The sequence below is a fragment of the Bufo gargarizans genome, chromosome 6, assembly GCF_014858855.1.
Source record: "Bufo gargarizans isolate SCDJY-AF-19 chromosome 6, ASM1485885v1, whole genome shotgun sequence".
Lineage (NCBI taxonomy): Eukaryota > Metazoa > Chordata > Amphibia > Anura > Bufonidae > Bufo > Bufo gargarizans.
Window position 1 is genome coordinate 30215766 of NC_058085.1, and position 72089 is coordinate 30287854.

At 44.8% G+C, this 72089-nt stretch overlaps 1 protein-coding gene across 1 annotated transcript; it reads right to left on the reverse strand.

Moving 5' to 3' along the window:
* Positions 1–14297: 14297 nt before the first annotated feature.
* On the reverse strand, positions 14298–54635 carry LOC122942503. Its single transcript, XM_044300168.1, has 4 exons — positions 54581–54635; positions 54405–54499; positions 26986–27088; positions 14298–14657 (listed from the first exon to the last, which is right to left on the reverse strand). Exons 1-4 carry the CDS (start codon positions 54612–54614, stop codon positions 14512–14514), a joined length of 378 nt encoding a protein of 125 aa, XP_044156103.1. The 5' UTR covers positions 54615–54635; the 3' UTR covers positions 14298–14511.
* Between the last annotated feature and the right edge of the window lie 17454 nt (positions 54636–72089).

A 72089-nucleotide genomic window follows, 5' to 3' on the forward strand; every position in this document is an offset into this window, starting at 1 on the left:
CTAAATAAGGGGTGATACACCATTAGTATTAGGCTCCTTTCACACTAGCGTTCGCTGGTCCGCTCGTGAGCTCCGTTTGAAGGGGCTCACAAGCGGACCCGAACGCAGCCGTCCAGCCCTGATGCAGTCTGAATGGAGCGGATCCGCTCAGACTGCATCAGTCTGGCGGCGTTCAGCCTCCGCTCCGCTCGCCTCCGCACGGACAGGCGGACAGCTGAACGCTGCTTGCAGCGTTCGGGTGTCCGCCTGGCCGTGCGGAGGCGTGCGGATCCGTCCAGACTTACAATGTAAGTCAATGGGGACGGATCCGTTTGAAGATGCCACAATATGGCTCAATCTTCAAGGCGGATCCGTCCCCCATTGACTTTACATTGAAAGTCTGGACGGATCCGTCCCAGGCTATTTTCACACTTAGCTTTTTTAAGCTAATATAATGCAGACGGATCCGTTCTGAACGGAGCCTCCGTCTGCATTATTACGATCGGATCCGTTCAGAAAGGATCCGCTCGAACGCTAGTGTGAAAGTAGCCTTAGGTGTATCAGACCCTGATTCAGACCGACCCCAGCTGGATGTTGATCACATGTGAGTACAGTCCTTGGCACCTTTCTTACTATATATACACCTCTCCTTTGGTCCACAAGTTTTTTAATACCTAAAACTCTCACTATACGTTAGGTCCTACATGGTAACAATCCTCTATTGTAAGAGCCACATCCTGTAAGGCCGCTATATGCTGGCAGTAACTGTTCCCTCAGGTAGGGTGGATGAAATCTTCTGCTATTTTCCTTTACTTGGGGCCACATCCCTGGATAAGTTCATTCGTATGGCGATGTTTGTTTCTTTCTTACAGCTATATTTAAACTAAGAGGACCTGGTTGATGCGCGGGGCGACTTTTCTTGATGCCCTGTGCGGCTAACTCGCGCAGTCCATCGTACTGCGACTAGTTGCCCGTTGTGACCAAGGTATTTGATAACAATTGGACACACCGTTCACAGTGAGTGCACGAAATGCACATACGTATGTCTCTTCTTTCTTTCGCAGAGGCCCGTATTTAGCGGGTGTCCATTATATCATCCTCAACCATCCAGTGTATTGCCAAGTGACCGTATGTACTCCGCCATCCGGCATTGACTTATCTACTTACCTTCATACTAAGGTTGGGTCTGATTATATTACGTAATATTATTAAACGCAATATTTTATTACGCATCACTATCTAACGGGGCCTGTTCCACGTATTTGGGCTCCGTATTTGAATATCATTACATATCCACCCCTTATTACCCCCTGATGATCTCACTGTTTGGGTGAAACGCGTCGGGGTTTGGTTTATTATCTTTAACTATCGTGTCAGTATGCGTTTGTCTGTCCGCGTGTGAATTTTAATATACTTGGTGTACCCTGTACCTCCTGGCAAATTGTCACGAGGGCTGTATACAGTGGGCACCTTTTTGTGCATTTGTTAGTTATCCATTGGTGGGCCACTCTGATACTAGTTATTCGCCACCTGTCACCATTCCAGGGTTAGACAGGAGGTGAGGCTAGGCTCGAGGACAGGGAGTCCCCACCACTAGGGGACGTCCCTGGGCAGAGGTGTAGAGCAGGGCAGTAGTTTTAGGGACACCTTCCCCCACCCCTTATTTAGCTCACCCAGCCGATTGTGGGCCCATCTGGGTAATTATATAGGTTAGTCGTTTCCTTCTCATTAAATTTTAGTTATCCTTTTTCAATAATAGGGTATCATTGCTGGACTAGTTGTATTATGTTAGGATTACCCTACTAATATCTGTTGTTATAATTCCTGCTGGACTTATATATACATCATCCTTAGGCCTCATGCACACGACCGTTGTGTGCATCCGTGGCCGTTTTCAGTTTTTTTTTTTAAGTCAGTGGGTCCGTGGAAAAATCGGAAAATGCACACTGCCTTTTGCACAGGGGAGGCCGCACACTGCCACCAATGTTATTAACGTAATAGAGGGAGGGAGGGGGGCCGGGGGAACCCGCACACTGCCATCAATGTTATTAATGCAATAGAGGGAGGGAGGGGGGACCCGGGGGAGGCCGCACACTGCCACCAATGTTATTAATGTAATAGAGGAGGGAGGGGGGCCGGGGGAAGCCCGCACACTGCCACCAATATTATTAATGTAATAGAGGGAGGGAGGGGGGCCGGGGGAGGCCGCACACTGCCACCAATGTTATTAATGTAATAGAGGGAGGGGAGCCGGGGGAGGCCGCACACTGCCACCAATGTTATTAATGCAATAGAGAGAGGGAGGGGGGCCGGGGGAGGCCGCACACTGCCACCAATGTTATTAACGTCTTTGAAGAGCCCGGCTGCACGTCCTCCGCTGCATCAGCTCTGCTGCATTTACAACAGGGTTCCTTGTCTGTGGATCAGTACGCCATCCAGTTTCGTACCCTGGCTGCCAAACTTGCATGGAACAATGAGGCTCAACTGGTGGTGTTCTGGGAGGGCCTTTCTGACCGAATTAAGGATGAATTAGCTGGTTGTGACCGTCCGTCTGCTCTGAATAACCGTATCACCTTGGCCACAAGGATAGATATACGTTTCAGGGAACGTTCTAGTGAGGTTTCAGGCACCAGAAGACCATCCCGTTTGGCCCTGTCCTTCCAAAGGCCTGTTCTTCCTCTAGTGTCTATCCCATCTGAAGAGCCCATACAAATAGAGCGCATTCTATTGTCTGACCAGAAACGATAACGCCGCAAAGCAGAGAACCTGTGTCTGTATTGTGGAGGCAAGGCCCACTTTGTGCATAATTGTCCATAGAAGCCAGGAAAAGCCAATGTCTAGGGTCAGTTGGAGAGGTAGTCCTAGACAAGGAGAAGTCCTAGACAAGGAGAAGTCCTCTCCGAAACTTTCAGTTCTGGTGACTCTCTCTCATAAGAGAGTCACACTGTCTGTGCCTGCATTATTGGACTCTAGGTCAGCCGGTAACTTCATTCAGCAAGCTCTGGTCCCTCAGTACCGGCTTCCTACCATCTGTCTACAAAGGCCTCTGTCAGTGACTTCCATAAATGAACTGCCACTTCCCGAACCTGTGCTTTCTGTTACTATGCAACTTTAATAATGCAGGCATTTCCGGATGGCCTCTAACCGGGAGCGTGTCATGGCCATACTGTAAAGTGGTATCTAGTAGAGGACGTTCCCACTCCAGTAATGCCTGACACTAGGTTTCTTGACTAGGCCCATGTGCAGCACGAGGCCTCAAAACGTCCTTATCTCGGCTGCACTGACCGGAGTCCAGCCACTGGGCCTAGCCAAAAAGGAGCCCGGGTGTTGAGCAACAAACTGTTGGGCGTACAGGTTTGTTTGCTCCACCATTAGATTTACAAAGTGGTCACTGAAAAAAAGACTAAAGTAGTTGTATTCAGTGAATTTTGAAGACCCGGGTCCCATTTTGGCTGAAGGTGTGGTGGTCTCTGCTCTTTATCCTGAATTGGAGGCAGAGGTGCAGGTAGCCCAGTCAGAGGCTCCTGATCTTTGTCCTCCTGGGAGGTTGTTTGTGCCTCTCGCTTTAAGACAAAAGATTTTTAAGGAACACCACGATACGGTCCTTGCTGGGCACCCGGGGGCAAGAGCCACAGTGGATCTCCTCGCTCGGAGATTCTGGTGGCCGGCACTTCGTAAGTCGGTTGAGGGTTTTGTGGCAGCCTGCGAGACCTGCGCTAGTGCCAAAGTCCCTCATTCACGGCCATCAGGTCCTCTCCTTCCCTTACCCATTCCTTCCCGTCCTTGGACACATCTGTCCATGGACTTTATAACGGACCTGCCTCGTTCCTCGGGGAAGACTGTGATTCTGGTGGTGGTGGACCGTTTTAGCAAAATGGTGCATTTCATCCCTTTTCCTGGCTTGCCCAATGCTAAGATGCTGGCGCAGGCATTTATTGATCACATTGTCAAATTGCATGGTATTCCTTCAGACATAGTCTCTGATAAGGGCACGCAGTTTGTTTCCAGATTCTGGAAGGCTTTCTGTTCTCGCTTGGGGGTTCGGTTGTCATTCTCTTCTGCTTTCCACCCGCAGTCGAATGGCCAGACAGAGCGCGTCAATCCGAATCTGGAGACATAGTGTCACAGAGGCCAACTACCTAAAACATAACTTTTATTTTTATACCAGATAAAAAGGTCGCTCACTTGGGGACTAAATGCGGATACAACATAGACAAACAAAAAACGTAAGACGCCAACAGGGATCAGATAGCGATGTCCTAGTATTGACAATGGGGACTGGGCATCCATACAGGGTCCCTGGTGTATCCCTAGGATCACCCTAGTCTTCTTCTCTGCCCAGAGATGTCCCCAGATGGTAGAGGCACTCTGTCCCCGTGCCTAGACTCTCTGTCCTTGAAAGGCCCTTACCGCACAGATTGGCCCATATGGATGCCCGGGTCATTCAATGCTATGAATAGATATACTCAATAATTTCTATAGATAAAAAACAACAACTTTTAGTCTCAACACGTTTCCCCTATTAATAACAGGTTCATCAGGAGACAACGAAGATAGTCAGGTGGGCCACGCTCAATACTTTATGGTCACACACCGCGGTTTAACCAACATAAACCGAAATCATAACAATGAAATAATAACTGGAGCACCCCCAGAACCGCATATAGCAACCACACACGTTGCACCCCGATCGTGTGCAACGATAGATCACAACTAATTCAGATATAAACGATAATTCTGATTAGAGCAGTGCTTATGGTGCATTGACTTCCACTTCAGACAAAAACAATGATTTTGCTTAGAACAGTACCGAAGTGAATCACAGCCAGCTCTAATGAAAACGATGATTTAGATCAGATCAGTACTTATCTTACGCTGTGTCGATCCTCAGCGGCGGCCAGAGGACTGGGGTGCTCCAGGGGCACTAAAAAGTTTTTGGCTCCAATGTGTGTGCTCCTCCCTAGTCAATTTAAGCCTCCAAGTGGGGCGGTATCAATTAATGAGCTTCCAATCACGATGGTGGTTGGGGCGTCATGTGGTCTGGCCAGTGCCCAGCCTCCCACAATCACAGGTGCAGAGGCCCATTAACCATAAATGTATCTGAATCCATGTATGTGCATGAGTGTGTAGAAGATAGGCTCAGCTCCCCATTTACAGTCTCATCCCCCCCACACCTCTTTCCCAATTCCCATTGACAGTTAAATCGCTGGCGATATCACCTTATAGACCTGTAAACGGGAGCATCGCTGTGGAACGCACGCCGAGGTTTGAAGATGGCCGTGCGTTCCACCGCAGTGCGGCCAATCAGGGCCATCCACGTCATCACGAGGGCGCGGCGCCTGGATCGCACGTATGTTTGCGTTCCACTGCGGCCTCCCGTGGGCGTGGTTATGCGTTCCACGGCGTCTTTGGGCTGGCTACTGGCTCCTACATCAAAAAAAGGCCAGAAGGGATAAGTGGGATCATTTTTAATAATGGGAGAGAGGCCTCTGGAGGGGGTAAGGACAGGGTTATTTCCTAGATGGATATAGTGAGTCTCAGGGAGTATATTAATGTTGCTAACCTTGAGGACTTTGCCTAAATTTCTCATTGGACATAGGTGTCATAGGGTATATAGAGTATGCTGGTAGTATGATAATACCAGTGAGCAATACGTGTATTTAAATTAAAGTAATACAGTTATAAGGATCATTCCTCCACAAGATGGTCTTAGGAGGTGGGGGTATACCGGTGCGCCTATACTGCCCAATAAAATAGGAAAGCCTGTACATATTTATGCACGTATATTAATGGATATCAGGTACTGGACTTGTTGATCATCACTGGATAGTGATATCCGAAAAGGAGGCGTCTCATCCCCCATGGGTGTCAATTTGGCACCCCATGGGTTAAAGCTAGAAACGTTTTCTAGACATAGTTACTAAGGAGCTAGTTGGTACTATGTGTAATAGATACTTAAGGCCTTAATCATTAGAAAGGTCCTGATGATACTGAAAGTGACATTTCACGTGTCGATATCCAGTTTCGTCCTAAGGGAGGAAGCATGGTACTGACAGGATGACCGAGTGTTTCGTAGGAAACTGGAGAATGTTAATTGTTCATTTAGTCCACCTGGGGACTGTGAGCGGAACCGGAAGATCCATTCCGTTTCTTTCTGGAGGATCCTCCGGTCCCAGTCACCCCTCCTGGGTGAAGGTCTAATCAATTCTAAAGCAGAGAATTTGACCAATTGGGGGGTGGGACCTCCCACATATGATTGGCTATGGGTGTGTCCTTTTTGTTTTTAATATCATTCACGTGTTCCAGGATTCGTCTGTGGAATTCCCGAAAGGTTTTCCCGACGTAATCCTTGGGACACGTGCATTGAGCCAGGTACACAACCCCCTTACTACGGCAATTGATGAAGTCCCTTACATCATAGGTTCTGCCCGTGAGTGAACAGAGGTTCTGTTTGGATGTATTGATGTTCCTACAGGCTAAACAGGACCCGCACCGAAAGGTGCCTATCGGCTTACAATCGAGCCAAGTTCCCCCCGGGACGGGTCTTGAGTAGTGACTGTGAACCAGTCGATCGTGGAGACATCTCCCCCTTCTGAACGATATGCTGGGACGAGGAGATAGAATATCTGACACGTCCGGATCCATCAGGAGGATAGGCCAATATTTATTGATAATCTCCCTGACTTCCCGGTTCTTTGTGTCAAATGTCGAAATAATTTTAACTATCTCTTCCTTTTTCCCCCTTGATTCTCTAGGTACCAGGAGAGAGCTTCGCTCACGGGCAGATGCGTTATGAAAGGCTTCCCTAAGGATGTGCTGTGGATAGCCTCGTGTTGCAAACCTCTTCTGTAATTTCCTTGATTCTTGGTGAAACCCCTCAAGGTTCGAACAATTTCTCCTCATCCGTAAATACTGCCCTCGGGGTATGCCCTTCTTCAAGGTGGTTGGGTGATGGCTATCCCAGTGCAGTAGGCTGTTGGTGGCAGTGGTCTTCCTGAAGGTGGAGGTGACAAGACCGCCTCCGGTTTTTGTGACCCTGACGTCCAGAAATGTTAGAGTCAGGATGAAACTCTGAGGTGAAGGAGAGTCCCAGCTCGTTGATGTTGAGAGCCCCAACGAACTGGGTGAACTCCTCCGGGGTACCATTCTAGATGATGAAGACGTCGTCAATGTATCGGGTCCTGAAGACAATCTTGTCACCCCACCATCTCTGGGTGTCCGGAAAGACCACTTGATCCTCCCACCAGCCCAGGAGAAGATTTGCATAGGTCGGAGCACAGGGACTCCCCATGGCGGTCCCCCTGAGCTGATGGAAGAATTGCCCGTCGAAGAGGAAGAAGTTATGAGTCAATACGAACTCGAGAAGGGTCACGACAAAGATGTTGTGTGATTTATGACAAATGGCTCTGGTTTTCAAAAACTCTGACGTCGCCATGAGGCCTTTCTCATGGGGAATCGAGCTGTAGAGTGCTTCCACATCTATACTTCCAAGAGAACACGATGGATCGATGTTGAGAGCTTCAATTTTGCGCAAGAAGTCCATCGTGTCTCTTGTATGAGAGGGTAATGAGGACACAAAATTCTTGAGTATGTTATCTATATAGATACCACTATTCTGTATTAGCGAGCCCACCCCAGACACGATGGGACGACCTTTTAAAGGAGAGACACCCTTGTGAATCTTGGGTAGCCCATAAAACGTGGCTGTCTGGGGTGTGCTCGGCAACAAGAATCGATACGCCGCATCGCTGATTACTCTCTTTAGTAGTCCATCATTAAGTATAAATGTGAGTTCCCCGAGAAATCTCTCTGTGGGATCAGAGGGTAGAATACGATAACAGCCCTTGTCATTTAGCAGTTGTCTGCACATCATTTTATATTGAAGATGCCCAAGAATTACAAGGTTTCCTCCCTTGTCTGCCGGTTTGATGACAATTGAGGAATCCTGTTCAAGGGTGCGCAGAGCCTCCATTTCCTTGCCGGACAGATTATGGAAGTAGGGTTTGTTAGGGGGTAAGTTATCCAGATCTTCTGTGACCATTCGTAATTTTTTTTCGATATGGTCATAGTTCATGGGGAGTGGTGCCTTCTTACTTTTGGGACGAAGATCCGTGAAGGGGCCCTGGCCCTGTATACGGGAACTCCTCATGTAAATCACAGTGTCCTGAAGTCCACGAACTCACTCTCCTGCAAGCCCAACTGCTCACAAGTGTTACGGTTGCTGTTTTTCATGAATTTGTGCCATTTTAACTTTCTGGCGAATAGATGAAGGTCTTTGACCCATGTAAAAGGGTCAAATCTTGTGGTGGGAACAAAAGATAGTCCCCGCCTGAGTAGGGCTTCTTCAGCTACATTAAGCGTTCGAGGGGATAAATTAATGATCTGTAGCTGATCACTTTCTCCTACCTCACTCCTGCCTAGGTACGATCCCGGAGTTGGTAGGGTCCCCCTCTTGCCCAAAAATCCCCTTGGGTTACCGGTATAGGGTTGGGTAAGGTAGAGGATGAGGGAGGAGAGGGTGAGGTATAATCGTCCTCTCTCCTTCTCCGGTCGTATGATCTTGGCCATTTTTTATTATTATTGGAGCTCCCTCGTCCCCCTCCTCTCTGGCCACCCGTCCTTGTGTTCTTCCCCCGATTACGCTGTGATTCAGAATCAGAGCATTCTTGTTTGGATGATGAGATATCGATTTCTGGAGTGGGCACAGATTTTTCAAATTGATAGGCCCTATTCTCCCTAAATTCTCTGTCAATACTAAGACATCGCTATCTGATCCCTGTTGGCGTCTTACGTTTTTTGTTTGTCTTTGTTGTATCCGCATTTAGTGTCCAAGTGAGGGACCTTTTTATCTGGTATAAAAATAAAAGTTATGTTTTAGGTAGTTGGCCTCTGTGACACCGACATATCTGTGCTGTTTTGTGGCGGAGAATCAGGAGGATTGGTGTTCTTTTTTGTCCCTTGCTGAGTTTGCTTTAAATAACCGTCGTCAGGAGTCCTCTGATAAGTCACCATTTTTTGGTGCATATGGGTTTCATCCGCATCACCTGAATGTTGGTGATCTGGTGTGGTTGTCTACTAAGAATATCAAATTGAAGGTTCCCTCCTGGAAGTTGGGTCCTAAGTTTATTGGGCCTTACAAAATCTTGTCTGTCATCAATCCTGTTGCCTACCGTCTTGATTTTCCTCAGACTTGGAAGATCCATAATGTTTTTCATAAGTCCTTGATAAAACCTTATGTCCAACCCATTGTACCCTCATCTTTGCCTCCTCCTCCGATTATGGTTGATGGTAATCTTGAATTTCAGGTCTCTAGGATTGTGGATTCTCGTGTTGTCCGCAGTTCTCTCCAATACCTCGTTCATTGGGAGGGTTATGGTCCTGAGGAGAGGATGTGGGTCCCAGTAACGGACATTAAGGCCACTCGTCTCATCAGGGCTTTCCATAGGTCCCATCCTGAGAAGGTGGGCTCTGAGTGTCCGGAGTCCACTCGTAGAAGGAGGGGTACTGTCACCACCAGACATCTGAGAAGCTCTGACAGATGCCTTTCAGAACCTCCTCCTTGAGCTTCCTTTGTTTTGCTTTCAGTTCCTCATCTCGTTAGCCTCTCTCAGCTGTCATGTAGTTGTACTGATTGCATCCCTTTAAATTCCTCCCCATAGTGCATCAGTTTGCGGTTTATATTACTTCCTGGAGTGTGTGTGCATGCTGATCCTACTTCTCAGTCTTCTACAAGATAAATGTTGTGCATTCATTTGTGTTTTTCTGTTTGCTGGATCCCAGGTGACCCTGACTCCCTCCGTATCTAGTGTAGGGAGCCGGTGGTCGTGTCCCCTCACTATTATAGGGTGTTCAGGTGTTATACAGTCGAGGTACGAGGATATGCGATCCTCTACCATTGGGATTTTCGCATAGGCTGAGCAGTAAGGGAGAGAGCCAGGTCTGATGCAGGGGTCTCCATTTTTGTTCCTTAGTTTTGGATCCAGTGAGTCGTATATTCATTTTGTGTTGTCTTGTTTCCTGTACACCTTCCGTGACATACAACTTATCACCCAAATGAATTTTACCTCCTTTTCTTCTCACTAATAGAGCTTTCATTTGGTGGTATTTAATTGCTGCTTACATTTTTACTTTTTACTGTTATTAATCGAAATTTACAATTTTTTTTTACAAAAAAATTAAAAATTTCAGTTGTATTCTATATACATTTTTCTCTAAATTTATTGTTCTACATGTTTTTGATAAAAAAAAATGGTTTGGGTAAAAGTTATAGCGTTTACAAACTATGGTACAAAAATATGAATTTCCACATTTTAAAGCAGCTCCGACTTTCTGAGCACCTGTCATGTTTCCGGAGGTTCTTCAATGCCCAGACAGTAGAAAAAACCCACAAATGACCCCATTTCGCTAAGTGTACCTGTGTGTGGTATTTCCGGAAACACTCCCCTAAGAATAGGGCAGGGTGGTCAGGGCATACAGGACAGAAATAGCGGGGGTCACGTCTTATTCCACTCCTGCTACAGACACGACATCTTTTTCGGGGTGACGGTTGGGTTGAGGTACCGGCAACGACACTGGGGAAATGTCGCTTGTGTAGACGGCTCACTATACTGGTGGTTGGGGCCACGGAACCTCCTGGATACAGGAGGTTCTCGATGATCTCTTCCTGAAATTTGAGGAAGTATCTTGTTCTCCCAGCCTTACTGTAGAGAACAAAACTATTATATACAGCCAATTGAATCAAATATACAGACACCTTCTTATACCAGCGTCTGGTTCTGCGGGAAAGTAAATAGGGAGCCAACATCTGGTCATTGAAGTCCACCCCTCCCATGAGCGAATTATAGTCGTGGACACAGAGGGGCTGTTCAATGACACTGGTTGCTCGTTCAATTTGGATTGTTGTGTCTGCGTGAATGGAGGAGAGCATATAAACGTCAGGCTTGTCTCTCCATTTCACCGCGAGCAGTTCTTGGTTACACAAGGCAGCCCTCTCCCCCCTTGCAAGACGGGTGGTAACGAGCCGTTGGGGGAAGCCCCTGCGACTAGGTCGCACGGTGCCACAGCAGCCAATCTGTTCTAGGAACAAATGCCTGAAGAGGGGCACCCTTGTGTTGTCCACCTAAAGATGGTACCCCTTGCCAAATAAGGGTGACACCAAGTCCCAGACTGTCTTCCCACTGCTCCCCAGGTAGTCAGGGACAACAGACCGGCTCCAGGGTCTGATCTTTACCCTCATAGACCTGAAATTTGTGGGTATAGCCTGTGGCCCTTTCACAGAGCTTATACAATTTGACCCCATACCGGGCGCGCTTGCTTGGGATGTATTGTTTGAAGCCAAGGCGCCCAGTAAAATGTATAAGGGACTTGTTTTGCTCAGGGGTATACAAATCTGCAAATTTGGTGTTAAAGTGGTCTATGAGGGGCCGACTTTTGTGGAGCCGGTCAAAAGCTGGGTGGCCTCTGGGACGGGAGGTGCTATTGTCACTAAAGCGCAGGAAACGCAGGATGGTCTCAAATCATGTCCTGGACATGGCAGCAGAGAACATGGGCATGTGATGAATTGGGTTCATGGACCAATAGGACCGTAATTCATGCTTTTTTTGTTAGGCCCATGTTGAGGAGAAGTCCCAGAAAAGTTTTAATTTCGGAAACTTGGATGGGTTTCAACCGGAAAGACTGGGCATAAAAGCTTCCCGGGTTGGCGGCTATAAATTAAGTGGCATATCGATTTGTTTCTGCCACAGCTAAGTCCAACAGCTCTGCAGTCAAGAACAGCTAAAAAACAAAAAACAAAAAAAAACAGTGCCGAACCGATCTGAGCTGTCTCAACGCGAACTCCCGACTGGGCGGTGAAAGGGGGAACTACTGGTGCGGCTGAAGTTGGGGGCTGCCAATTAGGGTTTGCCAACACCTCAGGGACTCTACGGGCCTGTCTGTGCGGTGGCTGCGACAAGGGAACTACTGCACGTGCCACCGTACCAGCTTCAACTGCCCTTCTGGTGCTCTCCACTTCACTATGTTCTACGGCAGTGCTGGTGCTAGGTCCAGGATGGGCTGCGCTGCTGGTGTATGCCTCACCACGTAATCCGACAGCGCCAGCCCCACTCTTCTGCCCTTGAAGCGGATCCTGCGCAACCTGTGGTCTAGCAACACGGGGCCGGGTACGCCTGGTGGTATCAGGGACCTCAACCTCCTCGTCTGAACTTTGGGTCAGACTGCCACTGCTTTCTACAGGTTCATATTCTGACTCCCTGGATTCGTCAGATGAGGGTTCCCATTCCTCATCCGACTGGGTCAGAAGCCTGTAGGCCTCTTCAGAAGAATACCCCTATTTGCCATTTGGACTACTAAATTTAGGGGGTATTCCCTGAGACTACCCAAGAAAAAAAAGCAAGCCTGTCTTACAAATGGGAGGCTAGTGAAGTACCGGAGGCCGCTGCGATTGATAAAAATATCAAAACTGATTTTTTTTTTGCCGCAGCGCTTGTACAGTGATTGTGCAGTGATAAAAAAATTAATTAAAATGTTGTCACTGCGGCGGGGCGGGCGTGGGTGAATGCACGTGTGGGCAACCGATCAGGCCTGATCGGGCAAACACTGCGTTTTGGGTGGAGGGCGAGCTAAGGTGACACTAATACTATTATAGATCTGACTGTGATCAGTTCTGATCACTTACAGATACTATAACAGTACAAATGCTGATTAGCGATACGCTAATCAGCGAATCAGTGACTGCGGTGCGGTGCGGTGCGGTGGGCTGGGCGCTAAACAATCGCCAACTACCTAACCAAGGGGCCTAAACTATCCTAAAACTATCAGTCAATACCAGTGAAATAAAAAGTGACAGTTTACACTGATCACTTTTTTCCCTTTCACAAGGTGATTGACAGGGGCGATCAAGGGAGTGATCAAGGGGTTAATTGGGGTGATGGGGGGTGATCTGGGGCTAAGTGTACTGTTGGCGTGTACTCACTGTGAACTGTGCTCCTCTGCTGGAACCAACCGACAAAAAGAACCAGCAGAGGAGCACAGCAGCCATTTAACACATTATATTTATAAATATAATGTGTTAGATGGCTTCCGATTCAAATCTTTGAAAATCATCAGCCTGCCAGCGACGATCATTGGCTGGCAGGCTGATGCCGAAATTGTCCTTTAACTTTTGTCGGCTCGCGATGCGCATGCGCGGGCCGGCTCTGACCGAAATCTCACGTCTCGCGAGATGACGCGCCGGCGCGTCCAGGAGGAATTGCAGGGCCGCCGCAAAGACGCAACCCTGTGTGCGGCGGACCTGAGGAGGTTAAATGGATCTGTCAGTTGATCGGTATTCATTCAATACAGGAGACAATATGTGTTTGGGGACCTTTACAGTGGCCCTGATCATTGCTCAAAGCAAGTTGATATTTTACCTCTCTGTAAAATGGAGTATGTTTTGGAATAAAGCCAGGTATTGACAACCATAAAAACACGTAAGGGCGGTCACTAACAAGCTAAGCATGAAGATGTCTTCTTTTATCGTGAGTTTTTTTATGTGTAACCAGAGCTGATGTCTGCTTAAAACATTTCTCACATTCTAAACATGAAAATGGCTTCTCCCCTGTGTGAATTCTCTCATGTCTAAGAAGATCTGATTTCTGGTTAAAACATTTCTCACATTCTGAACATGAAATTGGCTTCTCTCCTGTGTGAATTCTCTCATGTCTAAGAAGAGCTGATTTATGCTTAAAACATTTCTCACATTCTGAACATGAAAATGGCTTCTCTCCTGTGTGAATTCTCTGATGTCTAAGAAGAGCTGATTTATGCTTAAAACATTTCTCACATTCTGAACATGAAAATGGCTTCTCTCCTGTGTGAATTCTCTGATGTACAACCACAGCTGATTTCTGGTTAAAACATTTCCCACATTCTAAACAAGAAAATGGCTTTTCCCCTGTGTGAATTCTCTGATGTTTAACAAAAGATGAATTGCAGTAAAAACATTCCCCACATTCTGAACAAGAAAATGGCTTATCCCCTGTGTGAATTCTCTGATGTACAATGAAATCTGATTTCAGTCTAAAACACTTTCCACATTCTGAACATGAATATGGCTTCTCCCCTGTGTGAATTCTCTGATGTACAACAAGAGCTGATGTCTGCTTAAAACATTTCCCACATTCTAAACATGAAAATGGCTTCTCCCCTGTGTGAATTCTCTGATGAATAATAAGAACTGATTTCTGGTTAAAACATTTTCCGCATTCTGAACATGAAAATGGCTTCTCCCCTGTGTGAATTCTCTGATGTATAACAAAGGCTGATTTACGGTTAAAACATTTTCCACATTCTGAACATGAATATGGTCTCTCCCCTGTGTGAGTTCTCTGATGTATAACAAGTTGTGATTTATGGATAAAACATTTCCCACATTCTGAACATGAAAATGGCTCCTTTTTCATGTGAGCTGTTTGATGTTTGACACTTCTTCCTTGACTTTTATTTTGTGTTACAGTCTGTGATGAATCAGAAGATTGGACCTGTTTAAAAGGATCAAGTGATACATTTTTGCTGTGAATGGATGAAGATATATCTTGGATATTGGATATGCTCTTCATATGTATCTTGTGTGATACCATGATCAGCTACTTCAAAATATGAAGATATGAGATGTTTATTTAAGTTCCTGGTACAGTCATCTGCCAAGAATAAAAAGATATTATTGATGAATAATATACCCCCAAAGTTTTGTTGAAATTTTATAACATTTCTGTAAAAAAAAAAACTCCATAGAAAGAACAAGGCTTGGCACTAAATTGAAACATCAATTTACTAAAACAGTGGTGGCCAAACAGATCACAATCTAATAGAAGACCCTAGGGCTTAACTAGAAAAGGTTGTCTCCCACCTTGAGCAACTTCCCTGCAACTCCCATCCAATTAGTAATTTAAAAATTATGGAAATAAATTGCTAGCGCTGGACATGAGGTGCTGAACATCCTCTTAGTTCCCCACATAATAGTTATCTCCCTCAGTGTCCCTTTCACAGTAGAATTCCCCCTTAGTGCCCTCTTCACAGTACTGATGCTCACTAAGTGCCCACACACAGTAGTAATGCACCCTTAGTGCCTTTACACAATAGTTATGCTGCCTTTGTGTCCCCACACAATAGTTATGCCTGCCTAGTGCCCACCTTACAATCATGCTTCCTCTTAGTGGCCATATACAGTAGTTTAAGGCTATGTAAACTTTCGGAGACAATTTTTTTATGATTGCATGTTTTTCATTTTTGGCTGAAAATCATTTTTTCAATTGGCCTTTATTAAAAATTTTGAGCTGTTCTGTCACAAAGGGTTGAATGTTTGACTGGTACTTTTGCTTTCACTTTGTGCTTGTCATCTAATAACCGTTATCTCTAAACTACTGAGCGGTTATAAACATTTATTTAAGCCACATTCTTATCAGCAAGATAAGAACTGAGCTATAATGATTATTTTTAAGGGCTGAGAGCAGAGATAAGGAGCCCGTCTGATCCCTAAATGACGGATTAGAGAGAAAATCCACAGGCTGCCACCACAGCATGTCAGCTCTGTACAGAAAAAAGGATTCCATATGTTTAATAAAGACCAATTGGAAAAATTATTTTTATCTCAAAAAGGAGTACAAGGCAATAATTTTTTTTTTAAATGTCCCCAAAGATGTACATAGCCTTTAAGCCCCTTTTTTTCCCTCCTAAAGTAATGAAGCCCATGTAGTGTGAATAAAATACAAAAAAGTAATATTTAGCCCCATTTCTGATTAATGGAGCACATCATCATCTTCCCAGTAGCAGGCATAATGTGATAACATCATCCCTACTGCTGAGCCGAGTAAAGCGCACAGGCCGATGGATTATCTCTGGCCAATACGCTCTCCCACTTAGCCCAGCAGTTGCAATGATATCTCTGTATTACTGTCACGGTGGGGAGTGAAGGAAACTCCCCCACCGTACAATGTCGAACCGGCGGGAAGAGCAACTAGGCCAGGAACCGGGAAAAGGGGAGCAGGTCACCTCCTAACGCCACCCTCATCCTATCCCTGACCTCCTAACTGTATGAGCCGGCCTCAATGGTAGGGGGGCTCATACTCCGGAACCTCGGGCCCTACTAACCCTAGAGATCCCTAAAATAGGAGTCAGGAATAAGAGACATGTTCATCCACGACACGGATGAACTGGAGTCTCCACCGGCCTAGTTGCAGGAAAAGGAGAGACAGTGCACATCTGCTTGGTCAGCAGGCAAGAGCCAACAGACAACATGCACTTACCTGCAGCGACAACGGCAACCGGACCCCCATGCGGACAGGATGCATGGCGGCCCCCGGCAGAGCTGCACACTGACTTGTGGTTCCCCCTATGGGGAACCCTGAGACCCACTTCCAGAGATAAGGTGTCGGGAAGCCATTCTGCCTCTGGGGAACCCTGGAGCCCCCTCCCCAGAGGCACAACAAATAGGGTACGACTTGCATACATGCCGGCCAATCGCAGCCCAGAGCTCACAGCCTGGAAGGTTATTTTCTCTCAGGTTGTGAGCTCTGCGCTGTGATTGGCCAGCGCTACAGCAGAACAAGGGCCGACTCCGCCTACCATAACTTAGTGACCGAAATCTCCGCCTACCATAACTTAGTGACTGAAGATACCGGAGGGCATAGCGGGAGAACGGAGCGGCGCCCAGGGATAATAGTAAGTGCAGTGAGATCCCCGGGCGCCGCTCTCCATATCTGTATACTTAGTTCACAATGTCAGGATCTTTAACCCCCATACACACCAGAAATGAGAAGGGAACCAGACTTAAAGGGAAATTGTCCCAACATGATACAAACTACACGTTGCCACGGGCAACAAGCATGCACGGCTAAAGTGTCACGGTCCACTACCACCAGACCATGACACAGCCGTAACAATTACACCTGCTCATGGGAAGAATGCAGGCCGGGGAATGAGGCCTGAACTATAATGGATCACAGACACAGCAGCTAGACTCTGACGGAGGAAGGAGAGTAGAATGAACAGCAGAAATCACAATAAGCCATCACTGACCATTGCGGAGCTCCTCAACATGTTTTTTTTCTTCTTTAGATATAATTCCTATTGATAATATGCAGAGTTATTCACTTGGGTCAGGATATCCCGAAGTCTTCATTGACAGGCGGGTAGAAAATACAATTTTCCCATCCATTTTCCGGCAGTATGGTCGTTTTAATGGCCATCTAGTACTGGCAGTTGTTGCCGCTACTACTGTAGCTGGCCAGCTAATACCTGTCCTAGGTTGTTAACATAGCTTATATGTTTCTACAGCTAGACCTGCCAATAACCTTAAAACTGTTGTTGCTGGGCAGGAGACTTGACCAATCCTAGCTAGCCTCACATACCCCAGGAGTTTTGACCAATTACAGCCAGCTTTCACACACAGCTTGTGTGGGAAATTTCCCTAGCAGGAGCTGCTGGAATTATTATTCACCAGAGAGAGAAGCTGAACAGACATTCACTTCACTAAGAGTTGTGTTTCATGGAAGCAGAGAGGCCAAAATAGGTATTTAAAACAGTTATATAATGTTCCTACTGTTAATATAGTGATTAGAACTATATACTGAACCAGTTGTGTGTTTACTTACAGTTCCACCAATTGCAAACTGCAAAGTTCACAATCCAAATTCAATATTGCAATCCAAATTGCATACAACCATACCAGATCATACTTAACCAATCTGCAAATAGTTACTGCTAACTGCATACTGCAAATTGCGACCAAATTCAGCAAGTAGAACTATTAGTTAGACCTCAGATATACCTCTCAGAGAGATCATAAAGTGCTTAAATAACTTAAAGTGAGAGTACAGATACTCAAGAGAGAAATATATCCACCATCTTATGTTGAATGACAAGATTGAACAGTTGAACCACCATCTTATGCATACCTCCATTTTGTGATACCTTTTCAACACGTGTTTTGTACATGGACTATCTGCTGTGGAGGCAGCAGTGTTATATGAAGAAAAGTTGAAGTTAATAAATAAGTTATTTCAAGCATTTGGTGTGCTCTTTAAACCTACTGTTTCCATAGAACGAAGCTAGAGGAATTACAGAGTAATAGACAGTCTGGTTAGACTAAAAGTAAGAGATATAAAAATTCTTCTAATGCCACAGTGCAAAAGGCACTTTATAGTGCTGCGCGTGCCACAACTACCATCATTCTCCTTTGATGACATTTCCTCCTCAACAACCCAATTTGGCTCCTGGGTGATATCCAAAGCACATTCATGATCATGGGCACAATCCCGCCACTCCTGGCAGTCAAAAAGTTAACTGTTCTCAAACAACTCACCTTCAGAGTCTTCCACAGGGTGTTCTTAGCTCTTCTTAGGGGAAAAAAAATAAGTCATTCCACTAGGAGGGGGCAGTGCAGACAGAGTTGATGCAAAGAAAAAGCTTTGATGGGGCTTTATGAAGGAGGAACAAAGGAAAATGCGCTGAACTCTGGTTCAAAGGCACAGTATCAGACTAAGAGGTAACAACTAGAGTTGAGCGGACACCTGGATGTTCGGGTTCGACGAGTTCGGCCGAACTTGAAAAAAAAAGTTCAATTGGGACCCAAACTTTTGGGCACTAAAATGGCTCTAAAATAGTCCTGGAAAGAGCTAGAGGGCTGCAAAAGGCATCAAAATGTGCTTAAGAACATGGCAACTGTTCTGCAAACAAATGTGGATAGGGAAATTACTTAAAATAACAAAATACAGAAAATTTAAAAATAACAATCTGGATCTAAGAGTAGGAGGTTGAGGAGGTGGTAGATGGGTGGATGTGGAGGTGTAGGTGGAAGCGGCAGTGAGGGAGGAATAGGTAGCCAACACTGATTTGTGTTATTTTTTATTTTTAAATTGGGGTATTCCCCAAAATATTGGGGCAAATAACAAAATAAAACAAAGAATAAGTGCACTTGAGTACAAGAATGGATGGTTGAGGCTGGTATAAATGTCTATTCTGCACAAGGTACGGACAAGTCCTGTGGGATCCATGCCTGGTTCATTTTAATAAACGTAAGCTTGTCCACATTGGCTGCGGCCTGTGATAATGCTCTCTGCCATGCTAAACACACGTTCACAGTATACACTGGCTGCGAGGCTGCAGGGCAGGTCAACACCTCCAATGCTGACAAAGCTTTTCCACATTTTGGCCATGCTAACCCTGCCTTCTCAGGTGCTGGCGGTGCCCCAGCTGCGTTGGCGACCTCTTCCTCCTCCTCTGCCTACGCCTTGTGCTTCCACTGTGCCCCCGCTGTCAGGTGGGAATGCCATCAGCAGCGTGCGCTTGTAGTCACGCATCTTCTGATCAGTAACAGATATTTTCACTAAATTTTGTTCCCTGTCAGCAATGCAGAGCAGGGGTTCATTCACGGCAAAAGGGGGTTCATGTCACCCATGAATAGAGCAGAGGATTTTGAGAGATTTAGGCCCCTGTCACCCAGGTACAGCAGGGGTTCATTCACGGCAAAACTAGCTTCATGTCACCCAGCAATAGAACAGAAGATTGAGAGATTAAGGCCCCTGTCACCCAGGCACAGCAGGGGTTTGTATATGCCAAAAATGGTAAAATGTCACCCGACAATTGAAAATAATATATTTTTTTCAATTTAGGGCACTAAAATTGGCACTTTTTTGCATTAAAATGGCTCTATAAAATAGTCCTTGAAAAGGCTAGAGGGATGTAAAAGGCAGCAAAATGTGCTTAAGAGCATGGCAACTGCTCTACAAACACATGTGGATAGGGAAAGAACATAAAATTAAATTACAAATTATTAACCTGCAACTCAGAGAAGGTGGTGGATATGGAGTCGGAGGTTGAGGAGGCGGTGAATGTGGTGTTGTAGGTGGAGGTAGCAATGGAGGAGGTAGCCAAACGTGTTTTTTTTTTTTTTTTTTTTATTGGGGTAGGTAGCCCCCAAAATATTGGGACAAAAAAAAAAAAAAAAAAAAAAAAAAAGAGAATCATTGCACTTGACTTGAGTACAAGAATGTATGTTTGATGGTGGTATAAATGTATTCTGGACAAGGTACAGACAAGTCTTGTGGGATCCAAGCCTGGTTCATTTTAATGAACGTGAGCTTGTCCACATTGGCTGTGGACAGGCGGCTGCATTTGTCTGTAATGACGCCCCCTGCCGTGCTGAATACACGTTCAGACAATAAACTGGCTGCAAGGCAGGCCAGCACCTCCAAGGCGTAAAGGGCAAGCTCAGGCAATATGCCCAATTTGGAGACCCAGAAGTTGAAGGGGGCAGACCCGTCATTCAGTATGTGTAGGCATGTGCATACATACTGCTCCACCATGTTGGTGAAATGCTGCCTCCTGCTAAGACGTTCCATATCAGCTGGTGGTGCTGGTTGTTGTGGCGTGCTGACAAAGCTTTTCCACATTTTGGCCATGCTAACCATGCCTTCTGAGGTGCTGGCGGTGCCCCAGCTGCGTTGGCAACCTCTTCCTCGTCCTCTGCCTTGTGCTTCCACTGTGCCCCCGCTGTCAGTTGGGAATGCCATCAGCAGCGCATCTACCAGCATGCGCTTGTACTCGCGCATCTTACGATCATGCTCCAGTGACGAAATTAAAAGGACAGTCTGTTGTCCTTGTAACAGGGATCCAGCAGCGTGGCCACCCAGTAATCAGCACAAGTTAGAATGTGGGCAACTTGGCGGTCGTTGCGAAGACACTGCAGCATGTAATCGCTCATGTGTGCCAGGCTGCCCAGAGGCAACGAAAAGCTGTCCTCTGTGGGAGGTGTATCTTCTGTGTCCTCTGTATCCCCTGTATCCCCCCAACCACGCACCAGTGATCGCCGTGAGCTAGTCTGGGTGCCACCCTGCTGTGAACATGGTTCCTCCTCCAGCATCTCCTCCTCCTCATCCTCCACCTCCTCATAAGTAGTTGGGCATCGGTGCACTCAATCTTATCCACTTCTGGGGCAGGGCTAGGTGGATGGCCCTGGGAAACCCTGCTAACAGTCATCAAAAAGCAGAAGAGACTGCTGCATGACTTGGGGCTCAGACTACTTGGCTGATTTGCAAGGGGGTGAGGTGAATGGCTGATGGACATCGGCTGCAGGTGCCAACTGTGGTCTTTCAGCAGGAGACTGGGTGGGAGACAATGTGAAGGAACTGGATCCACTGTCAGCAACCCAATCTACTATCGCCTGTACTTGTTCAGGCCTCACCATTCGTAGAGCAGCATTAGGCCCGACCAATAACCGCTGCAGGTTTTGTCACCTACTAGCACCCGCGGAAGGGGTTTCATTTGTGCGTGTAGCTGGCACAGATCGACCATGTCCTCTCCCTGCAACAGGAGCTCCACCAGCAGCACCACGACCTGGGCCACCTCCCTTTTTGACACTCTCCTCATATTTTTTGAATTTAGGATCTTGCCCTGAATAGGTGTTAATAATTATTAATAGACAAGAACGACAGTATGTACAGGGTGTATCTCACACGGCCTGAACCAGACTAGGCCTCAATTAAAGATTCCTTTGCACAAATGGCTATTTCAAATGGCTGTATTTCAAATCCCTGATTCAAACTCCTGTATGTAGGGGGGCATCTCACACGGTCTGAACCAGTGTAGGCCTGAATTCAATATTGGTGCACCAAATGGCGGCATTTAAAATCTCTGAATGTAACTCAAATGTATTAGGGGGGTATCTCACAATGACATCTGCATCAAAGGCTGCCAACTAAATTTTTTGTGCCCAAAGCTGAATTTGACAGCAGTATATAAGCCTGTAATTTCACACGTGCTGATGCTGCAAGGCCTGAAAATAGTGTTTTTTGTCACAAGAGTGCGTTTTTAAAACCCCAGAAAATGATGGGTGTATTTCTACTTTAAATTGCACACTGTCTAATCCAGATTTTGTAAATTGCCAAATAAGTCTTTTTTTTTTTTTTTGCTAACAGAATATGAAACCTGTATATATTAAACTTGAATTTAACACTTGCAGATCTGGAAAATACTGTTTTTTTGGGAAAAAAGTGTGTTTTTAAAACCCCCAAAAATTATGGGTGTATTTCTACCTTAAATTGCACACTGACTAATCCAGATGTTGTAGTTTGCCCCCAAAAAATAGTGATTTGCAATATCCCAAAAGCTCAGATGCAGTGCTGGTGCACTGAGCATGCATAAAATGGCTGGCACCCACCTAACTAACAGAATTCTAAAAGTTAGTATTTGTTGGTCAATAGCCTCAGGGCAGGGTAAAACCATAGTGCCCTGCACCCACACAACTATTTGTCTGTAGATCGCTGAGTTAGATTCTCTCCTATGCTCTCTCTGAAATCACAAGTCCAGCAGCATCCTCTCCCTACACTTGTAATAGCAGAGTGACGTGCAGCACTACGCGACTCAAGCTTATATAGAGCCTGGGTCACATGCTGCTCTGGCCAATCACAGCCATGCCATTAGTAGGCATGGCTGTGATGGCCTCTTGGGGCAAGTAGTAAGACGCTTGTTGATTGGCTGCTGTGCAGCCTTTTAAAAAGCTCCAAGAATGCTCCGAACCCGAACTTTTTTACGGAAATGTTCGGGTTCGGGTCCAAAAATCCTAAAGTTCGGTACGAACCCAAACTTTACAGTTCAGGTTTGCTCAACCCTAGTAACATCATCCTGCTGTGACTGAGATGAGTGAGCCATCCAGTCCACAATGCTATCCTCCTCATTAATACCATGTCACCTACTGGAAGAGAGGGAGATCTGTGACTTGCTGCTACTACTACTGACGGCCTACTACTACTGCTGCTACTACTACTGACGGACTACTACTACTACTACTACTACTACTGATGGCCTACTACTACTGCTGCTGCTACTACTACTACTGACGGACTACTACTACTACTACTACTACTGACGAACTACTACTACTACTACTACTGACGGACTACTACTACTACTACTGACGGACTACTACTACTGACGGACTACTACTACTGACGGACTACTACTACTGACGGACTACTACTACTACTGACGGACTACTACTACTGACGGATTACTACTACTGACGGACTACTACTACTACTACTACTACTACTACTACTACTACTACTACTACGAGTTGTGATCAATGATTTCTACTCAGAATGGTCCCGGGTTATAAGTGGTGTACCCCAAGGGTCAGTACTGGGTCCTCTATTATTTAATTTATTTATTCATGATATTAAGGATGGGATTAATATGGCAATTTCTATTTTTGCAGATGACACTAAACTATGTAGTACTGTGCAGTCTAAGGAAGATCTCCATAAACTACAAGCTGACTTGAACACTCTGAGTGATTGGGCTTCAACTTAGCAAATGAGGTTTAATGTGGATAAATGTAAAGATCTGCATCTTGGTAGTAATGATCTTAGTGCATCATATGTCCTAGGGCAGCGGTCCCCAACCGTCGGGCCGCGGCCCAGGACCTGGAAGATTGTTTGCCGGGCTGTGGCGATCAGGGCAGTCTTTAATGCGGTACTAATGAAGAGCTTGCATTATGGAAGCGCTTCATTAGTACAGGACCAGGAAGCGGTGAAGGATCTGTACTTACCGCTTCCTGGTCCTCGGCTCGGCTATCGGCTGTGCAGGGCTGTGCAAAGCGTGAGGTCGCTCTGTGACCTCACACTGTGCGCCGCGATACACAGCCGACAGCAGGATGAAGAAGATCGCGATGGTGACCAAGAGCAGGAGAGGTAAGTGTTTTTTTTATTTTTATTTATTTGCCCTGGGGGCTGACATAAGGGCTGATGGCTAAAATATGGCTGATGGCTGACATAAGGGGCTGATGGATGGCTAAAGGTTGGGGAGTTGATCTGAGGCATTGGGGGTCTGATCTGAGGTCTGATTAACATTGGGGGTCTGATTTTGCTGGTATGACCTGAGGTGTAATGAAAAATATTTTTTTCTTATTGTTCTACTCTAAAACCTAGGTGCGTCTTATAGGGTGAAAAATACGGTACACTGCAGCAGAGACCAGGTGCAGCTGAGACTCTAGTCAGTTTATATAGTCGTTATATAATGTTATATATTTTAATATGCACCTTGTGTTTTGTTATGTGCATGAATCAGTCAGCGCCGACTAGCACCCCTAAGCCCTGCCTACCCCCTAAGCCCCGCCCCTGAAGCCATGCCCCCTCTACCCCCCCCCCCCCCCCCTCCGGTCCCTGGGAAAATTGTCTTGCATGAAACTGGTCCTTAGTGCAAAAAAGGTTGTGGACCACTGTCCTAGGGGATGCAACACTGGGAGAGTCACTTATAGAGAAGGATTTGGGCGCCCTTGTAGATGGTAGATTAAATAACAGCATAAAATGTCAATGAACTGCTTCCAAGGCTACCAGGATATTGTCATGCATTAAACGAGGCATGGACTCGCGGGGCAGGGATGAAATATTACCACTTCTCAAAGCGTTGGTGCAGCCTTATCTGGAATATGCAGTTTAGTTCTGGGCACCAGTCCATAGAAAGGATGCCGTGCAGCTGGGAAAAGAACGACTAAACTGATAAGGGGCATGTAGAGTCTTAGTTATTAAAAATTATTAAAAGAATTACATTTATTTAGCCTTGAGAAGAGACGTCTAAGGGTAGACATAAGTTTTAAGGCTGATTTCAGCCTGCATTTGGGGGAGGGACGGAGGTCTATTCATAGCCACCTCCCTCCTTCTATCAGTACATGTGATCCTCGTGCGGACGTGGGCTTTACGTAGACGTACGCCGCAGGTGCTCGTTTTTCCGGTCTTCCTACCTTACTAGTCGGGTGAGTGGCTTCCTTTCGGCTCCAGATTCTGGTCGCATCAGGGCTCTGTTGGTTATTAGTAATTCAGATGCTGGGGACGGTTTGGCTCAGTTCCCGGCGGCACTCGGGCCGCGGCTCGCCGCGGCTCTCCCCGGCTGTTTGTCCCGCAGCCCGGGAGCCTGTCAGCGCAGCCACTCACTATCACGGTCCGTCCCCTTCCTCTCCCCCAGGTGTTCGTACTCCAAGTTGCCTCCCGCGTCTTTTCTCTCCCCCTCTTCTGCAAACACCAGTTCTTCTCCTCTGTCAGGAGTTCTTTTCCCCTGTCGTGCACCCCCCCTCCCCAATGCTTTTCATCATCACCTGACATCTGCCCGTGTCTCTCCACTGCCACCTTCCTGTATTCCGCCTCACTGCACCCAGGGCATCTCAAAATGTTGTTTCTCACTTGTTAAAAAAAAAACAAAAAAACAGGGGAATACATACTATAGTATATATATTAAATAAAATAAAATAAAAGGGGGGAGGCTTTTCTGTCAGTCGTCTCGTGGTCTCATGCCGTCACAACAGGATCTCGCACACATTTCCGCACGATTTCGCCGCCAGAGTCTCGCTCGCCATTAGCGTCTCGCACGCATGGCCTCCGCCATTAGAGTCTCGCACGCATGGCCTCCGCCTTTTGGGGTTGGGTGAAGTTCTTTCGTTCAACCTCGCACTCTTGGCGTCTCCCTCCTCGCGTCACACATGCCTCAGCCATCCATGGTCTTCCGCAGGGTCCGGCAGGTCTGCTTGCCTCCACGCCCTCCTCGCTTGGCTCGGTCATCTGTGACCTCCCAACACACTGTTTTGGGAGACTCGCACGCGTGGCTTGGGCCACTAGAGTCTACTTTAGTTATCATTTATTTCTGTTTTTCTTTTTCCAGATTGTTGGGTCTTCTTTTTCCTTGTCATTTCTAGTCAAGCATTCAAAGCCTACTGTTCAGACTTCTTTTCTCAGGTTCCTGTACACAGCTGATGTCTGGTCCTCAAAGGCAGCCTGAAGAAGTAGGTGCCATCAACCCTCTGTGCCATCCAGGGACAGCAGTGGAGGGGTTAATCAGTAACCTACTATGGGGGGGGGGGGGGTGTCAGAGAACAGGACACATGGGGGGGCAGGCATTCTAGAGCTCTGTGTGCTGAAGCAGCCAGCCTGCTCTACAGTGGCTTCACACTGGTGGGTGGGGCTTGATCCCATAAAGTTCTGCTATTGGCTGACAGCTAATGTCATAGTAAGCTGCCAGCCAATAGAAAACAGAAAACAGTACTGGCAAGTGGTGTGCCAGTACTGCGGATCCCAGCCTGAGAACAGCCATAGGAGGAGGAGAAGATTGCAATTATACTGTATCTGCTCCTCACTGAGTAAGGACCTTCAGTGGGAGGAGCTCCAGTGCTGCTGCTGTAAGTGGCATCTGCTTCTATAAAGTGTAGCAGCTGTGAGTAGAGACAGCTCTAGATCTAATGAAAACATTCAGTACTGCTGAGGCTCCTTCTGAGCTCGGCCCCGAAGCAGTCGCTTCCCCTGTTTCCTTGATAGCTACGCCACTAGTGCTGCCATCTGTTCATCGATGTGCCAGTTATCACCACTTGTTGCAGATCAAGCGAAACATAAAGACCCTTGTGCCACATAAGAAGACATTGGTATTATAGAAAGTGCATACTAGTAAAGTTACACCTCTGGCTGGAGGGAAGAGGTTAGGTGGGGGAGGGTTCATTTTTTGCCTCAAGCAGCACAAAGGTTATGCGATTCCCTGCCCTCTGGCCACACAGCACTGAAGGAAGGGGGACCCAAACTGAACTCTTACACCAGGCCCAGGAGGCTTTTGCATCGCCCCTGCTTGAATTGAACTGTATCACTCTGGCACATCGCTATGCAACTAGGCAGAGACGTCAGCACTGTTCAACATTGTGTGTCCTAGCAGTAGTAGAGATCTCTTCTGCACTGCAAGTGAAATTGGACATTGCGTCCCAAGCTTAGAGTGGAAAACAGTGTCTACATAAATGGTTACAATACATATACTAAATGTATATCTCACCTATATGCTACCACATTTACATCCATATTTAATTTAAATTTCATCTGAATCAGTGAATATAATGCTGAAAAAACTGACAGAAAAGAGAACCTAAAAATGTAACATAAAACTATAGTATCCAGTGAAGGAGTAGAATCTGTGAGACCTCTTTACTTACTGGTTACTACTCACCTGGGCGGTTATCTGTAGTAATGTCCTCTGTACTCTGCTCATCACCCCTCACATATGTCTCTGTAGGATTAATATTGTTCAGATCTTCACCTGGATTCACAAGCTGCGAAACAAATATTGTAGAAGTCATCAGACGGTTGGAGAAGTCGTGTGGAAGGTTTTATATGACCTGAAAAGATCAGTAATTAGAATGATGACAGAAGTGACCAGATAACAGGACTCATCTGACCCAAATATCTGCAGGTCTCCAACCAAAAGCTCACAAGGCAGGTGGAGCACCCACAGTTAGAAATAAGGTTGTCCACAGTTGTTTAAAGAAAGTAGGAGAACAGGTCATTGGGAGATGCAGCGTTTGCTGCATCAGGCTGTAAGATTATAAAAGAAAAAGTTGTGTGCAGTTTCTGAAAAAAATTATATTTTAAAAGCTGCAGTCCCAAAACCAGGAGTAGGTCCTTTCCCCCTATAAAGTCTGAACAGTACACATAAAAGTATGGGTCCGCACTAACTGTCTCTTAGATAGAGGATTGTTCACAAGCAGTTGCTTTTCCAGAGGCCATTCCTTTTTAATCCCTGGATTCCGACCTCTTCGGTCACTGAACCGACCGGCAGCAAAAACCTTTTTTGTCTCTTCAAAAGGAAACAGATATAGTGCAACCCGCAAGTATAAAACTTCTCTGTATTTTATTGTACTTACAGGATCATCACTTGCAACATCGCATATACAATTGATATTTCTGCCCGACCCGGGTTTCGCTATCAGCTTCGTCTGGGGCGTCATGATTTTTACCTTCATTGGGGCGGTATTTATTACCCCACCCCTAAAACACATGTTCCACTTTAATTATTCATCCCTTCTAGCGGAGTTGGATTTTTATACATTCACATTTTTTTAAATGCCTTGTGTACCATTCATTAATACCGCCAAATGACACATATTTAAATCATAAACTAATATAAAACATCACAAAACATACATTCTGTTTCTTTAAAACTCATATAACATCATCCTTGGTTTATTCACTATCTATCAATAAAACACCATTAAAATCTTCTACTTCATCTAGGTTCAAGCTTCTACAGAGTAATAAATAACTTTCCCCTCTCCACATTCCTATTTATTATTTCATTAAAAGGATAGCGCTTAATCACGGAGGTTTACAATATTCTCCCTAATGGGGAAGAGTGTGTTAAAAGGGTTAGAAGAGATAGATTATAAAGAAGGGAAGAAGAAGAATCTGAATAAGAAAGAGAGACCCTGAGAAACTTAATAAAAAAAATAACAATATAGTCATAAAACTGGCCGATAAAGGTGTGGGGGGGGGGGGGGGTATTCGACAGGGATAAATATGAGCAGAGGATGCAAAAAATTCTGAGTGACCACACTATATATACAGACGTGGACAAAATTGTTGGTACCCTTTGGTCAATGAAAGAAAAAGTCACAATGGTCACAGAAATAACTTTAATCTGACAAAAGTAATAATAAATTAAAATTCTATAAATGTTAACCAATGAAAGTCAGACATTGTTTTTCAACCATGCTTCAACAGAATTATGTAAAAAAATAAACTCATGAAACAGGCATGGACAAAAATGATGGTACCCCTAGAAAACACAGAACATAATGTGACCAAAGGGACATGTTAATTCAAGGTGTGTCCACTAATTAGCATCACAGGTGTCTACAACCTTGTAATCAGCCATTGGGCCTATATATATGGCTCCAGGTAATCACTGTGTTGTTTGGTGATATGGTGTGTACCACACTCGACATGGACCAGAGGAAGCAAAGGAAAGAGCTGTCTCAAGAGATCAGAAAGAAAATTATAGACAAGCATGTTAAAGGTAAAGGCTATAAGACCATCTCCAAGCAACTAGATGTTCCTGTGAGTACAGTTGCACATATTATTCATAAGTTTAAGATCCATGGGACTGTAGCCAACCTCCCTGGACGTGGCCGCAGGAGGAAAATTGATGACAAATCTAAGAGACGGATAATCCGAATGGTAACAAAAGAGCCTAGAAAGACTTCTAAAGAGATTCAAGGTGAACTTCATGCTCAAGGAACATCAGTGTCAGATCGCACCATCCGTCGTTGTTTGAGCCAAAGTGGACTACATGGGAGACGACCAAGGAGGACACCATTGTTGAAAACGAATCATAAAAAAGCAAGACTGGAATATGCCAAACTACATGTTGACAAGCCACAAAGCTTCTGGGAGAATGTCCTGTGGACAGATGAGACAAAAATCGAAGTTTTTGCCAAGGCACATCAGCTGTATGTTCACAGACGAAAAAATGAAGCATATCAAGAAAAGAACACTGTCCCTACTGTGAAACATGGAGGAGGCTCTGTTATGTTCTGGGGCTGCTTTGCTGCGTCTGGCACAGGGTGTCTTGAATCTGTGCAGGGTACAATGAAATCTCAAGACTATCAAGGAATTCTAGAGAGAAATGTACTAGCCAGTGTCAGAAAGCTTGGTCTCAGTCGCAGGTCATGGGTCTTGCAACAGGACAATGACCCAAAACACACCGCTAAAAACACCCAAGAATGGCTAAGAGGAAAAAATTGGACTATTCTAAAGTGGCCTTCTATGAGCCCTGACCTCAATCCTATTGAGCATCTTTGGAAGGAGCTGAAACATGCAGTCTGGAAAAGGCACCCTTCAAACCGGACACAACTGGAGCAGTTTGCTCATGAGGAGTGGGCCAAAATACCTGCTGAGAGGTGCAGATGTCTCATTGACAGTTACAGGAAGCGTTTGATTGCAGTGATTGCCTCAAAAGGTTGCGCAACAAAATATTAAGTTAGGGGTACCATCATTTTTGTCCATGCCTGTTTCATGAGTTTATTTTTTTACATAATTCTGTTGAAGCATGGTTGAAAAACAATGTCTGACTTTCATTGGTTAACATTTATAGAATTTTAATTTATTATTACTTTTGTCAGATTAAAGTTATTTCTGTGACCATTGTGACTTTTTCTTTCATTGACCAAAGGGTACCAACAATTTTGTCCACGTCTGTATATAAAGTACTAAAAGGAAACCCAGTTATTGAGTATAAGAGAGAACTGAAAAAGCTCCTAGACAGAGGATTAAAACAGGAAATTCTGAATAATAAAAAGAATACAATTACCTAAATATTGCATACCTCAATACACCTGTTATATAATATCTACCGAACATACACAAGGATCCTAAAAATCCCCCTGGGAGACCAATAGTTTCTGGAATTGAATCCATCGCTAGCAGGGTCTCAGAAGATATATTTCTTCAAAAATACGTGCCCACTGTACCATCATATTTGAAAGACACAGGACATGTCTTAAAGGTATTGAATGAACCAAAAATTTTCACGGAAGATATGTACCTAGTTACAGAAGATATTACTTCACTTTACACAATCATTCCCAAAACAATAGGCCTGACAGCAGCAAAACATTTTATGAATGGGGATGACCTATTGGATGATCACCAAAAGTGTTTTGTCCTGGACTGTATAGACTACTGTCTGGGCCATAACTATTTCTGGTATGGAGAGAAGTATTACGCCCAGACCTTTGGTACAGCGATGGGTGAGAAATTCGCACCAAGTATTGCTAACATATTTAGGGCCTTTGGGAGCACATGTATATTAACCCTTTACTGAGTAGAGAGGGAGGAGAAGGTAATCTTGTTAAGTGGAAGAGGTATATAGACGATTGCCTGTTTATTTGGTGGGGGGAGGAGACCTCTCTAAAGCAGTTTAGCAATTATATTAACAATAACACCTGGAACATCAGATTCATGGAAAATATCAGTAAAAAGTCAGTGAATTTTTTAGATTTGGAGATTACAAAAAGTAGAAGGTATAATCCAAACAAAACCCTTTTTCAAACCCACAGATAGAAATGGGTATATAGATGTAAAGAGCTGTCACTACAGCCCTTGGATAAAGAATATACCCAGGGGTCAAATTCAAAGAATAAAGAGAAACTGTTCGCAAGTAAAAGATTACGATGAGCTAAGTGAAATTGTTCTGAATAGGTTCAAAGAAAAGGGTTATAAAGGAAGAGATGTTGTAGACACATAGGGAGCAAATACAACAGGGAAAGGTGAGGGTAAAAAATAAAACAAAGGAAGATGAAAACAGATACAAGTTTGCTTTCTCCACCACATATTCCATAGTATGTCCCCAAATTAAACATAACAATAGCTGATCTTAGGGAGACCAGCTACAGAAAACACTGTGGAGCCTCATTTAAGAGTCTCAACCCAAATTAAACATGTGATTCAGAAAAACTGGAGAATACAAAAAAAGTTATAGGTTCCCTAATTCCAGATAAGCCCCCCTTCATTTTTAAGAAAGCACCCACAGTTAGAAATAAGGTTGTCCACAGTTGTTTAAAGAAAGTAGGAGACCAGACAGGAAAGAGCTCATTCACATGGCGCGGTTTCTATATTGGATGCAGAAATAGGTCTGGGGAAGAAAAAAAGAACAGGACCAGAAATATGGTGGTGGCGACATCAAACCAAAGAGATTTAACAGTAAAAGGAAACATATCATGTGAGAGCATGGGGGTGATATAGGTTTTGGAGTGCCCCTGTAAACTTCAGTACGTAGGTAGAACACTTAGAAAACTAAAAGTAAGGATAGGCAAACATATTAGGAATATTAAAAAAAGGGTTAGAGACTCATAGCATATCTGCGCACTTTAAGAAAGCACACCAAAAAAATCTGGCTGGTCTGAAGTTTACAGGAGTGGAACTAGTACATACAAAAATGGAGGGGATGGGACCCGGTGAAACAGATTAACAAAAAAGAAGCACAATGTATATATAACATGAATACATTACAGCCTACTGGCTTGAATATTGAGTGGGACATTAAATTGGTCTGCATATGATATGATATTGCAGAGTGTATTTTATGAGAAACAAACATATTTTCCTTGGTTTTGTAGAAAGTATATTAAAAGATAAATTATATGTAAAGAAGATATGCCTTTAGATCAGGGTGGATAAAAATCTATGATTAAAAAAATAAAAAATTCGGATTTTTTTTATTTAAATAAGATTATATTGATTGAAATCAGATTTTATTGATTGAAATCAGATTTTTATAATATAAAATGCTTTTTGAGGAAAATATATTGCCATCCAAAGGTTATTTCATTATGAAATAAAGATTACTTTTTTAATTATGTAGAATAAGGCTGTATATGTTTAATTTTTTGTTAAATTCCATTAATCCATTCACAGTGTCATGCTCTTCCAGAGGTTTTTGTAAGATTACTGGGTAGTTTCTCTGCCTACAAGATATTATCACAGATGCTTGGTTTAATTTTGGAGTTCTCAAAACTGAATTTATAACATGAAAAGAGTTGAGAAAAAGGATCTTAATCCCAACTTCTACAAACCTATAAATACAGAATCAACCCCTTCAGTGCTAAGTTTAAAGTTCAGTGAATAGAATATAAACAATATTTTTCTGATTGTTTGGAGTGGAATAGATCTGCACAAGAAGAAAGTGAAACTAAGTGTAAGGAGGAAAAGGCAAGCAGACAAGAAGTACCACAGAATGAAAGTGAAACTTTCTGAGAACAGTACTGCACAGCCACAGACAGACAAGTCTTTGGATCTTTTTGTGTGTGTATGACCTGAGGTTTATCACATTCTTTCCTTGGAGGAAATAAACTATAATGGCAGCAGGCCGTAAAAGAGACCCAGTTTGGCAATATTTTAATGAAGTTCCTTTACCCATCGGTAAGGCAGGCATGTGTGCAAAATGCAAACACTGAAACAAACATGGCTGTTTAAGCAAATAACATGCTGTAATGTTATTGTTTCAGTTGAATAAATCCAATTTAAATTGTTATTATTAAGGTAATTATTTTTCTCCTCCCTAAGTACAACAGAAAAATTGTCCAAATATGAATCTTTATGTAAAAAACTATGATTTAAATCAAGCCTTACTGACTAGTGATTTAAATCGGTTTGATTTAAATCAAATCCACCCTGCTTTAGATACAACTACAGCGGCATGATTAGATCTACCCCTGAGTGACACAGAAGGTGAAGGGGGGGGACAAGAGATAGAAGGTGGTTTGTAGGAGAAAAAGATTTTAGGTATTTAGGTCTTCACGCAATTTGCTGTAGTAAATGTAGAACCGATTTTTAGCTGATACTTAGAGGAAATATGGTATGTCCTTATGAAGTGATTCCCCATTAGGGAGAATATTGTAAACCTCCGTGATTAAGCGCTATCCGTTTAATGAAATAATAAATAGGAATGTGGAGAGGGGAAAGAATGATTTATTTCTATGTAGAAGCTTGAACCTAGATAAAAGTAGAAGATTTTAATGGTGTTTTATGGATAGATCGTGAATAAACCAAGGATGTTGTTATAGGAGTTTTAAAGAAACAGGATGTATGTTTTGTTATGTTTTATATTAGTTTAGGATTTAAATATATGTGTAATTTGGCGGTATTAATGAATGGTACACAAAATCCAACTCCGCTAGAAGGGATGAATAATTAAAGTGGTACATGTGTTTAGGGGTGGGGTAATAAATATCACCCCAATGAAGGTAAAATTAGGACACCCCAGACGAAACTGGTAGCGAAACCCGGGTCGGGCAGAAATATCAATTGTATATGTGATGTTGCAAGTGATGATCCTGTAAGTACAATAAAATACAGAGCAGTTTTATACTTGCGGGTTGCACTATATCCGTTTCCTTTTGAAGGGACAAAAAAGGTTTTTGCTGCCGGTCGGTTCAATGACCGAAGAGGTCGGAAGCCAGGGATAAAAAAGGAATGGCCTCTGGAAAAGCAACTGCTTGTGAACAAACCTATCTAAGAGACAGTTAGTGCGGACCCTTACTTTTATGTGTACTGTTCAGACTTTATAGGGGGTGTACTGTTTAGGCCGTAAGACTAAATGACTGGCACGGTTTTTCCAAGCCAATTTATGGTGACACTCCATGTGTTGGTGCAGCACTGTCGTCCCAACATTACCCACTTCACCTTCTGTCCACACATCCTGCATACTGCCACGGTAACGTCCCCCAGTGACTTAGTGAAAAATTACCACACTGCCAAGTATGGCATTTTCACTCCAACACTGTGTAAAGCCTGCCGCTGATTTTATGAATCCGTGCACTGCTAATGTGTTCCTCACAGGTACTCTCCTCAGTAGTAGATGGTGTATCCCTCCTGCATTTGTCTGCAGATCTCCCACTGCTTCCACCCTGCTGGCTCACGGCCATGCTTGCACTCTCTCCCCTTGATGAGGAGCATGCCCCTTCTTCACTCGGCTATCACATGCCATCGGCTGCATCATCATTTACAAATGTTTGGTCGTCACCTGTCTCTTGTGCACGTTCCTGACCTCTCAAAACATGTGCTCCCATCCGACTGTCATCATCGTTAGTTGCACATCTGAAGGAGTCCGCAGTGGCCTCTCTTCCAAGTCTGGGCTGGCCTGTAACTATGAGCTTTGTGAGGACAGTCAGCAGTCACCGAAAAGCGAAGCAGAGTTGGCGGCAAACATTAATTGGCTAACAGACGGAGCAGTAAAAGCAAGAGGCAGGTTAAAAACAGGTGAGGGCACAGAGGCAGTTCCTGGGCCATGACAACTAAGCATGGTGTGAGAGGAACCCACCGATTGCTGGCTGTGTGTATCTGTTGTCGCTTGAGATGATGTTGAAGAGTGAGTCAACAATTCCAGTACAACTGGATTGTTGGCAAAACACGACCGCTGGATGACAGTGGCAGCTCTGGCTACCACCACCCCTTCTTCTGCTGTTAATTGTGCTGGCTACAGCAAAATTTTGACACTGCTTGTTCCTTTGGAGGGCCCAGGCAGCTGTCTGTCGGCCATAGTGTATACCAACTGTATCGCTAACAGAATGGATTAGCTATGATAAATATCACTCCACTGCAGTTATGTACAGGGCAATAAATTACACCTACAATATAAAAGAAAGGGTCCGCGCTGCCCAGGATATATAAGAGAATATTAAAGCAGGCTGATGATAAAATAATGTTTTTGGATAATTCTCATGTTCCAGGATTTCTTACTTTCGCTTTGTAACATGAGCAGCCGCCATTTTATAAAAACATGATTCATTACCATGAAGCGCAAGGAAATTCTGCTTTGTTGCAAATCAATTTATTTCTAAACTTCGGACCAAATTCTGTGTCTTCTGTTTTGCTTCGCTCAACACTGTGCACATAACACTGGACTGGAGCGGCGTAACATCAATCAGGGGGCAGTGGCAGCTGGAGGACGCCGAAGCATCATCTGATGATGCTTCGGCGTCCTCCAGCTGCCACTGCCCCCTGATTGATGTTACGCCGCTCCAGTCCAGTGTTATGTGCACAGTGTTCACTGATCGCATAGTTGGGGCACCTCGCCGTCAATATGTATCTTCCGGATCATCCCTTCGCTCCTCCCTCGGTTGTTTTTTTTTTACACTCACCAGACGCATCCACAGACTGTTTACATTCTCTAGTGTCTGTTCTGTGGGTCCGCCTGTTCACGTATGCAAATGTTATACATGTATGTTGGATTGATGTATTTACAGCCAGATGTGCTAATACTTGATGCATGTAATTTTTTCATTTGCCTTACCTGACACCTGTATTATGTATTGTATTATGTTTGTGCAATTGTCACTTTTGTAACACGCCCACTGGGTGTGGTGAGATCACATGATTTGATTCAGTCTTTATATCTGCCTTCACCTGATTTGTACCTTTGCTTGAGAAAGGCTCAGTTGAGCCGAAACGTTGCACCGTATGGTCGATTAAAAGAAGCTTTTCACTTTCATCCTGCTGGAGTGCCGTCCTTTTTCTGGATATATTGGTTGGGGTAAGAGGTCGATTCCCCAGGAGCGTACACCCGTTTTTCTCCTAGTGCAGCCAGTGCCGCCATTTTTCCTTTGTGTATATAATATATATATATATATATATATATATATATTTATGTTAAATAGTTTATGTACCCGTTGTCCGTGCAGGGCACCTGAGGGCTGTGGAGCTGGTAAGCCAAGGTTCTGACTCCTTCAAACATGTGCAATAAATTAGTGAGAAAAAAATAAAGTACTGTAGTAAAATGGTAAAATTGGGCTTTTTCTCACTATTATGTAAGTAATCAGGCTGCTTAGATAGACCTTAAGCCATATATGTTGGAATACAATTTTTGAAATTCCTGAAACTTTCTATATTCCAGTAAGTAAATATGCAATGCAGTACGCATTTAATACAAACCGGATTCCAAAAAAGTTCGGACACTATACAAATCGTTAATAAAAACTGAATGCAATGATGTGGAGGTGCCAACTTCTAATATTTTATTCAAAATAGAACAGAAATCACGGAACAAAAGTTTAAACTGAGAAAATGTACCGTTTTAAAGGGAAAAATATGTTGAATCAGAATTTCATTGTGTCAACAAATCCCCAAAAAGTTGGGACAAGGCCATTTTCACCACTGTGTGGCATCTCCCCTTCTTCTTACAACACTCAGACGTCTGGGGACCGAGGAGACCAGTTTCTCAAGTTTAGAAATAGGAATGCTCTCCCATTCTTGTCTAATACAGGCCTCCAACTGGTCAATCGTCTTGGGCCTTCTTTGTTGCACCTTCCTCTTTATGATGTGCCAAATGTTCTCTATAGGTGAAAGATCTGGACTGCAGACTGGCCATTTCAGTACCCGGATCCTTCTCCTACGCAGCCATGATGTTGTGATTGATGCAGAATGTGGCCTGGCATTATCTTGTTGAAAAATGCAGGGTCTTCCCTGAAAGAGATGACGTCTGGATGGGAGCATATGTTGTTCTAGAACCTGAATATATTTTTCTGCATTGATGGTGCCTTTCCAGACATGCAAGCTGCCCATGCCACACGCACTCATGCAACCCCATACCATCAGAGATGCAGGCTTCTGAACTGAGCGTTGATAACAACTTGGGTTGTCCTTGTCCTCTTTGGTCCGGATGACATGGCGTCCCAGATTTCTAAAAAGAACTTCGAATCGTGACTCGTCTGACCACAGAACAATCTTCCACACTCCATTTTAAATGATCCCTGGCCCAGTGAAAACGCCTGAGCTTGTGGATCTTGCTTAGAAATGGCTTCTTCTTTGCACTGTAGAGTTTCAGCTGGCAACAGCGTTTAAGGGCCCGGAGATCACGGGCATCCAGTATGGTTTTATGGCCTTGACCCTTACGCACAGAGATTGTTGCAGATTCTCTGAATCTTCGGATGGTGTTATGCACAGTTGATGATGATAGATGCAAAGTCTTTGCAATTTTTCGCTGGGTAACACCTTTCTGATATTGCTCCACTATCTTTCTGCACAACATTGTGGGAATTGGTGATCCTCTACCCATCTTGGCTTCTGAGAGACACTGCCACTCTGAGAAGCTCTTTTTATACCCAATCATGTTGCCAATTGACCTAATTAGTGTAAATTGGTCTTCCAGCTCTTCGTTATGCTCAAATTTACTTTTTCCAGCCTCTTATTGCTACTTGTCCCAACTTTTTTGGGATTTGTTGACACCGTGAAATTTTGAATCAACGTATTTTTCCTTTAAAATGATACATTTACTCGGATTAAACGTTTGATCTGTCATCTACGTTCTATTACAAATAAAATATTGACATTTGCCATCTCCACATCATTGCATTCAGTTTTTATTCACGATTTGTATAGTGTCCCAACTTTTTGGGAATCCGGTTTGTAACTGCTATACACTTATTAATTGTAAGAACGCCTCCGCTATGGAAAGATTCCTACTTACCGATGTAAGATGGTTAGCACTATTTTCAGAGATTTCTGAGTTTGGTTATCTTATCTAAGCAAACACCTTAAATTGCTTTTCAATGGCTTTTGTCTCAAGATAATGAAATGAGTTAAGAAATTTGAGTTAACAGCGGGAGTGCTAACCATGGTACATCTGTATTTGCTATCTGCATATATGGTCCTAAGGGCTGGCTCCTGTATGTCCATCTTCCGGTCCATGGCTTGTTTAACTCCTCAACAGAATCTGCTCTGCTGTTGCCAATGACTGGATTCTGGGGTAACACGTTCACAAGAAACATCACCGGAGCTGAGGGTAGCAGGCAAGTATGAATCTTAGCACAGCAGAGGCTGCGGGCACCTGTGAAAGATCACTTATTCCCAAACAACTCCTTTCATGCTGTCTTTTTGTTCTGTCTACAGTTCTGAGATGACTGCAGCCATGACCAGTAGTGAAATTCCTCCTAAGGTTGTCACTATTGAGCATGTGCAGCACCATTCCGGCATTGTAACTAAGGGCCTTGGGGTAGCAAGAGGATATTAAGTATAAGAGACGGGGAAAATACAGAAGAGGTGAGAACTGATTCTCCATTACCACTAGAACACCCTGTTATCACTGTATATAGTATAAGGACAGGAGAGGTGAGAACTGATTATTTACTATACCAATAGACACTAAATTTAGTAAAAAGGAAAAATTAAAATCTCAAATGGATATACAGTCAGGTCCATAATTATTGGGACATTGACACAATTCTAACATTTTTGGCTCTATACACCACCACAATGGATTTGAAATGAAACAAACACGATGTGCTTTAACTGCAGACTGTCAGCTTTAATTTCATTTGAGGGTATTTACATCCAAATCAGGTGAACGGTGTAGGAATTACAACAGTGTTCATATGTGCCTCCCACTTGTTAAGGGATCAAAAGTAATAGGATAATTGGCTTCTCAGCTGTTCCATGGCCAGGTGTGTGTTATACCCTCTTTATCCCAATTATTATGAGCAGATAAAAAGGTCCAGAGATTATTTCAAGTGTGCAATTTGCATTTGGAATCTATTGCTGTCAACATCAGTGAAGCAAGCCATCATTACGCTGAAAAAACAAAACAAACCAAAATCAGAGAGATAGCAAAAACATTAGTCATGGCCAAAACACTCTTAATAAGACGGAATGCACTGCTGAGCTCAGCAACACAAAAAGACCCGGAAGACCACGGAAAACAACTGTGGTGAATGACCGAAGAATTTTTTCCGTGGTGAAGAAAACACCCTTCACAATAGTTGGCCAGATAAAGAACACTCTCCAGGAAGTACGGTAAGTGCATGTGTGTCAAAGTCAACAATCAAGAGAAGACTTCACCAGAGTGAATACAGAGGGTTCACTACAGGATGTAAACCATTGGTGAGCCTCAAAAACAGGAAGACCAGATTAGAGTTTGCCCAACGACATCTAAAAAAAGCCTTCACAGTTCTGGAACAACATCCTATGGACAGATGAGACCAAGATCAACTTGTACCAGAGTGATGGGAAGAGAAAAGTATGGAGAAGGAAAGTAATTGCTCATGATCCGAAGCATACCCACCTCATCAGTGAAGCAAGGTAGTGGTAGTGTCATGGCGTGGGCATGTATAGCCACTAATGGAAAAGCAGCAGAATGAATTCTGAAGTGTTTCGGGCAATATTATCTGCTCATATTCAGCCAAAAGCCTCAGAACTCATTGGACGGCGCTTCACAGTACAGATGGACAATGATCCAAAGCATACTGCAAAAGCAACCAAAGAGTTTAAGGGAAAGAAGAAGTGGAATGTTATGCAATGGCCAAGTCAATCACTTGACCTGAATCCGATTGAGCATGCATTTCACTTGCTGAAGACAAAATGCCCCAAGAACAAGCAGGAATATAAAGCCAAAAATGTAGAATTGTATCGATGTCCCAATATTTAATGAACCTGACTATGAAGTATTCAGACCGTTGCTATGAGACTTAGCTCTAGGGGCCTCCTTCTTTTGATCATCTTTGAGATGTTTCTAAATCTTGACCGGAGTCCATCTGTGGTAAATTCAGTTGACTAGACATGAATTGAAAACACCCAACCCTGTCTACAGGTCCTTCTAAAAAAAATTGCCTATTGTGATAAAGTTCATTATTTTCTGTAATGTACTGATAAACATTAGACTTTCATATATTTTAGATTCATTACACACAACTGAAGTAGTTCAAGCCTTTTATTGTTTTAATATTGATGATTTTGGCATACAGCTCATGAAAACCCAAAATTCCTATCTAAAAAAATTAGCATATCATTAAAAGGTTCTCTAAACGAGCTATTAACCTAATCATCTGAATCAACTAATTAACTCAACACCTGCAAAAGATTCCTGAGGCTTTTAAAAACTCCCAGTCTGGTTCATTACTCAAAACCGCAATCATGGGTAAGACTGCCGACCTGACTGCTGTCCAGAAGGCCATCATTGACACCCTCAAGCAAGAGGGTAAGACACAGAAAGAAATTTCTGAACGAATAGGCTGTTCCCAGAGTGCTGTATCAAGGCACCTCAGTGGGAAGTCTGTGGGAAGGAAAAAGTGTGGCAGAAAACGCTGCACAACGAGAAGAGGTGACCGGAACCTGAGGAAGATTGTGGAGAAGGACCGATTCCAGACTTGGGGGGACCTGCGGAAGCAGTGGACTGAGTCTGGAGTAGAAACATCCAGAGCCACCGTGTGCAGGAAATGGGCTACAGGTGCTGCATTCCCCAGGTCAAGCCACTTTTGAACCAGAAACAGCGGCAGAAGCGCCTGACCTGGGCTACAGAGAAGCAGCACTGGACTGTTGCTCAGTGGTCCAAAGTACTTTTTTCAGAAGAAAGCAAATTTTGCATGTCATTCGGAAATCAAGGTGCCAGAGTCTGGAGGAAGACTGGGGAGAGGGGAAATGCCTGAAGTCCAGTGTCAAGTACCCACAGTCAGTGATGGTCTGGGGTGCCATGTCAGCTGCTGGTGTTGGTCCACTGTGTTTTATCAAGGGCAGGGTCAATGCAGCTAGCTATCAGGAGATTTTGGAGCACTTCATGCTTCCATCTGCTGAAAAGCTTTATGGAGATGAAGATTTCATTTTTCAGCACGACCTGGCACCTGCTCACAGTGCCAAAACCACTGGTAAATGGTTTACTGACCATGGTATTACTGTGCTCAATTGGCCTGCCAACTCTCCTGACCTGAACCCCATAGAGAATCTGTGGGATATTGGGAAGAGAAAGTTGAGAGACGCAAGACCCAACACTCTGGATGAGCTTAAGGCCGCTATCGAAGCATCCTGGGCCTCCATAACACCTCAGCAGTGCCACAGGCTGATTGCCTCCATGCCACGCCGCATTGAAGCAGTCATTTCTGCAAAAGGATTCCCGACCAAGTATTGAGTGCATAACTGAACATAATTATTTGAAGGTTGACTTTTTTTGTATTAAAAACACTTTTCTTTTATTGGTCGGATGAAATATGCTAATTTTTTTAGATTTTGGGTTTTCATGAGCTGTATGCCAAAATCATCAATATTAAAATAATAAAAGGCTTGAACTACTTCAGTTGTGTGTAATGAATCTAAAATATATGAAATTCTAATGTTTATCAGTACATTACAGAAGATAATGAACTTTATCACAATATGCTAATGTTTTTAGAAGGACCTGTATATAATGCCTCCCAGCTGACAATGCATATCAGAGCAAAAAACCAAAACCTTATGGAGGAAAGACCTGCTTGTAAGACAGTAACTCAGAGGCAGGATTGTGTGGAGGCCCAGATCTGGAGAAATGGACAAGAAAAAAATGCTACACTAAAAGTTCCTAAGACCATAGCGGCTTCCACAATTCTTAAATGAAAGAAGTTTGGAACAACCAGGATTCTTCTTAGAGCTGGCCACCCCACGAAACGAAGTAATCAGGAGAGAAAGACCTTGGTAAGAGAGGTGACCAAGAACCCACTGGTCACTTTAGCTGAGGTCTAAATATTCTATGTGCAGATGGGAGAAAATTCCAGGTCATCACTGCGGCACTCCACCAATCTGGACTTTATGGAACAGTGGCCAGAAATAAGCCTCTCCTCAGTAAAAGACACACGAAAGCCTGTCTGGAGTTGGTAAAAAAAATAAATAAAAAAAAAAATAAAAAAAAATAAAAGCAAGCACCTAAAAGACTCTCTAACAAGATTCTCTGATCTGATGAAACCAAGATTGAACTTTTTGGCCTCAATTCCAAGCTTCATTTCTGGAGGAAACCAGGCACTGCTTATCACTTGCCCAATACCATCCCTACAGTAGAGCATGGTGGTGGCAGTATGCTTTGGGAGTGTTTTTTCAACTGTTTTGACAGAGAAACTGGCCAGGGTGAGGGAAAGTTCAATGGAACAAAGACAGAGATATTAGAGGTGCTATCCAAACTATAGAACATGTACCCCAATGCCTGGGCCCCTCATATAGACTATACTTACCCCGCTCCCCAGCACTTGCATCACTTCTGATCCCTGCACGGCCACAGCTGAATCTCCCTGTCGCGCAGATCAAAACATTGGGGAGCAGCCTAAGGGCATCTTATGTTAGAACTGATGTCTCCTAACTCAAACTGCAGCAGTAGTATATTCCTATGTGATGCAGCTTCAGCCTGTGTTCCCTGTCTCCTGCTTGTGATGGGTTTCTCTCTGAAAGCTCTTACAAGAAGGTGTGAGGATAGCGGTGTGAGGTTGTATCTCAAAACTACACTAGAGATTCAGTACACACAGATAGTATGGACCATTAGCGTGACTCAGGAGAGTTTCATAACTCTGAAGCAGAGGTGAGCAAACTTAATGAAATTCACTTAGTATCCACAAATTTTTTCTAAAAGTTTGGTGCGGACCTGAATGAATTCGTCACAAATCAAAGTTGTTCCAACAGCCCTGAAAATTAGTAAATAATATCCCTCCAGTCTCCTCTTTTTTTTTTTTAACCAAACTCTTCAACGCAATGACAGCAATAGCAAATAAATGTCAGAGCGACACTGACATATATAGCTATGAGTAAATACATGTTTGATGGCGTTAACAAAAGAGGGGGGGGGGGAACTAGCTTAGTTGCCCATCACAACCAATCAGATTCTACCTTTCACTATTCAGAGCTCCTTTGGAAAATGAAAGGTGGAATCTGCTATGGGCAACCAAGCTAGTTTCTTTTCACCAGTTTGATAAATCTCCTCCAAAGTGTTTAAAACGTGTTTGTTATGCCTTTTCATATTAGAAAGCTAACAAAAATGGTCTCTTAATGGGGCAGATGGTGTTTAAATGCACACGTGTTATGGGGGGGGGGGGGGGGAACAACAACAAACAGTGGCTTGTTGGGACCAAGCATCCAAAAATTATGCTTCAACTGGGGAAGATACCTGCCACTGTTTGTACACACACATTAGTGTTAGCAGAAAAAAAGTGGCTTGTTCTGTGCAAGTGAAAAATTATTGCTTTTAATTGGGAGCAGCATCTGTACAATGTGAATTTGGGGCAGCAGTAATAGAACAGCAAGGAACAGACAAGGCTGTAGATGTGTGAGCGGTTGTTTAGGTGTAGTAGGAATAATGGGAGTGGCAACAGGGCATTAACATAACAGAAAAGCTGCTACAGCGGCTACACGGTAAAAAAACAAGGTAGGCAGCCATACAATACAGACCATGAAGATAGGCAGACAGTGGTACGATGGCAGCAGCAGCCATACATTATTCAACATGATGGTAGGCAGGCAGACAGTAGCTGGGGCACTGTCAGCAAGGAGAAATCTATTCATCAGCCTCAGTCGGAGGACTGTGAAAATCATCACGGACCCATGCCTCATTTATTTTGATAAAAGTGATGTTTTTTTACACTGGCAGGAGACAAATTCATGTGGTTTGGTGTCACAAAGCCCCCTGCCATCATGAAACCCTTCTTCCATCATCCCTTGTTGTGTCAGCATGAGCATCTGCCACAGTTGTCACTGTTTTGTGGCCTCTTCAAAAGGACTTCAGAGTGCGACAGACGTCTCCGATGTGCTGCCACTGCCTGAGCTCGAAACATGTGCTCCCTGCTGAGGTGACCTGGTGCAAAATCATTCAGTGGTTTACACTGCTTGTAGAGAAGCTCTAGCATCTGCAAAGTGTAATTCGAGCGAGTTGAAATGTCACATACCAAGGTGTGTCATGGCAGACTGTTCTGTCGCTGCAAGTCCTTGCCAAATAAGAATGGCAAAAAAAAATTGGGGTTCCAGAAAACGTTGGTGTGGCGAGGCCAACCTCGCCACTGGGAGGTGGAGAAGCCTGGTTGCCAGCCTCTTGCCCCAGGATTATGGGCCCTCTTATTAGTCCATGCTAAACTTAAACCCCATGGCGATTTGACTGTGTTTGTGGCATCTAAGCGCTGTTTGGATATTGACCGCTCAGATCCAAGCCATCTGGGGATATGTTAAATGTCTATGTTTACTGTAATGGTTGGGACATTGTATATTTGAATTTTGATTTCTGTCCTATTGTCTCCACGTGTGTATTGGCGACTTCCCTTTGTCCTGAGAGATAATTGAATTACTCCTCGGTTGTCTCCAGGACAGAAGACATTGTGTATTCTCCTGCCTGTGATAATTACATCAACCCATTGTGTAAGGTAATTGTATCACAGGCAGAGGGGAGGATTTTGTGTGGGAGTGTTTTACTGTATTGTATGTGTTTATTGGTTGTTTTTACAAAACCCTGTGGGTGGTAATAGTGTGTAACAATGTTATATAAGAACAATAAACACATAGCTTTGGCTGTCCACTGCTTTACCCTCAACACAGAGCTTGGGATTCACTGTATGCTGTTAGAGACTGATTGCTAAGAGTGTAAGCCGCTTGGAGTGTGTTTCCTATTCGTCTGCTAGCAGCTATTAGTGAGGTTCCGTTCGGGAGTTTGGAGTATTCCCTTGTATGCCGTAACAGTTGGACAGCTAGATTTATCGTCCCAACCACGTAGGAGCATGTGTCATTTCCCCCAAATGCAGAGTGGCCACAATGTTTCTGATTACCTAACCCAATTGAAGTGGGGGAAAGGGGAGACAGCCAGTGGGATATTTCCTGCTTGATGCACTTTTGAAAGCGATTGGCTGTGTGGCTACTTTCATCCAACAGCATGGCAATGCTTTACTATACACATAATAGGAAGAAGGGGTAGTGATGCTCTGCCCTGCTTCTGTTTTGGAGAGGAGGATGTCCAAAGAAGGAGTGCAATAGGCAGATACAGGTGAAAGATAGAAACATAGAATTTGTCGGCAGATAAGAACCATTTGGCCCATCTAGTCTGCCCAATATACTGAATACTATGGATAGCCCCTGACCTTATCTTATATGAAGGATGGCCTTATGCCTATCCCATGCATGCTTAAACTCCTCCACTGTATTTGCAGCTACCACTTCTGCAGGAAGGCTATTCCATGCATCCACTACTCTCTCAGTAAAGTATTACTTTTAAACCTTTGCCCCTCTAATTTAAAACTATGTCCTCTTGTAGCAGTTTTTCTTCTTTTAAATATTCTCTCCTCTTTTACCTTGTTGATTCCCTTTATGTATTTAAAAGTTTCTATCATATCCCCTCTGTCTCGTCTTTCTTCCAAGCTATACATGTTAAGGTCCTTTAATCTTTCCTGGTAAGTTTTATCCTGCAATCCATGTACTAATTTAGTAGCTCTTCTCTGAAACTCGAAAAATTAGAATATCATGCAAAAAGTCCATTTATTTCATTAATTCAGCTTAAAATAAGATTTTTTTTGATATTCGAGGCTCAAAGTGTCACACTCTAGTCAGCTAATTAATCCTTACCCCCTGAGCAAAGGGTACCTCAAAATTGTGACTTTGGGGTTTCATAAGCTAGAAGCCAAAATCATCCAAATTATAACAAATAAAGGCTTGAAATATCTCGCTTTGCATGTAATGAGTCTATCTCATGTTAGTTTCACCTTTTAAGTTGCATTACTGAAATAAATTAACTTTGCACAATATTCTAATTTTTCGAGTTTCACCTGTACATGCCTGGTATGGGAACCAGGTCAACCCAAACATGCAGGTGTCAGTAGGACCTGGCCTTTTTTTTTTTTTCAGCAAAAACACGTGCTATGAAAGACTTGTGCTGTCCCTGCTTCAGGTTCCCAATATGGCGTGCACCCTGCCACACAGCGATAATAGCAATAACCAGCCTACATTCTCCACAAGTTAAGAGAACACTGTACTGGACGTGGATGCTGCCTGGCTGCTGCAAAGGAGACCAGGAGAAGGAGGACACTAGTACCTGGTGCTACTTCTGTTTTCCCACAGTAAAAGTTGATTCTGCTTCATATAGTTCAATAGAGCCGTGGTGCCTAGGTTTCAATGCCCGTGGCTTATTTTAATCCTGCAGATCTTGCACATGGCACCGTTTTTGTCTTCCACCACTGTGGAGAAAGACTGCCTGAAAAGAGATACTCGCACAGAGCTATCAGCATTTAACCTTGTTTTAAGTCTAGCACATTTTGAGCCTGTGCCCACAGTATCAGCAGCATCACCAGTTCCCAAGCTGACCATGATAGAAGCAGATCTGCCAGTTTTTCGGGAGGTTCTGGTTGTATGTTGCCTCTGCTCTTTATTGCTGTCACTGCCACCAGCCTCCTCCTCTGATGTTAATTCCTCCTCAGCACCCTGATCAAGACCCTAGGTCCTGTCCAACACACCATAATAGTCCTCAACCTCCCTGCCACTTTTATCAGACTGCGATATGTCATAGTGGGCTCCCTGCCCCCCCTACAGATTCCCTACTTTATATTTTCCCTGTGTTCTACTGCCGCTACCACTGACACCACTACGAACATAGCTATGCATGAGTCCTCCACCTCCACCTGAACTTCTTCCTCATGGCAGTCCAAGACTATTCTTACACAGCTCATCAACAGAGAGATTATCTTGTGTAGCATGAAGTAGGTTTTTGTTGACTCGTTTTAGAAAAAAAAAAGAAGGCACCCCACTAAGAGGGGGCAACAAAGACAGAGCATGCAACTAAAAGGCTTCTCTGAAGTTGCAAGGAGGAGTAGCAGGAGGAATGCTTTGACCTTTTGCTCCAAGGTACGGTGTCAGTGGTGAGCCATCCAGTCCATAATCTCATCCTCTTTGTCCTCAATAATATTGTTGCGCCTTTCAGGAGCCAGGGAGAACTGTGGTCAACTACTAACACTGGCTGGAGCTGCTGCTGCTATTACCCACACTCTGACTCTAGGAGGACAAAGCACAGGTCTTTCATTTTGCCCTCTTCTGTTTTCCAGACATTTTTTTACGAAAGTGCAACACCCCAGAGTTGTGTTACTACACGCCTCTACCCCACTACTATCTGTTAAGAGCCGTTATATTGTTATCTGATCTAATTTATATTCTGTCTTCACAAATGTGCATCTAAAACCATGTTAAATGTAAATGTCCCTGTAATTTTCCAGGTTTACCAGTAGGTGGCAGCAATGCATTGGTAAGGAACTAGTTTCAGTTTAGTATTGCTAGGCTGGAATGGAATTTTCCAGCTTAGCTCCCCCTCTGTGGAGGTGTGGATTGTTCCCACATCCTACAGCATGGGTGGAGAAGGAAGTTAAGATCAGTGTGCCAGCCACCCCTGTTGGGGAAGGCTGTGTGATAGCATTCAGGAGATCCCCTGTATAGGGAAGACAGCAAGGATCTGGTCTCGGATGAGACCTGATCAAATACCCAGTCTGAGCACCCGCCGCCTCAACTGGATGAAGAGAAGGAGAGAACCACAGACAACCTCCAGAGTTCCAGGAAAAAAGAATCCCCTGAGAAATAATCTAAGAGATAAGTCCAGAGACCTAGGAAAAGCCATTCCTCTTAGGCTAGTCTGTCCCCACAAAGCAGAAGTTATAGAAAAGTGCAGAAGATTAATTCCTGCCACAGTTACAGAGCTACCAAGCAGACGAATGATCCTGCACGCTCACATTTAAAGTGCAGAAATATTTATTCCTGCCAATGATTGCTAAAACCTGCTGGGACCAGAGACCAAGGCTGTATACTGCTTGGATATGAGTTATCTTCAGTAAATAAAAGTTTGAACTTCATTTAAAGGTCTGGACATCATTTCTGCTGCAAAATTCCTCTATTACTCCTACTATCACTACAATAAAATTTATTGCAAGTGAGCCAGGAGCCCAGCCGTACCCAGGTAGGACACAATTGTCACCACCCTATAGAGACATCATAGGCCATTACACCACCCTGGCATTCCTAATCTGGGACGTGCGTTATAACACCTTGGAAGGGCCTTGGGGTAGTACCCTGCGCCCGCTACAATTGGCGTCATGAACAAACTACAGACTATTATCCACTCGTATCCTGACCCAGTGCATAAGTGGCGTCAGTGTATCCGTTCCTGGTCACTGCAAAAGCTATAAATGAAAAGTCATGGGTTTGGTACACACAGATTATTACATGGCAAGTGTGTTTTCTGTAAAGATATAGGCGCAATTAAATGCCCCTCCCCCTACAAAACACACTGCACACTGGTAATAACAATTTACTTTGGAAATAATGCAGTGTGTAGTGAAAGGTCTTTGTATAATGCGTTTGATATCAATGGTTTAACAAGGACATTTTTGTACTAAAATGTTTTTGAAACACAGTCTGATGCAGTAATATATCCTCTAAAACGTATATAGCAATAATTATGTCGTTGAATTATGCTTTCGATAATATAGATAATATAAGATGTGGGTTTTACAGCGTTATTGCTGTAAAATGCTTTTGCTATAAAGCAATGCCTTTAATAACACAGATATAAAACCATGAACAAAAAAAATTGCAATTGCTCAGCGTTTGCAGCAGAATGCTATTTAGGGTGCTGTGCTGGCAATAAGCTTATGTAGCAACTTGAGATTTTGAAAAAGAAAAAGTTATTTCTGTTCATATACAGAAAATATAGTTTCTTTCAAATTGCGGGGGGTTTTATGACGCAGAACTGCAACACAAAGCCACTGCAGCAAGCAGCTGTATTAAACACAGTTTGACCAGCCCCTCACTTCCTCAATGCTTTTCCCTAATCAAATTCCCTACATTTTACACAATATCTCTCCTTCTAGTGTTCCTATCACATCACGTTAGTGACTTATGTCTATAATTGTATTTTCTTTATCAGACTCTGCCTCTGAGATAGTCATGGCAATCCCCATTCCCCTGTGTCATGTCATCCCCGTTTTTTTTCCTTTTTCATGCTTCTCCCCACGAATACTAACAGTAAAATGGCACTGGGCACTGCTTTTGTGAGATTCATCTGAAACTAAATCGCAAAAGCTTTGGGTTTGTTTGGTGGATGACTTATTGTGAAATTCATAATGAATCTGATTCTTTTAAAAATGTATTCGCCCATCTTTACTCTGAACATTTCAGGGACTTATCATCTAAACCTTTGCTCTCCCAGTGTATTGGATAATGTAGAAATGACATCTTTAGCAACGGGCTGTTAAGGGAAAAACCAAGCAGGAGCAGCTAATGGGGAGGGAGCCCTTAAGTGGGATCTGATAAAGGATTCTGTAATCTCGTAGTTCACAGGATGTCAGCCACACAGGAGAGACTGATCTTCTGTCTGTCAGAACAGCAAGTCCCAGACAGGTGGTCAGACTGCAGATCATATGACCAGGTGTCCATAATTAAAAGGTTCAAAATGTATGGCTGCATCTCAGCATCCAGAAAACTGCTGGTGAGTTAGCATTACATGCGCTGATGAAAGTAATCATACATAACTTTTCCAATAATCAACTGCCAGGGCCGTTTGAAGGAATTTGGGGGCCCCAAGCAAAATAGACACGGAGGCCCCCCCCTCCACACCTTATGCACGCAAAGCCTACAGGAACCACAGTATAGCCATACAGTTTAAGTTCACCCACACTTTATATAAATAAAAAAGGAGGTTTACAGTGCAAATACTGCTGTTGCATTTAATGTGCATGAAATTTGAACAGTGCCATCCACAGATCCCCCTCCCCTAAACAGTGCCATCCACAGATCCCCCCCTAAACAGTGCCATCCACAGATCTCCACCCTAAACAGTGCCATCCACAGATCCCCCCCTAAACAGTGCCATCCACAGATCCCCCCTCCCATAAACAGTGCCATCCACAGATCCCCCCTAAACAGTGCCATCCACAGATCCCCCCTAAACAATGCCATCCACAGATCCCTTCTCCCCTAAACAGTGCCATCCACAGATCCCTTCTCCCCTAAACAATGCCATCCACAGATCCCTTCTCCCCTAAACAGTGCCATCCACAGATCCCTTCTCCCCTAAACAGTGCCATCCACAGATCCCTTCTCCCCTAAACAGTGCCATCCACAGATCCCCCCTCCCCTAAACAGTGCCATCCACAGATCTCCCCCCTAAACAGTGCCATCCACAGATCTCTCCCCTAAACAGTGCCATCAACAGATCCCTCCTCCCCTAAACAGTGCCATCCACAGGGGGGATCTGTGGATGGCACTGTTTAGGGGAGGGGGAGCTGTGGATGGCACTGTAGGGGGATCTGTGGATGGCACTGCCATCCACAGATCCCCCTACAGTGCCATCCACAGATCCCCCTCCCCGACGCTCACAGCAGTATATTTATAAACTAATCAGTAACTACTTTAACTTTAATCATTGCTCATTGCTGAGCTCTTTACCTGGATTATTTGGATATCTTACTTTGTCTTAGCTCCGCTAATAGCAGGCAGTGCGGGGGGGCGGCGCTCACTCACTGACGTCACCCGCCTGCGCCGCCTAGTGGGAGGAGCAGGCGCGTGACGTCGGTCAGTGAGTGAGCGCCGCCCCCCGCACTGCCTGCTATTACCGGAGCTAAGACAAAGTAAGATATCCAAATAATCCAGGTAAAGAGCTCAGCAATGAGCAATGATTAAAGTTAAAGTAGTTACTGATTAGTTAGTTTATAAATATACTGCTGTGAGCGGCGTGGCCCTGTATATTCTAACCGCCAGGCAAGCGTCCCCGTCACCATGGGAACGCCTGGGGGTTAGAATATACCATCGGATTTGAGTTTTTACGATCTCACTGAGCTCGTAAAACTCAGATCCGATGATATATTCTAACCCGCAGGCAAGCGTCCCCGTCACCATGGGAACGCCTGGGGGTTAGAATATACCATCGGGCACCGGCTCTGCTTGGCCCCGGGCCAGCTCGGGGCCCCAACCAGCTCGGGGCCCCAAGCAATTGCTTGTTTTGCCTGTTGGGTAGCGACGGGCCTGTCAACTGCCAATATTATATTGTATGCAAGTAAGAAGGGTCCCTTATCTAGATGTGCTAGAATGACCTTGGTACTGCCATTCTGACATTAAGGAGGTACCAGATTGAAGTAGGGCTGCAACTAACGATTATTAGAATAATCGATTAGTTGCCGATTAATCGAGAAAAACAACAAAATTACAAAACAAAGAGGTTTATATGATTTTACTTGAAAAATTATGTTCAAAGGCCATATTAAAACAAATTGTTGACGGCGCTGTTATGGAGAGGGGGATCTGTGGACGGCGCTGTTATGGAGAGGGGGATCTGTGGACGGCGCTGTTATGGAGAGGGGGATCTGTGGACGGCGCTGTTATGGAGAGGGGGATCTGTGGACGGCGCTGTTATGGAGAGGGGGATCTGTGGACGGCGCTGTTATGGAGAGGGGGATCTGTGGACGGCGCTGTTATGGAGAGGGGGATATGTGCACTGTTATGGAGAGGGGGATATGTGCACTGTTAAGGGCATAACAGTGCACAGATTCCCCCCTCCCCATGATAGCAGTGCCATACACAGACCCCCCCCCCTCCCCATAGCAGTGCCATACACAGAACCCCCTTCCCATAGCAGTGCCATACACAGAACCCCCTCCCCATAACAGTGCCATACACAGAACCCCCTCCCCATAACAGCCCCGGCCCCGCTGCTTAGTCGGACTAATCACTGCATCTTTATTTTACCTTTTACAATGACGCTCCAGTAACAGGCAGAGCGGACGGCGGCGTAACATCACTTACTCACGTGACGCACCTGCTCCTCCCACTTTATGAATGAAGGAGGAGGAGCAGGTGCGTCACGTGAGTAAGTTACGCCGTTACGCCGCCGTCCGCTCTGCCTGTTACTGGAGCGTCATTGTAAAAGGTAAAATAAAGATGCAGTGACCGCCCGCCCGCATAGCAACGAATCGGCGATTATTCGATAACTGGATTCGTCGACAACGAATCCAGTTATCGATTATAATCGATTACATCGATTAATCGTTGCAGCCCTAGAATGAAGCCTTATTCAGATAAGGAAGCTGGGAAGGTTGGAGACGGAAACAACACTGCAAAAAATGCACCAAAATGATACGCAACTGACAATACTAGCTTATTCCTCATGCCGATGTTAAAAGCTGAGAACTTTGCCAATATCTTCCAGTCAGGAACATATCGGAGCCCCTCATGCACCACGTCACGGTGTCTCAGCAAGCATGGAGTCCTACCACTCAACTACCCGTGGTGTGTGAACAGGGTCTGAACAGTGCTAGAAGCCAACTCACAGCCAGGCTCTCACAGGCCTCCATAGTGGTATCACCAATGCACTGTGAGGTAGAATAAAGCTGTGAGCCGCACCCACAACAGACCATGTGACACAGAAGCTACCAGGTGCAAAAGAACGTTACCAACACAACCACATGTGGAGGAATTACTCCCCCGGTTATAGACACGTTACAGTGTCTGGGTTTGGAGCATTTCCACCCGTTTAGGCCATTTTTTCTGTGAGTTTTTATGTTTAAGTGTATGGAATGTGCCACTTCATTTTGTTGGTAACGTCCTTTGCACCTGGTAGCTTCTGCGTCACATGGTCTGTTGTGGGTCAGATTCATTTCCTTCCTGATGTTCATGTGTAAAAATTGCAGGTGGCCAGAAAAATGTCTCAGAAGCCCCTTAGTTCTGGTAAAGAGGCCAGACTTGCTTGACCATCCTCTGTGGCTGGATCTGCATGCTTCTACTTATTTCTATTTTCCACTCTTAAAGGAGTATTCCGATTACAGAATGTTACTCCCGATTCAAAGAATAAAGAATAACTATTATATTGGTGGGGGTACTACCATTGGGACACCCACCGATCACAAGAATTGGGACACCATGCCCCATGGAGCCCCCTGAAATGGATGATGCGGCTGGTTGTAATGCACACTGCAGCTTTATTCATTTCTATAGGAGCACCGGAGGTAGGGGGCCCCATTCTCATGATCGCTGTGGATAGGGGATATCTCTTTGTAACTAGAATACCCCTTTAACAATCCTTGTAGAAGTGTTATACTCAATAATCTCTCTTTAAAATCTTGCTCTCTACAGTATTTGGATAAGTATCTGAAGTACCAGACTAGATTTGCTGTAGTCGCTCCTCTGAGACACTGTACGTGCTATGAAGGACCTGGACTGGAACTATGTTGGCCGCCACCTGGTGTCTTGGGACAATATCTAATGTACACTGTTGTGCGATATGCGCACTGCATGTTTACAGTCATAAGTAGTTAGGTAGGCCATGAAAGGATGTGTCACATCAGCCACAAGAACCATGTTGTGCATGAGTGCACATAGTAGCATTCTTTCTCCGCGAATGGTGCAATCCTATGTGAAATTCCTAGGCAGGGCAGGCTATGGCAGGGAGAAGTCTCCTAAAAAAGCTGACACTTGTTCACCAGTTGTAGAATCATATGGTCCTAGCCGAACACTGCTCCAAGAATTATTGAGGCACTCTTCTGCAACCACAAAAAGGTCTGCAGCAGTTCACAGAAGACCCAATCTTCAAAGTCTCCATAGCCAGAAAATTGTGAGAAGAAACCAACAACATGTAATGTCTATGGTCAGTTGTAATCCTGCCATCTGTCACGTTCGGGTGTGGGAGGGAACACCACACCAAACATAGGAGGGAAAGGGGTGAGGGAATAAGGCCTGGGAACTAGGGGAAAGGAGATTGACACCTCCTAATAAAACCCTAATCAAAGTCCCGACTAACTACCAGTATAAACAGACCACAGAGGTAGGCGAGTTCATACATCAGAACCTAGTGTCCTAACTGACCCTTTAGAACCCTGGGTTAATGTCAGGACTGAGACAACCTGTTCCTCCAAGAGGAAGGACGAACAGGAGTCTCCTCATGCCTTAATACAAAACGACAGGGAAATACAACACACAGAACTTAAACAAAATACGAAAAGACTTAACTTCAAAAGGAGCAATGGAAGCACCAGGAACTCCGCCAAGATACACACACTAGCAATCCACAACTCAAATCAGAAGCTATAAAACGGCACAGCATAGTGGGAGAAGAAACTATAAATAAGTAAGGTTAAATGACCACATTAGCAACACCGGAGGCCTATTGATCCACAAGGAAACCTGTCAGATCAAACCACATGTTGCCAGTCTCGCTGATCTCCTGCCACGGTAACGTCCTTGACACCATCTCTACCTTTCTCATTATACAGGAATAAAACATATAAATACTGGTGGATAAAACAAGACCAAACAAAAGATCTTTACAGCCTTTTACAGATCACAGGGGACATTTCATAAGAGCTTATCTGCATCTACCTGATCATCCCATGGGACATTGTGATGTTCTTCTGAACCATCCTGTTGTACAAGAGAACTGGGACATCTCTCCAGTGTTCTGGTCCCTTCCTCAACTGTAAAACACATCCAGTGACTGAATTTATTCCTTACATACAGATAATGAGAGGACGTGTGTATTTAGTCATGTCTATTACCTGGTGATGTGAGGGGCTGATGATCCTCCATCATGACGTCTTTGTACAGATCTTTGTGTCCTTCTAAATACTCCCACTCCTCCACGGAGAAATGGATGGTGACATCCTGACACCTTATTGGAACCTGACAACACAATGACACAGTCATCACCCAGATCCCTTCATAGCCTTCCTGTATAATGTCCCAGCATTCCCAGCAGTGTCACCTCTCCAGTCAGCAGCTCAATCATCTTGTTGGTGAGTTCTAGGATCTTCTCTCTATTGATTTCCTCATGTATCAGGGGGTGATGTGGAGGCCCCGTGATTGGGCTCAGGCTTCTTCCCCATCCTTCAGACACAAGGACTTGACAGCGCTCACTAGAGGTCTTCTTCACTACTGTGTAGTCCTGGTTATGGAGAGACACAGTAATAAATATCACTCCATACATGTCCAGAGCCCCTCTCCAGTCATGTCCATCTGTTAGTAACATAGATAAGATGATGTAATGCGACATCATCAGAACTTCTCACCTCTCCAGTAAGCCGGAAGAGGATCTCTAGGGTGAGATTTATTATACTCTCCGCCATCTTGTCCCTGTCCCTATCCATCCTTGAAGGATCAATCAGGAGGAGGATCTTATATAGAATATATCCACTAAGAGGATCCTATATTGTAGGAACCTGAATGGAAAGAAGATGAGACGATGTAAAATCATTAGTAACATAGATAAGATGAGGCACGGCGAGAGGCTGCCGAATAAAACTACGACATGTCCAACATTTATTCCGGCAACCTCTCGCTAGGCGCTGCCTTGCCTCCACCGGAACTCTATCCCCGCCCCTAAAATAGTTAATGGGGACGGAACGGCAGTCCGGAGGCACACGTTCACTAGCGGCAGGACGGATCCGACAGGCTGTTCACCAAACAGAACAGCCTGCCTGAGGTCCGTGCCACTAGTGTGAAAGTAGCCTAACAAATATACTATTTCAGTTTCAGATACTCTTTACAGAGAGACTACACACAGCAGTTTTTAAGGGAATAGGGATAGATAGGTAAATATATGTCCTTTTTAGCAAAATCTGGTAAATTCACCAACAACAAATAGAAAACTGACATACAATAAAAAGGTTAGACAAAATAGAACACACAACTACTAATTCCATGATTACACCCAATCTTCATCTAGAGTCCTGACCTCATCCAGAATGAAGGTACTTACATCAGCAACTGAGTTACCATCATCTGACAGCGACACATCAGCTGGAAGCCGGTTCAGCGAGAGACGTCAGAGACTCGATTGGGAAGAACATTTTTCTACACAGATACATCTATCTCATAGATGAACTCCGAGTGTTTAACTGAAAAGATTTCATACTGTTTTAACCAAAGAGCTTCACCCCCTAATGGAAGGTAGCTAGATTATGTAATCCATAATGGTCACTGTGTATACCTTGTTTATCTGTTATCAATTTGGACCTTGGATCGGCCAATTCTCAGATCCACAATAAATCTGAATCCCAAGACAAGCTATACAGACAATGCTACCTCTCCCGTACACACATTTATACCCAGGTCCTTGTTCATGTAGAGGTCCTCTAATAAACGAGACAATACCTGGTACAGATTTCAGACCGGTCTTCTTTGTGCAGTCTATCAGAGAAGATGAACAAAGCCTTCAACAAACATTTCCACACCGGTTTCATTTCTTGCCCTCCACGGCGCCCCCACAACAGTGATCTTGCGTCACCCCGCTTGGTGTGCTAGAAGTAGGGTTTCCATCCCGTTCGTATACAATTAAAAAAAAAAAAAAACTCCAGCACGAAATGGAACTTGTTAAATTAAAGTAGTATTTACTGAAAGGCGGATGTACAAATCGCGACTTCTAGGCCAACGAGGCCTTTTTCAAACAACAGCAAAACAATAATATGAACAGTACGATCTGTCTGGTAGACGGAGGCGGCTGTAGGGACAGGAGTATAATCATGTATTGTATTTTGAATTGAAACACTTGTTCACTCCATTCGACGTACTCACTATATGAATTTATTTATACACCATTTTCTCACGCATATGTATGTGTTTTAACCACTGCTTCATCACCAATCACTTTCGATTTGTCACTCATTTTTTGTATTCATTTGTTTCACACATGGATATATTTACACCAACCATATAACTATTGTGCTTGTAAGCCCATCTATTGTGACCCCCAAATTCGTTAATTTCTAACGATAATTTGTTTTCCCTTAGTCCTAACAGTGGCACAGATGGGGTATTCTGCCCCTGTGGACTGGTTAGGACAGGTGGAAGTTTAATGAACAAATAAAAAACACTGGCATGTACACGCCCTCCCTGCCCCCAATAAAGAGGGGTGTAGCCCTCATGCAGTTGTGTAATAACAAGTAGACAAAAAATACTAATAATAATAATAATAATAATAATAATAAACAAGGGGGGGAAATTTGTGTGCCACTGTTAGGACTAAGGGAAAACAAATTATCGTTAGAAATTAACGATTCCCTTACGTCCTAACCAGTGGCACAGATGGGGATTTAGCAAGTAGAAACCCCCATGGGAGGGTCCTCATGCCTGGCGGAAGATAACACTGTCCGGCCAAATGAGGAATAACCATGTATTCTAGTATCCACTCTATAGTGTGAGATAAAAGTGGAGTGAGAACTCCAAGAAGCTGACTTACAGATCACATCCAATGGGATCGAGCTTCTCTCTGCAAAAGAAGTGGCCACTGCTCGAGTAGAGTGGGCCCTTACAAATTCAGGGGGCTCCGAGCCCTGAGACATATAGGACTCCCGAATTGCCTCTTTAATCCAGCGACTGATGGAGGGCTTAGAGGCTTTCCTCCCCTTATGGGTACCGGAAAAAAGGATAAGGAGGTTTTCATCCTTCCTAAATACCTTGGAGCGTTACAGGTAAATCCTAAGACATCTCGCAATGTCGAGGGTATGGAGCCCTCTTTCCTCAGAGGAGGGGGATGGAGCCAATGTTGGTAGGGAGATCACCTGGTTAATATTGTCAAAGGAGGGAACCTTTGGGATGAAGGTAGGTAAAAATTTGAGGAGTACCCGATCCTGCAGGAACTTTGTATAAGGCTCAAAGGCAGAAAAAGCCTGGAGTTCCCCAACTCGCTTTGCAGAGGTAACAGCCAACAAGAAGGTGATCTTCCAGGTTAGAAACCTGAATCCCGCCTCCTCTAGGGGCTCAAAGGGGGGAGATGATAACCCCCTGAGCACGACCGATAAATCCCAAACCGGGATGGGTCTGATTACTGTAGGCTTTAATCTTGAGGCTCCCTTCAGGAATCTCTTGATAAGGGGGTCTTGAGAAACAGCTCTGTTGAGACAAGCAGAGATTGCTGAGATCTGCACTTTAAGGGTAGTGGGTGATAGCCCCCTGTCCAGACCGTCCTGTAGAAACTGTAGGATCATCGGGATGGAAGCTTCAGCAGGTGTTTGCTGATGCCTAGCACACCAGGACGAAAAAATCTTCCAGATTCTGGAGTAGGCCTTGTTGGTCGCTTCTGATCTGGAGTGCTCCAGGGTTCTCAAGACAGACCCCGATAGCCCTTCTATCCTTGGAAGGGACTGATCAACCTCCAGGCTGTCAGGTTGAACATTTGAAGATTTGAGGAGACCTGGGTGCCCCCCGACACCAGTACTCTCTCTGGGGGAAGCCTCAGAAATTGACCCCGACTCATCTGTAGGAGTTGGGTAAACCAAGCTCTTTTCGGCCAGTATGGGATAATGGCGATAACTGATGCTTGGTCCCGCCTGATTTTCATCAAGACCCTTGGTATCAAGGAAATTGGAGGGAAGATGTAGGCCAGCCTGAACCTCCATGGGATTGACAGTGCATCTATTGCCACCGGGTTGTCCTCCCTGTAAAGGGAGCAATACCTCTCCACCTTGGTGTTGAACCTCGTTGCCATGAGATCGATCTCTGGCATGCCCCACCTGAGTGTTATCTCCTTGAAGACCTCTGGATGAAGTGACCATTCTCCGGTTGGAAGACCTCGGCTCAGGCGATCCGCAATCACATTGTGAACTCCGCGAATGTGAACGGCTGATAAGTGGGTGAGGTTCAGTTCTGCCCAATCCAAAATCACCCCCATCTCTCTCAGGAGACTTTGTGACCTCGTGCCTCCCTGCTTGTTGATATACAACACAGCGGTCATGCTGTCTGACTGTACCTTCACTGCCTTCCCTCGGATGATGGGAGCAAAATGAAGAAGAGCTAGTCTGATTGCTCTGATCTCCAGGAGATTCGATGACAATAACCTCTCCTGAGGTGTCCAAGTTCCCTGGACTGTTTTGTCCTGAAGATGCGCACCCCAGCCTACTGGGGATACGTCTGAAGTAAGTATGATCCAAGAGGGCTGGATCAGGGACTTGCCGTCCATGAGGTGGGACCACCACCTCAGAGAGGATTGGACTTTGTAAGGCAGGGAGAGCACGGAATTGAGTCCTACCGGACTGTGATTCCACTTGGCTAAAACCTCCGACTGGAGCGGACGTAGATGCCATAATGCCCAAGGTACCGCCTCTGCGGTTGAAGACATTAGTCCCAACATCCTCATCCACGTTCAGATTGTTACCTGTTTTGGTACAGAGAGGGAACGGGCTGTCTGTTGTACGGTTTGCCTTCTTTCGGGAGTGAGATGAATCGTCATCCTGACTGAATCCACCATGAACCCCAGGAACCTTACTGAGGTGGCTGGTTGGAGTTGGGATTTGTCCCAATTGATTATCCATCCTAACAGATGTAGGAATGTAACAGCCTGTTGGATGTGTTGGGACAGGATCGCTTGGGAAGAAGCTCTGAGGAGCCAGTCGTCCAGGTATGGAACTATGCTCAAGCCTTGAAGTCTTAGTGTGGCCACCACAGAGACCACCACTTTGGTGAAAGTGTGTGGGGCTGAAGAAATCCCAAACGGGAGGGCCACAAACTGAAAATGCTTTAGGACCCCCCCGATGTTTACCGCGATCCTTAAGAATCTTCTGGACCCAGGATGGATGGGAATATGGAGATAAGCATCCTTGAGGTCCAAGGTTGCCAGGAAATCTCCCGGCATAAGAAGATTGGTCACTGACTGGATAGTTTCCATACGGAACTTCTTTTGTCTTATGAAACGGTTGAAGAACCTCAGATCTATAATCATTCTCCACCCTCCGGTACTCTTGGGTACCAGGAAAACTGGGGAGTAGATACCTGTTCCCCTCTCTTGGAGAGGAACCTCCTCTAAGGCCCCCTTCTGGAAGTATTCTAGTACGTAACTTTCTAGAATCTTGTGCTTGTTGCTGGGAAGAAGCCTTGTCTGGACAAATTTGTCCAGAGGCCGACTGCTCAAGTCTACCAGGTAGCCCTGAGAAATTACACGCAGGACCCAACTGTCCTGGATATGCTCCTGCCAACAAGGTAGAAAATGTTGTAGGCGACCGCCTACGGGAATGTGGGGAGAAGGGGGCCCGAGATTTCCAGTCAGACCGGCTAAATACCAAGAGCCTCGAGGAGGCCCGTAATCAGAGCGCCGAGGACTTCTTGGGGGGTCTAGAACCCCGAGAGGATTTTCCTCCTCTACGGGAACCCCAATTCCTCTGGGGTCTGGGTTGCGGTTCCGCTCTGGAACCATACCCCCTGCCCCGACCACGAAAGGACTGCTGGGGAAGGGACTTGCCCTTCTTGTCCGACAGCCCCTCCATTATTTGGTCCAGCTCTGCACCAAAAAGCTTGCCGGGTTCGTACGCCATGGCACACAGATTGTGCTTTGAGGTCGTATCGGCCTTCCAGGGTTTCAACCACAGCGGACGCCTGCCCGCGGTTGAAAGGGCCATCGACTTTGATGCCAGCTTCAGTTGTTGTGGAGCTGCGTCGCACAAGTAATCAATGGCAAGGCTGGCCGTCTTGCATGAGGCCAGAATGTCGTCCCTAGAGACCCCATGGTCCAGGTCATACTCAATTTGGGAGAACCTTGTTTTCAGAAAATTCGCCACTTCGGACGACGCAATCGCGACTGAGGCGGAGGCCGAGGAATAGGCGCGCCTAAGGGCGCAGTCCGCCTTCCGGTCCATCGGATCCAACAAACTTGACCCGTCGTCTGAAGGGATCAGGGTCCTCCTGGATAATTTTGCAATTGCCATGTCCACCTTCGGGACAGGCCCCCAGGAAGATACCTGATCCTCCCTGACCGGGAACACGGCCTTGAACCTTTTGGTCAACACTGGACCCTTCTCTGGCTTTCTCCACTCTGTTTTCATCAGAGATAGGAGAGAATCATCCGCTTTAAAGGCCCTAGGCCCCCTAGAGGCAGAGGATGAGGCTTCCCCCGGGTCAACGTCCTGGTCCCCCGACCGGACGGACTTTAGTAGCCGCTGGGCCTTCTCCAGCGGGAAAAAATAGGAAAATCCATCCTCCTCGTCCGAGGAGGAGGCGGAACCTTCCCTCGCCTCCTGACCCCCCGAGACCTCCATCGCACGATGGGGGGAGGAGGGACGATGACGCTTGGCGACCAGGGCATTCTTCAATTCCTGGATGGAGGCGTTGACCTGGGTCATGTTGGACTCCATGTATCCCTTCACCCAATCAACCACGTCGTGGACAGATGGCTCCAACTGGGGGATTGACTTGGCCCTACAGGGTGGGCAGCGGGAGAAGTCGTAAGAGTCCTCCAGGACAATCTGGCAGTCATGGCACTGCAGATGGCGCCTCTTGCCCGCGGATTTCCTGCCGGGGTCTCGCTCTCCGTCACCGGTCGACGACATGGCTGAAAATTAAAGAAACATGAATTTAGCAAAATTCAAGGAAACAAAGCTTAATCGCAAGTTTCAGGATCTTTACCCAGAAGATCCTAACAAGCTTTTTTATAGAAATAACGATTTTCAGCACAGAGGTAGCAAGACTCTCTAGCACCAAACACCAAACCACACTCAAGGTTAACAGCAAGCTGCGCTCCAGGAGACTGAACTTGGAGCTTCACCAAGTTTAAATAGGTCGTTTTGGCGCCAAAAAGAAAGTCCCGCCCACAAAGGGGGCGGGGTAATCTTAAGGGTTTATAACTTGGTCTACAATGACCAAAATATAACTATGTGCCCCAGAGAGGGAACTTAAACATTCAAAAGGGCCCCCCACGGCCCTAAATAATCAAAAAGAACAATCCCGGCAGCGCAGCAGCGCTCCGGAGGCAGACCCGGAAGTGACGTCACCCGACGTCACTTCCGCAAGATGGCGGCGCCCAGCAGAACATGCGGACGCCGCTACCGCCGCTCCAGCAGCTCCTGCTCCTGCCCCGGCCACACCACCTGGCAAAGTGGTAAGCCCAAGCGTGATAGGGCTCAGTGCAGGAGCGGAAACTTAGCCAAGGCCCGGGAGACGTCCTCCGGCAGCATAGAAGGAGCGGCTTAGTTCCCAAAGGGAACAAAAATATCAAAAAAGGGGAAAATAATACACTCTCCCCCCCGGGGGGAGTGCACCACCCGTCCCGTCCTGTCCGCAGGACAGAAAAAAACACAACTGCATGAGGGCTACACCCCTCTTTATTGGGGGCAGGGAGGGCGTGTACATGCCAGTGTTTTTTATTTGTTCATTAAACTTCCACCTGTCCTAACCAGTCCACAGGGGCAGAATACCCCATCTGTGCCACTGGTTAGGACGTAAGGGAAACATCCATTGCATCTACTATGGTGCATTAGTATTTGCACCAGTTCTCTTCTGTAGGACCTGTGGCAGACGTCACCTGACCATGATGCGGTCGGTCATGTGACTGGCTATCACGTGACCGACGTGCTCATCACTCAGTGGGAGGTCACCGGGCTTGTCGCTCACCACCTCACACGCTGGCTGGTGACGTCTCCCACAGGAGGTGTGTTCGCACTCAGGTCTTTTTCAAATTTATGTCAGGTGAGCTGGGGACTTTCTCAGGGAGAGCCGCGCTCCCCTGAGGAATCATCTCCCCCTAACTTTACGGGATTCCATGGTCAGTAATCTAAGGCAGTGTTTCCCAACCAGTGTGCCTCCAGCTGTTGCAAAACTACAACTCCCAGCATGCTTTGACAGCCTTTGGCTGTGCGGCCATGCTGGGAGTTGTAGTTTTGTAACAGCTGGAGGCACACTGGTTGGGAAACGCTGATCTAAGGGGATGGTGTTTGCTTTTGCACTTTATCTATGTTAGGAGCTTTGGGAAGCATACATCGATAGTGATTCACTGTGACTGCCAGTTTATTTTAGTTGTTTTTTTACATTTATATACAATTTAGGTAGTTGCATATACTTTTTGACATTTTCCCTTTTAGGGTTTAATATATATCTTACCTTTGTGTTGCTACCTTGCGATTTAACACTAACAAGACAACTTCTGTTTGTTTTTTATGGCAGCCCCACCTGATCACTTATCCACTTATCCACCTCCAGGGACGTTTTAGCATTTTATTACAAGCCTCCATTTATATACATCTGTGTTATACTATTCCTCAGGAGTGATTTGTACCTCATCTTTTGATGTGCTTTTGTCATATTTATGGATTTAATAAAATTACTGATTATTTTAGCCTGTTTAGTCTCAGTTTGCTCTTTTAGGATTACTTCATGATGCTGAGCTGGCTTCTTTAGGGTCAGTTTTTCTTGTTTATGTTAACCTGTGCATGCTACTGTAGGGACAGGAGTATATATAACTATATATAATAGACCATCGGTGATTCCCAGGGCTTTATTACTATATTTCTGCAGGGGATCTGTGTCTCAATATAGTCATGGTCAACTATAGTAGTCAAAAACTTATATAAAATACAACACAAAATAAAGTATAATATAAAGATACTATAAAGTAGGTGTCCCCAGCGGTAGTGGTCTATGCTTCAGGCTAAAGACTAGATTAAAGCAATCCGTATAAAGGTATATAAAAGGTTAACCAGTGAAGGTGCGATGCACAATCCCTCATCCGTCGCCCTATACACAATTATACATATAAAATACAATGTTATAACTTCGGAAATTAATTTTTACTGTAAAAAAACCTTGATACAGAACTCAGGTTCGGTTCCAAGTAATATCTTCGGCTCATCGGAGCCAATACATTCTAATACTATAGTGAGCGCTCGCTCCATACAGCTAACAGACACCCGCCGGCCCCATTCACTGTAATACATGCTGAGAAGCGGCCGGGGCGAAAACCACTGCACGCAGCAGGATTTGTCCGGACACTTCTCGGCATATTTGCCGGATCGCCGCTGGTCGCCATTATAGTGAATGGGGCCGGACAGCAAAGCTTGAATGCAGAGAGACATCTGTGGATCTGGTGAGTGTTTCACTTACCTGGGGTCGGACGTGTCCTCCTCCTCCTCTGACAACCCTTCACCATGGAGAGTTCTGTGACTGCACTTCTTCCAGAGTCTACAGGAGTCAGGCTCCAGGCTGTGCTGTAGGAGGAAGTAAAGGACCTGTGATGATGTCATGACCATGTGATCATGTGTGGGAGGAGTCAGGCTCCAGGCTGTGCTGTAGGAGGAAGTAAAGGACCTGTGATGCTGTCATGACCATGTGATCATGTGTGGGAGGAGTCAGGCTTCAGGCTGTGCTATAGGAGGAAGTAAAGGACCTGTGATGATGTCATGACCATGTGTGATCAAATGTGGGAGGAGTCAGGCTCCAAACTGTGCTGTAGGAGGAAGTAAAGGACCTGTGATGATGTCATGACCATGTGACCAAATGTGGGAGGAGTCATGCTCCAGGTTGTGCTGTAGGAGGACGTAAAGGACCTGTGATGATGTCATGACCATGTGATCATGTGTGGGAGGAGTCATGGAGATCACATGACCAGGTTTATCTGCTCTGTGTGTGCAGGGCTCTGCTGTGCTGTTTGTAATTCCAGGGTGTATGTAGCAGTGCTGTAGAACTGTAATGTTTATGTAGCTGAGCTGTACGCGTGTAATGGCTGTGTAGTTGAGTTGTATGTTTCTAATATTTAAATGGGGTTGTCCGGATACAGAGCTGAACCCAGACATGTCCCTGTGTTCACCCCTGACATGAGTATCTGAGCATTTCATTCTCCAATGATCTCCCGTGTCCTGTGCTGTATCGCGCAGGGCAAGGGCTCTTTGTTTATAATAACACTGGTAGGCGGAAGCTTCCACCCAGACATGTTCCAGTGACGGACAATTGTTCCGGACCCGGCGATACCAAATATGTCTATTTTTATTTATTTTTTATATTTTTCATACGACTTTTTGATTAACATTATGTTTTTTGGGAGGTGAGGTCACTAAAAAAATCTATTTTAGCGCAATGTTTAGTTATTTCTTTACGGCGTTTACCTGATGGGTTAGTTCATATGATATTATTATAGAGCCGACCGTTGCGGACACGGTGATACCAAATATGTAAAAAAATAAATAAAAAAATCTTCTATTTTTTAACATTTTAGAAATAACAGATTTGGGAGGAACTTTTTTTCATAAAAAAAACAAACAAAAAAAATATTTAACATTTTTTTTTATTTATTTTTTTACACTTTGTGTCCCCATAAGGTCATACAAGACCTCTGGGGGACATTTAACTTCTTTTTTTTTTACTATTGATATCTCCTGTAACTGGAGCTGACATAGTAGCCCCAGTTACAGAGGAAATACACCCCCAGAGAGGCTGTGCAGCAGAATACAGCGCTGTACAGCCTCAGCGCAGGGCTGATCGAGGTCTGTGGAAGACCTGACAGCTCCTGCACTCTCCCTGTGACATGACCACCGAGACAGAACAGGAAGCGTATAGCGCCTCCTGATCTGTATACACAGCGCTCGTTCATCTAGAAGGCAGGGACACTGAGGAACAGTCCCTGTCTTCTCTCTGGGGTGTCACTGACAGCGTCCCCCTGCTCGGCAACATCGGGAAAAGCCCTTAAAGGGAACCCGTCACCGGGATTTTGGGTATAGAGCTGAGGACATGGGTTGCTAGATGGCCGCTAGCACATCCGCAATACCCAGTCCCCATAGCTCTGTGTGCTTTTATTGTGTAAAAAAACGATTTGATACATATGCAAATTAACCTGAGATGAGTCCTGTATGTGAGATGAGTCAGGGACAGGACTCATCTCAGGTTCATTTGCATATCTATCAAAACTTTTTTTTACACAATAAAAGCACACAGAGCTATGGGGACTGGATATTGTGGATGTGCTAGCGGCCATCTAGCAACCCATGTGCTCAGCTCTATACCCAAAATCCTGGTGACAGGTTCCCTTTAAATGTAACATCAGTTGAGGGGAAGTCTCTTACTGTTACAATACAGTATATCACTGAACCTCTGGAACTCTGTGTAAGTGCACTTCCTACAGAAAGAGTGGCCTTCTATTCAAACCTATCTAGCCATCGCCATCTACCCGGGTGTTATCCAAAAATGTGTTTGTCCTCAACATATTATCTATGTCACACCGGCAGTCTGTTGTCTTGCTGTCCTGGGCAGGCATTGAGGACGCTCTACTCTCCCTGTGTGAATTGAGACTAGTGCTCAGTTAGGCCCCTTACAGACGAGCATGTCCGGATGCGTTCAGTGAAAACTGCGCAATTTCACAAAAAAGTCATTCAGTTTTGTCTGCGATCGCGTTCAGTTGCTCAGTTTGTATTGCGCAAGTGCAATGCCATTTACTGCGTTTTGCACGCACGTGATAAAAACTGAACCATCTGTGAAAATCGCATCCGCACTTGCTTACGGATGCAATGCGATTTTCACACAGCCCGATTCACTGCTATGGGGCCAGCGTTGTGTGAAAATCGCAGAATATAGAACATGCCAAGATTTTCATCAAAAGTGATGCGTGAAAACCACCGCTCATGTACACAGACCCATTTAAATGAATGGCTCCGGATTCCGTGCGTGCGCAATGCATTCGCATAACGCATTGCACGGAATTCTCGCTCGTGTGAAAGGGCCTTAATTGTCCTGCAAGAGTTAATCCTTTCCTAGTGCTCCCAGCCCAGCTGCTGATAAGGAGGTAAATCAGCCATCCTATTTAGCTGGGCTTTGGGTCCACCTTCTCACCTCTAGTCTTTGGGCTTTGGGTCCACCTCCCACCGCCCACTCTCTAGTAACCAGCTATGGTGTGATCTCTCATCTAACTGCCCATGTACCATACCTTGCCTGTCTTATGGTTCTGTTCCTTGCTGCCTGCCCTGAACTTGGAATTGCTATCTGGATTCTGCTGGAATACGCACATACTCAACTTGCCCAGACCTTGGAATACGTCTTCTGCCAGAATCCTTGGCGCTTTGCATCGGTGTCTCTGACCTCCGTGGGTCAGCAGCCAACTACTCCAGGAGGTAGCGGCTTGGTTGGTTCCCTGCAGCAAAGTCCAAATCCCTGTACAGTGGTAAAATGGTGAATACCAGGTTACCGTCAGGACAGTACCCTTAGGTTTAGCCCAAACTCAAACTGGTTAGTTGGCACAGTGGCTCCACACCCACTACTTGTCGCAATCTATCCTACTGGTATTGTGTTAGTGAAGCTGGCCCGGTTAAGGGCCCAAGTAAAGTTTTCCTCTCTCTTCTGAAATACCAGTGGCTCATTCTGCTGCCAGTAATTTCTTTCAGATTTGCCCTGAGAATAATTTCTTCCTACTGTAGGATTCAGACAAACTCTGCTACACCTGTCCTCTGCCTGTCTCCTGACTACTGTATGATCCTGAGACCCTCACCGATCAGCTATTTGAGAAGGCAGTGGCGTTTACAGTAGTGCCACACCCTTCTCACAGCTCACCAAGCACTGCGCCATACGTTGTATAGCGGCTCTGTTGGTATTGCAGCCCAGCCTGTTGTGCCTTTTCATGAGTGTAAACAGTTATATCTACTTATTCTAATTATAATGGATATTCAAGATACACCACAGCTGCAGATTTAGAGACCTCATTGTATTTCTTATCTAAACATGAATTCCACAGAGTGAGAATTATCTAGATGTTCTTCAAAGTATATATTCATGTATCAAAGTTTGTCCCTCGGTTCTAAGACAAGGCCTCCAGATGTCAGAGGTGTGTAGCATTGAAAATATCAGGCATGTATGAGTTAACCCTTAATGGTATGATGCTTATTGCTTATACAACAGTGCCACCTAGATATGAGCAGTTAATACTACATCAGTAGCAAAAGTGCATTCTGGGTAGTATTCTGACATCGCGCTCCTTATCAATGCACACACCCATCCAACAATGATTGGAAAGTTCCAAACTAGGAAGATGTGTTCATCTGAAAAGTTTTAGGTTAAGTAACAAGATACCAAAAAGAAAAGAAGGAGGACAGAAAGAAAAACAAAAAAACAAAGAAAGAAAGGGAGATCTCTGGAGAAAGATTTGGATTATCGGAAAAACTCTTGAGCTGACTGCCCCAAGACTCTGCATATCACTTGAGCCTTGGGTAATGTACATTTTTGTTTTATGTAGTATTGATCTAAATTAATTGGCTTGATACTTAGCCAGATACCCGCTCATTTGTGGACATATAACATTAGTTGCTACATCAATATTTTCTCTGATTTCAGTTACGATGCATATAACTGAATAAAGGGGATAATATTGGAGAAACTCTCTGTTGGGAATCTTTATATTCCCTAGTTTGATATCAAGCCAATAATTTATAAGTTTTGTTGCAATACTACCATTATCTGAGATTGAAATATAATAACACAATAGTGGATAGCTCACCACCTCTTCAACAGGAACTGGTGCTCTACTCTAAGAACTGATCACCCAAATCAGTAAAATAGATTATAGAATAAAAAAATGGGTTTGCAAAATTTTTAAAGATTGGAGCGCTCCATTTAAATATTAACTTGAAATTGCCTCAAGACGAGATAACATTGAACGCACTAACAGGCAAATCCCGCGAGACAACCATCACGTGGTACGGAAGTCTCGAGCGAGGACGCCAAACAGTGAGAGAGGACGGCTGCGCAGCGTGTATAGTGGCGGTCAGAGAGAGGAATTCCCAACCTACTAGCCCCGATCTAGAAGGGTAAGAAAAACGGTGTATGAGTCCTCCCACCATTAGGGGGTGCTTATACGGTCAGGAGATCAGGGCTAGGATGAGGGTTGTATTGGAGGTTTTATTCTTCCCTATCCTTGCTTACAGGCCTGGTTTCATCCTTTAATATCTACCCGATACGGTGGGGGGTTTTCCCCAGTCCCCATTGTGACAACGTCCGTGTGCATTCCGCATTTTGCAGAACAGAACATCTGGTTCCTAATAGAACAGTACTATTCTTGTCCATTATGCAGACGATAATAGGACAAGTTCTATCTTTTAGCTGAACGGAAATGCGGAAACGGAATGCACACGGAGTGCCTTCCGTTTTTTTTGCGGACCTATTGAAATGAATGGTTCGCCATATGGTCCGCAATAAAAACGGAACAGACACAGAAAGAAAAAACATTTGTGCGCAAGAGGCCTTAAAGGGGTATTCCCATCTTGCTACTTCATCCTCAATTGCTGCCAGCTAGCTGTTCACTTCCTGGTTTTCTGCTGCTAAGGCTGGGCGGGCTCAGGCAGCTAGAGTGAAGGCCGCCCACACCTCCTTATGACATCACACTGAGAACTCAGTCCTTGCATGCTCGTTCAAGTGAAGAATATGACTCATCAGTCTGGCAGCTTGCAGTGTGTGTGAGACCCCTCCCCCTGCTGAGGAATCATCAGAGAGCCATGTGAAGTGAGCTCAGTGTACAGTAACGCGTGGCTGTTCTGCAGTTTTACACACAAAATCTCTGTCTGATCTTTTACAAACCCATTCTGTGCATCAAAAACTATAATGCCATATTGTCACAACCAGACAGCTGAGAAGCTCTGACAGAAGCCTTTCAGAACCTCCTCCTTGAGTTTTCTTTGTTCTGGTTTTCAGTTCCTCATCTCGTTAGCCTCTCTCAGCTGTCATGTAGTTGGACTGATTGCACCCCTTTAAATTCCTCCCCATAATGCATTAGTGTGCGGCTTATACAACTTCCTGGAGTGTGTGTGCATGCTGATCCTATTTTCCAGTCTTCTACAAGTTAAGTGCTGTACATTTATTTGTGATTTTCTGTTTGCTGGATCCCAGGTGACCCTGACTCCCTCCGTGTCTAGTGTAGGGAGCCGGTGGTCGTGTCCCCTCACTATTATAGGGTGTTCAGGTGTTATACAGTCGAGGTACGAGGATATGCGATCATCTACCATTGGGATTTTCGGATAGGCTGAGCAGTCAGGGTGAGTGCCAGGTCTTATGCAGGGGTCTCCCTTTTGTTCCTTAGTTTTGGATCCAGTGAGTCATATATTCATTTTGCACTGTCTTGTTTCCTGTACACCTTCCGTGACACATATTATACATTAGCTCAAAAGCTTGACCAACCCCCACCCACCAACAGTGGCGTCTCTAGCTTTCAAATTTTGGGGGGGGCACACTGTAGGCCAGGACAAAAGTAGGGGGGCACACTGGGGGCCAGGACAAAAGTAGGGAGGGGCAGCTATAACGACGATACATTTACACAAGTACGCTTAGAAATGCTGCGATACTTTACCCAATACCTAAAACCGCAACAGGGAAGTAAAGTCCAGCTGTCTGTGGATGACACTTTTATAGAGAGGGGGATCTGTGAATGTTGTGTTTTACATTTAGTGATTACACTACTGGTTGCCTGCTCTTGACATGCGCTTGTTTTTATTTTTATTATTATTATGTAGTGATTTTTATATAGTAAAAATTAACTTTTAATTGGTCAAGTTTAATAGATAGTGAAAACTTATAACTAACCTACTTAAATCATACATTTAAAACTTTCATCAGTGGGCCTTTGCTGGTGCTGTACTGAATATATTAGTTCACTGGCAGCTGTTTGACAATGGCAGCTGTAGCTTAGATCGGCTAGCTGTTTGCCTCTCTGTATGCTGAGATGGATATTGTATCCGTTATAATGTAGCAGTTGTTTGCAACATTGTAAGCAGGCTGTTCAGTATTGGTGCCTATTTGGCACTGTATCGGGACGTGAAGTGGTAGTACAGATACTGGAGTGGCTGCCTGCTGCCTATCTAATTCCTTCAATTCGGTCAGTTATTAAAATTACAGCACTATCTTTAGAAAGGAATTAGATAGGCAGCAGGCAGCCACTCCAGTATCTGTACTACCACTTCACGTCCCGATACAGTGCCAAATAGGCACCAATACTGAACAGCCTGCTTACAATGTTGCAAACAACTGCTACATTATAACGGATACAATATCCATCTCAGCATACAGAGAGGCAAACAGCTAGCCGATCTAAGCTACAGCTGCCATTGTCAAACAGCTGCCAGTGAACTAATATATTCAGTACAGCACCAGCAAAGGCCCACTGATGAAAGTTTTAAATGTATGATTTAAGTAGGTTAGTTATAAGTTTTCACTATCTATTAAACTTGACCAATTAAAAGTTAATTTTTACTATATAAAAATCACTACATAATAATAAAAATAAAAACAAGCGCACGTCAAGAGCAGGCAACCAGTAGTGTAATCACTAAATGTAAATCACAACAATAAGTGCCTCTACGTGTGCTGGGTATACACCACTGTAATATTCACGGGGATCTGTGAATGACATTGCTATGGGGGGGATTTGTGGATGCCACATACCGTATATAGCATCCACAGATCCACCCCATGACAGTGTCATCCCCATTTCCCCCTCCATAACAGTGTCATCCACAGATCTCCCTCCCTATAACAGTGTCATCCACAGCTCTCCCTCCCCGCCTCTCACAGGAGTGTACATATATAACATAAACATATTTCACATGAACACTTACAGTTACTTGGCTTGGCCCTTGGGGATCTCGGACACCACTTCAACACTTGGCCGGAGGCTTGGCGGAGCTGATGTTGTGTTTTATCCTAATGAGAAAGATTTCATAATAAGGATTTGGAGAAGGGGCAGAGGGATAGCAGAGCAGGGAGAGGCTGGTGCTGCTACTAGGGGGTCATACCATGGGGGAGTAATAAAGCCCACCATAATACCCCCCCAGTAGAAATAATTCTCCTTATAATGTGACAGTGCAAAAAATACCCCCTTATGCCCCCAGTTGAGCTAATGTCCCCCATAATGTGCCAGTATAAAATACCCCTATATAGTGCCCCCAGTGAATGCCTCCATAGTGCTCCTCTCCCCCCTTCCTATATCGTGCCCCAGTAGATGCCCTCAGTGTCCCCCATAATTTGCAAGTATAAAATACACCTTCTTAGTGCCCCCGTAGATGACTCCATAGTACTCCTCTCCCCCCTTCCCCATAGTACCCACCATAATGTGTCCCAGTATAAAATACTACTGTACAGAGCCCCCCATATAAAACACCCCTTCTTTGTGGCCTCAGTAGATGCCCCTATAGTGCCCACCAATAATGTGCCAGTAATAAGTGCCCTCAATAACGTGCCACTGCCAGTAACAAGAGCCCCCCATCACATGCCAGTAACAAGAGCCCCCCAATGTGCCAGTAATAAGCCCCCATCACGTAGCAGTAATAAGCCCCCATCACGTGCCAGTAA

Coding starts and splice junctions, on each gene's coding strand:
- LOC122942503 (XM_044300168.1), bottom strand. CDS start 54,614: ATGATGGAGGATCATCAGCCCCTCACATCACCAG. Junction 54,500..54,580: donor TCAGCCCCTCACATCACCAG/GTAATAGACATG, acceptor TGTGTTTTACAG/TTGAGGAAGGGACCAGAACA. Junction 14,658..26,985: donor TACTACAGATAACCGCCCAG/GTGAGTAGTAAC, acceptor TATTCTTGGCAG/ATGACTGTACCAGGAACTTA.